This window comes from Gopherus flavomarginatus, chromosome 8 (assembly GCF_025201925.1).
Source record: "Gopherus flavomarginatus isolate rGopFla2 chromosome 8, rGopFla2.mat.asm, whole genome shotgun sequence".
Lineage (NCBI taxonomy): Eukaryota > Metazoa > Chordata > Testudines > Testudinidae > Gopherus > Gopherus flavomarginatus.
The window spans coordinates 106,083,244-106,155,332 of record NC_066624.1 but is presented as its reverse complement, the minus strand read 5'-3'; the positions used below and the strand labels follow the sequence as shown (position 1 = coordinate 106,155,332).

General features: G+C 42.8%; 1 protein-coding gene across 2 annotated transcripts; it reads right to left on the bottom strand.

Annotated features, from left to right (window-relative positions):
- Nucleotides 1-22,712: 22,712 nt before the first annotated feature.
- SENP5 (SUMO specific peptidase 5) lies at nucleotides 22,713-49,256 on the bottom strand. Of its 2 annotated transcripts, XM_050964279.1 has the most exons (10): nucleotides 49,161-49,256; nucleotides 37,716-39,307; nucleotides 33,216-33,321; nucleotides 32,911-33,058; nucleotides 32,251-32,298; nucleotides 30,578-30,655; nucleotides 27,050-27,187; nucleotides 25,203-25,286; nucleotides 23,651-23,701; nucleotides 22,713-23,553 (listed from the first exon to the last, which is right to left on the bottom strand). In XM_050964279.1, exons 2-10 carry the CDS (start codon nucleotides 39,274-39,276, stop codon nucleotides 23,443-23,445), a joined length of 2,325 nt encoding a protein of 774 aa, XP_050820236.1. In that variant the 5' UTR covers nucleotides 39,277-39,307; nucleotides 49,161-49,256; the 3' UTR covers nucleotides 22,713-23,442. The 2 variants fall into 2 exon arrangements, with proteins under 2 accessions (XP_050820236.1, XP_050820237.1); XM_050964280.1 differs by lacking the exons at nucleotides 22,713-23,553; nucleotides 23,651-23,701; nucleotides 25,203-25,286 and having other exon boundaries at nucleotides 27,093-27,187; nucleotides 30,578-30,638; nucleotides 32,232-32,298.
- Nucleotides 49,257-72,089: the final 22,833 nt, after the last annotated feature.

The following is a 72,089-nucleotide window of genomic DNA, read 5'->3' as shown; positions in this document are numbered from 1 at the left end:
TTTCGTTTGCATCTCAGTCCAGCTCCCAGCACAAGTGTTCACATCCCAGATTTGCACCATAAATGTCATTGCTGCAAACTCGGCAGAGCACCTAAGGCCTCAGTGAGTGGGCCCACAGACTCCACTCCCCTCACACCCAAGGAGGCTGTGGCTTCAGCTCAGGGTTGACAATGGCAGATATTTAACCTTTAAGAAACTGTCTAGGTCCCCAGGTGGCTAAGCAGGGACAACCAGCTGATTTCTAGGGCTGTGCAGAGGCTCCCTAGCATGGGTGCTGTGCCAAGAATCCGGGGGGGGGGTGTTAGAGAGAAACTGCCCATCTCTCTGCTTCCCCCATGACACCCCATGGCCACTCCTCACCCGCCTGCTCTGCTGTTGCTAGCATGCCTGGGAGTAGCATATGCTGGATGATGGCCGCCACTGGTATTTGAAGAACTGTATCGATTAGACCTTTTCAGAGCAGGACTAAAAGAAAACGGTACATAGCGCTCCAGTGGCTGCAGGTGGCTTGTCTACACTAGGGCGCCCAATGTTAAGGCTGGTGAAGCACTGAACTGCTGTCAACAGAAGAGCGACAGACGTGTTCAGCACAGGTATGGCATGGCCCTTTCCCTCCGGTGCTGAGCCTGCCCCTTGCTGCTTCCTCAGCCCCAAGGAGGGAGTGGGATCCAGAAACAGGGGTCCGGGGGTGGGGAGGGTAATCTGGCTTGCAGGGAGCAGGCAAGAATTTCCCACAGGGAAGTGGGGCAGAGCCGGACACGCTCCTCTGGGGAATCCCAGAAAAACCCTATTTCCATAATGACCAGCCTCTACCTCTCAGCCCAGCACACCCTACCAGCTTGTCTCCAAACCCAAGAAATTAGCTAGTTCCAGGTGACTCACACTCGGGGGCCTAGTTAACCAAAGGGTTAAGCAGTGGTGCTCATTTGTGACTGAAGTCATTATATTCTTGCTGCATTTCCTACCTCAGTTCTCATAAAAGGAAAATAAATGGGTCCCCTAAGCAAACCCAAGTCTGTGCAGTAATGGCATTTGGGGAAGGAGAAAGCGATTCCAGTTCTCTGCTCAAATTTAAACAAAACAAAAAAAGGGAAAAGTTAAGGCCCTTAGCAAAGGCCTTTCCCTCCCTCCCAGAAGAGCAATAAAGGCCTCTTGGCAGCGCGAGAGTGAGTTTATTTTGGTTTGTGTTGTGTTGCTGCTGTGACCCCCTCAGCTGTTAGAAGGCAAGTGTGACAGCGTGATTGTTTTTACTGGACTACATAGGAGTTTTTAGTCTTGCAAAACTGATTTGGGAGCTGTTTTGCACTGATTGCTGCTGAGGGCTCTGACCAGAGTCCATAGACTCTTCCTTTATGGTGTCCAATGCTGGGGCCGTGTAGGCCTGGAATGGGAAAGCAGCCCCTTGCAGCTGGTTTAAATCATCACTTTCTTCTCATTTCATTGCACAAAGCAGCGCTTGAAGATTTTCTTTCTATTGCACTGAAATGTGAGTCTAATTAGATGATAACGAGGCTCTGACATTTTCTAATTGTAATCCTAGCTGTGCTAGGGATCGTTATGAAAATGATTAAAACTGTTGATAAGGGAGGAGAAAGGAGAGTCTCCCAAAGAACCAGCTATTTGGCTCACAGCACAGCGGATCTGTCCCTTGGATAAATCCACAATTGGACCCACGAGTAGGTTGTCCTCCAAGTACTTGTGCAAGGCCTTGATCCCACAGTGAATTCCACACTTACAGACACAACACCCAGTGAAGGCAACGGCTCTCCATGAGGTTGCAATGATCCAAATCTCCTTGCAGAGGAAGAGCATCAGTCCTTTTTAATTAAAACCGTATTAGTGGCTGCTGTTGCTGGAGCGGGTGTCATATGCCATGTACAGCATCTATGTTTTTCTATAGAAGGAAACTCAGCCCAAGGTCTGTAGCTAAATTCTCCCAGCAGCTCTGGAGGACAGATCTCCGACAAACCAGGGATCCCTGGAATTCTCCCACGCTCTCGTGTCATGCGGTATCAGCTGCTCTTCTGCGCTGGGCCTGGGGGATACCACCAAAGGAAGCTGTACCACGTTTAATACAATGCCTCCCACTAAGTTGGATTCTTCCATTTGGACACTGACCTAAAACAAAACCTGGTTCAGGTGAAAAAAGTTACTCTGGGCCTGAGATGGAATATCTGTTGTGGAGCCTCACTAGACACAAAGCTAAGGAGACAACAGGATTCATGTATTTCCACACCTGCCTCTGCTAATGTCCGAGTCCCAGAGCAAACATTAGCACTTCACATTCTAAGGATTTGAGACACTCTTTCTGGAAAGTTTCCATTCCCCAAAAGAAAAGAATTAGCACCGAGGGACAAGTAAGCCTGCTGTCCTCTGCTTCAGTGTTTTTAAAAGGGAGCTGGGCCCACTTCCCTGAGATCAGCGGACATTTCTGAAGCCAAGCACCTCTCCTCGTGCTTAGCCCAGAAACAGAGATGGGATGAGCAAACTGTTCTCCAGGGCTCTGAAGTTTCACAAGAGAATGGCAAACTGGGACAGGTTTCATTTTAACTAGCTTTGAACCCCATGGACGTAACGCATTTGAAATAGTTTTTCCGGCACATGAGAAGGAGATGCTGTACCCTGTGGCTTTCACAGTTAACTGAGAGGCATAGCATGCATGCTAGCTGAGTGCCACAAACTAGCAGTGACAAGCAAGACTGATTATAATCTTCCCAATCATGCTGCCTCTGTCGCAGGCTGTTTGGCAATGCCCTTCCTTGGCATCAGGGTGAGCATCTCTCCAGATTAATTAGTCTTCTGGTTGGTTCCACGTCTTTACAGAACTTCTGTGGCCTTTTATTATCTGTTAGTGTGCTATTTAAACTTACGAGGCTCAGTCCTCAGCTGCTCTGCATTTGCACTGAGAATTGTATAGTGCTTACAGCCACCTTCCCACTTCCACCATCCCTGATGTTATTTAGAGCAGCCTTAGGGCTGCTCAGAGTTACTCTGGCCACAGCCAACCACTGGGCCACTGGAGGATCTGGCAAAGTACTGCAAGCTCCACCCTTAACCTGCCCCTTCCCCGGAGGCAGTGGTCAAGTAATGTAGAACTGGATACACCAGCTTTGCGCCACCCAAACATCCCCTGGATTGGGTGGAGTGCTCAGAGGCTACAACAGGGCCAAGGACTGAGCTGGTTACATCTAAACAAAGCAAAATCATTTTAAACAATGGATTAAAGAAATACATGCAGCTAAGTGTCCCAATAGCTAATGAGCCCAGGGGTAGCTTACAGTCAGTGATTCAAGTCTTCCGACAGCCATTTCTTAACCAAATTCCCTCTCCAAGGGTATAGAGATTTGTAGTTTTACCAAATGCACTGTTTATAGTGGATCTGCATAGATCCCTATGGCACAGTTCTTGTAATTACAGTAGAGGAGCATTCAGCTGCCACCTGCAGTGTCCACAGTTCAGCTCTGTAACCTAGCTGTGTAAATCACAGAGGGGACAGATTTCAAGGCATGGGCCTCTGTAGGCTAGGAATGTCTGAGTATGAACTGCTGAAGTATATGCTGTTTAAGATGTCTCTAGCCAGCACCAGCGGATGTGGCCCAACCACTGATACACCCAGGACTGAAAATGCCAGCAAGCTGTGGTACTCGTCCGGAGAAGAGAACTAGTGAACTATTTTCAGAGAACAACTTATTCATCCAAGTCAGGGCTTTATTTCGGTTCATGAGGAGTTTGTTGTTTCCATGAAATTGCTCATTGCTGAAATTCACGCCCTGCAATATTTGCAGCATGATTTCCAGCAAACTGCTTGCTGCCAGCATTGTTTCCATCATCACAATTTGAAATTTGCATTGTTCTGGGAGGACGCCTAGCTTCCATAGCATGTTCTGTTCTTTGTCGAGGTCCATCACTCTTAGAATCTCGGACCAACATATGGAGATTTGTAACAAAAATAAATCTGACAATCAAAGTAACAGTGCAAAGATTCACGATTATGAATGGGAAAAATCACTTCCTGTTACTATTCTGAACTATTTGCATTCAATTTGCTGTTTCAGCATCATTCCTGCCAGTACACATTTGCTTTCTGTGCCTGTTGTAGCAAACACAAAAAGGTCAGAAAGGGAAAAGTGAACAAATTCATTGGAAAGAACTCAAACATATGTTCAACGCTGGGAAAATATGGCAGGAAATATTCATAATCTCCACAATACACTGCCAATGCAATGTGTAGCTTGCATCTGGGAACTGCTTTAAGGCTAACAGAGACCAATTCTGCATTTATACATTTACCAACTTCTGATGTTTGAAAAGTTTCAGCTTTAAAAAAAAAAACCTCCAACTTTTTTAAAGCCACATATTGGAAAGCCGCAACGGGATTTTTAAGACTTCTCTGCCCCGTGCTTTAACAAACAGTTTAAGTTGTAATTTTTTTTTTTTTGCTAGGAACCTTCATTAACAGAAGAGTAACAAACAGGAATGTTCATATAATTCACAGATAATACTAAATTAGACAATATTGTAAACAGCAGTAAGGACCGAGAACTAGTACAGAAGGCCCCAGAGAGATGGACACATGGGCGGGAAATAAATGAGATTCAATTTGGAAAAATACTGTCTCGGTGCCTTTGGGGAAAATAATTTGAAACACACAGACTCAGCGCGAGACGGGAACTTGGAAAGCAGGAGCAACTGACACTTTAGAACAACGAAGACACAACTAGACAAGAGTTTGCAATACACCATGGGCCCAATCCACGGCATAGTGAAGTCAATGCAGAGATTCCCATTGGCTTCAGTGGTTATTGGAACAGGGACTATGGGCAATGTCTTTTTAGGCTGCAAAGGCATCACAAAGCAGGGAGGTAACTGAGCCTTTCTCTGAGACGCACAGGATATTGGGTTTCGTTCTGGGCACCATTTGCCATGAAGACATTTGCAAGAGAGTTCATAAAAGAGTAGCAACATCAATCAGGGTGGAACAAATGCATTATCAGGAAGGATGAAGGTGGCAGAGCTGTGTGGCTTGACTGAGCAGTGGCTACGGCAGCAGGGGACGCAAGTCTACCAGTAAGTGAAAGATGGAAACATTAAGGAAGGAGTGGAAGTGTTTAGGGGGGCTGCCCAGGAACATGATGAGGACAAATGGGATGGAACTAGGAAAGGGGGAAATTAAAGCTGAATATCAGACTGTGAACGTTTCCCAAGGGACATCCCATCCGCTGGGATATTTAAAGTTAGACAAGCACAAAACTCTAGCAAATGCACAATAAGACACCACCCTGTCCTGGCATGGAGATGAACTGGCTGGGGCTTCATTGGTCTCTTCCCTAATCTAAGGGCCTGTAACTACCCCCCTTTTCCCTCTCTGGCTGTTTTTCCATTTTCCCTCTCTTTGCCTAGCGTGTTGGATGTCCCTTTGCTGCAACCCCCTTCTTAGCATCTCACCAGGTTCTTCTGGAAGTTGTATCGGTCACTGGCAAAGGTATATGGCATGTTGCTCATTCCCTTGGTTTCTCTGCTAACCCAGATCTGACCAATCAAGGGACCCACAAGGGTGGTTGCAGGGGGAGGAAGCACCGTTTAATGCCACTGGCTCCCGCTGGAGATTTCCTGAGTGATGGGCTGGGGAATGGCCGTTATTTTGCTCAGAAATAAGGTCCGTCTCTCCTCACTAGGAACAGTTTGCACCTCTGGCCCCTCCCCTTTCATTAATCACTAGCTTCCTCCACTCCTGTGCCCTGGGATTCTCCACTATCTCCCTTCTCCCAGGCTCCAGTCCACATGTCCAGTTCACACGCCTGTTTTCCGATGGACCCTTTGGTGGTGTTAAAGTGGCTCAGCGGATAATCACAGGGAGATGGAAAGCTTGGTGAAGATCCTGCAGGTGCTCAGCACTGGCCTAGTTCTGCTCCCGTGGAAGTCGGCAGCAAAACTCCCATTGAACTCGGTGAGAGCAGAGTTAGGTTAGCACTAAGGGCTTTAGAAAAAGGCGTCTAGGCTCATCCCAGCTTCTATCTTCCCTTCAGATAACGTGGTTGAATTGTAAAAGTGGAGAGACAGAGGTGTCCTCCTAAGTCCCACCCAGTCCATTCCCTGCCATCTAGAAGTCCCGAGCAATGGAGTTTCCCTTGGGGGAAAAGGCTTCCCGTGTGAGATATCGCCCCTTGGGAGATAGCGTGGTTCTCTCGTCATTTAGGGCCCATCAGCCAGTTTAATCCACAGGACAATGTCAAGCCCCAGCCAATGGGTAGTAATTGTGAGCAGGATTTCATTCAACAGCTGAACACGATATAAAAGCGAAATTGCTCTCAACTAACAGAGGGCCCAGTTCAGCAAAGCACTAAGCAGGTGCATACATCAATAGAATTTAAGTGCCTGCTTAAATGCTTTGCTGAACATAAGAACAGCCATACTGGGTCAGATCAAAGGTCCATCTAGCCCAGTATCTGTCTACCGACAGTGGCCAATGCCAGGTGCCCCAGAGGGAGTGAAGCTAACAGGCAATGATCAAGTGATCTCTCTCCTGCCATCCATCTCCATACTCTGATGAACAAAGGCTGGGACACCATTCTTTACCCTTCCTGGCTAATAGCCATTTATGGACTTAGCCACCATGAATTTATCCAGTTCCCTTTTAAACATTGTTCTAGTCCCAGCCTTCACAATCTCCTCAGGTAAGGAGTTCCACAAGTTGACTGTGCGCTGTGTGAAGAAGAACTTCCTTTTATTTGTGCCCATAATATACACTGACACCGTAGCAAGCCCCAAGCTTTATGCATGCTCCTCGTTCCCCTTTCTCTGGTCTTTATTTCCCACATGTTCTGTGTCATACTCCCCTTCTGGCCCCATCCTGCAGTCAGATCTGTACAGAGGGACCGTTGGCCTGTGTGGACACATGAAAGCCAGTGGTGCTCTATACTTCTAGCTGACAAGCTTTGGCCAGCTCCCCCTGCATGACACTTCATGCAACTGGTTAATGAGCTGATTTGCATATTTGCAAATCACCATCAACTTCAGTCTGTGGTCAGTACACCTTGGTGCAACCAGCGGTGGAGTAGGCTGAGGAGCTGCACAAAACTCAGCAGCTGTGGACGGGGGAGGCGGGTGGTCGCTGAAGAGAGTCCAACACTGACGATGAACTGGGGAGTAGCCTGGGGGAGAGGTCGGGGGAGCTGAGGCACCGGTGAGTGCAGGGTAGCTGTGTTGGCTGAAGTTGTAGGCAAGGAGGAGAGAGGGTTGCTGGTTGCCTGTGGGGTACATGGGGTTGTTTGCAGAGGCTGGGTAGGGAGTAGCTGGCAGCCTGGTGCAGCTCTCTGTTGGCTGTGGGAACCTAGGCCCGGTCTTGGGCCCCTCAGCTTGTACCTCTGCCACCTACTGCTCCAGCCACACGACTGCTGCAGACTCCTCCCAGCTACTCCCTTCCTGGCTGGGATCTCACTGCGGTTGCCGAAAGAGGAGGCCAAGCGGCTGCTCAGCAGTTTCCTGTGACCTGAAGGTGCAGCTGCAGCCAATTGATTGCTGCTTTCCGGCAGCTCAGCTGGAATGCGTGAGGGCTGCCAAATGCACAAGTGTCACGAGAGACACATGACACTTGGGCAGCCCTGTGTGTGGGCACATGGTCTCCTCATGTGGCTCCAATTACAAGATTGAGGTCCTAGATCCAAAGTGCGATAGGGAAGAGACTGGGACTCGATTCACTAGGCAAAGCATCACAAATGCACCAATATAGAAATACAAAATAACCATCCAATGCTTTACTACAACTCAGTGATATGTTGCCTATTGCGTAATCATTCACCACGGCTATTGCATTGTAGTAATTTTGTATTTCAAACACCAAATCTAACCCCATATACTTTAGATCAGCGATACTCAGACCTCAGCAGTCCAAGAGCCAAATTAGCCATCAACATCCACAGTCGTGTGAATTGATTGTTTCATTTACTATAGTGCTATTCATATTTAAACAGTATGACGGGAAATATAGATACATTATTCTCACAGCAAATAAGTTAATAACCTAGTGCAAGTTCAGAACTTAATTGGTTAATAATGTAGTAAAAGCATCCTGATTAACAATTAAATCACACCGGCTGCTGCGAAGAGCCACAGGCGATGCATTAAAGAGCCAATTGCGGCTCACAAGCCAGTTGGAGTATCGCAACTCTAGGTGATGCATTCTTGCTACCCATTTTCTTCATTTTTCACTTACTACACAATCTAAAAACAAAAACAAAATCAACATAAAAATTAAAAAAAAATAATTGGAGATATACCAATCTCCTAGAACTGGAAGGGACCATCGAGTCCAGCCCCCTGCCTTCACTAGCAGGACCAATTTTTGCCCCAGATCTCTAAGTGGCCCCCTCAAGGATTGAACTCACAACCCTGGGTTTAGCAGGGCAATGCTCAAACCACTGAGCTATCCCTCCCCCAGAAGGAAGGGAGGAAGGCACCCGCAGGACTAACTGCCTTTATATTGTTCTTTTAGGCTCTCCATTAAGCATGCTTTATGTCTATGAACTTTCGAGATATCTATAGTGATCGCACGAACATGTTAAATTTTATCCCTCACTCATTCTTAACCTTGCCTTTAACTTATCCCTAAACTTCGAAGGATTTCATTCCTACTGGCAAACGTCAGCAAAAGTTGCTTTCACTGTACACACACACCCAGGAATTAAAAAATGCTTCCACCAATAATAGAAATGAACCGATAGGCAAAGTATGGAAAATCTTGCTTTAAAACTTAGAGTTTAAGGGTATTTACTTCATATATTTTGACATACGATATTGAAAAAGTGTGTTAATGGTCATAAAGCTTTAATATTTTAATTAATATCTACTGTCATTAATTATACCCCATAATTTCCCACAAATGTAAACATTTAAATTGATAAAAGATGCTTTCAAAACATACTGTTGAAATTATATTAAAAAAAATCAAGTTCTGCTAAGCCTGCTTATATCTGATGACAACAACTGATTAGGAAATGGAATTTGCAGTCTGTAAGAAATTCCAACATCATCATCACGAACTAGGACCAAAAAGTCAAATTCTTGAAATATTTCACAGAACAAGATATCCTAAAATATTTTGTTTTGGAAACATACAAATGACCTTTTCAAAACATATTTTTGACAAGGCTGAAATCTTATAATAAAAATGTAAATATAATCAACTAAACAAAGAAGTCGGAATGAAACACCCCATTTCAATTTCAAATGGTTTCAAAAAACATTTCAATCAGCAATTGTCGAAACTGACGCATTCCTGCAAAACATTTCAATTCAAACAGCATTTGCCACGGAAAACTCTTCCATCAAATATTGCAACCAGCTCTACTTACCACCAGCAGCTGCCTCTGAATGGCATTCATTTCAGGTCAGAGGGAGACTGTTTATTCCAGGACCATATGATATCTAGCACATACTCTTCAGAAGTAGCTCGTATGTGGCTCTTGGGAAAGATGACTTTGGAAATTAATCTTGTGGACAAGCTGGTGGATCTGGAAGAAGATCTCTCTGACATATATTGGATAGGGACTAGATTTCTTGACATTTTGTCATATTGCACAACTCCTGCGAGGACAGAAGATTATACTCTGTGCAAAAGAAAATTTTCCAAAATATATTTAGAAGACTCAGTCATTAAGGAGCCCTTGGAGGAGGTCGGCAAAAGGGGAAAGAGAGAAACTATTGCCCAGTGGTTAGAACACTGGCCTGGGTTGGGAGGTTTTCATTTTTCATCACCCTAACCAGGCAGAGTAAGGATTTGAACCTGGTCCCCTCTCTGTGGGCGCCCCAATCCAAAAGCTCAACTTTCAATTAAAAAATGGATTTGCACAATTCCATGTTTGCAAATATGTTCAAAGAGTTTTGTTTTTATTCCAGTGGAAAATGAAGCCAAATTTCAAAAGCTCTAAAGTTGCTACCCACCGGGAACTGTCACCCTTTGGACAGCTCTAATCTGATGTTCACACATCATCCCTTGAAGTTGTTCCCATCAACGAGGAATATCCGTCATGGCAGCAGGGGCCACGTAGAAGCAGGCAGAACTATAAAGAGAGTTATTCTAGAGAGAGGAGTTGAAAGGAGCAGGGTTATCATTATAGTATTTAGAGATCAGCTCCTAAACCTGGCAAACATGAGCTGGAATTACTGTCAAACTGATAAATGTGATGTGCCAAGCCAATGGGATTATTTCTTCAAGACTTGCAGGGCAAATTACTGAATTTTGTCATTTTATTTGACAAAGCAGTCATGTCAGGCACCTGTTTCTATTACCCCATTTTACTCATGTTGCCATCCACTTAAGCAGGACAGCTTCTGGGGACACTAGCCACGTGGCACGGCTAGCGAGTCAAGACCTCCACCATAAGGATAAGGAGAAGCGCTTGCTTCTTTTCAGTGGGCCTTTCAATTACACGGCTCCAAATGATCTGTTGAGGTCATGGCTCCCAGCTGCCATACTAACTCCATATCTCCCCTTCTACAGAAGCATCCACGCAGACTTTCTGATTTCCCTGAGGGTGCTCAACCCCTACCCTGCCCCACTCCACCCCTTTCCCCAAGGCCCCACCCCTGCCCTGCTCCACCCCCTCTCAGAGCATCCCACTCTTGCTCCGCCTCTTTCTGCCCCCACTCCTCCCTCTCCTCACCCCCCATGCCTCCTGCCCGCTGCTGAACAAATGATCAGCAGCAGGAGCTGGGGTGGAGGGAGAGATGAGCTGATCAGCCGGGCCAACCAGTGGGTGCTGAGCTCCTACTATTTTTTTCCGCCGTGGGTGCTCCAGCCCTGGAGCCTTCACAGAGTTGGCACCTATGTGCAGAAGGGAGTTTGAGAAACCATTTCTCACATGTTCTATTACTACCACACCACCCTGTAATTCTCTTAATAAACACTGGAAGGATGGATTAGCCTCCTAAAATAGCCATTTTAAAGGGATACCTCCATGCCCAACTAATTCCTGGAAGTTGCTTCTAACCAGCCACCCACCTGGCTGAGATGCCATCACTAAGCAGTCCTCCCTTCCCCTCTCCCTTATAAAGTGGATAAAAAAAGGATTTTTTTTCTAAATAAAATATGATTTTAAAAAATATAACATTCTTAAAAATAAACCTGTTTAAATCTGAAATTATGATAATTTATATTAAGGCCCAAAATTTATTAAAATAAAAATTCTGCATCACTAAGCCCTCAAATTTTAATGAGTTAAAGAGCCTTTTTAAACTATAGATTCAAGAGGAAAAACATCTAACTTTTTAGGTCAACTCAAACTTTATAATACATATGCTACAATGTGACTACTGCATTAAGTATCTGTAATAGTCAGCCTTGCCAGTGGAGCAAATGCTGGTATTTGTCTCTCTCCATATGTAAATACCTGCAGCTTCAGTTGTGCAGGACAGCTTTTGCCTTAATCACTTTTGCTTTGTTTGGTTTACAAATGCACAGTATGGTTTAGCCATTTGGACTATTTCAAATTGAGAAACCAATTGAGAATTGAAAAAGCCAGAAAGCTTATTTTTGTCCAAGCTATGAATTAAAACCAGCTGGGAGAGGATGAGATCTACTAATTCTAATTTTAAAAATTTACATCGGTGCTCTTAAAACTTCCACTAGGTGCCTATCTGCATGTTAAGGTACTTAAATATCTTGACATCCCAGCCCATGATGGCCAGAGACAGAATTAATTTACTACAGTTAAATATTTCCTTTAAGAAATCAGTTTTGAATGCAAAACATGTTTTGAGACTTAGTTTTTTTTTCTTATGTATCCAGGCATATTTAAGTGAGTTTTACTTAATGAATAAAAACAAATTTCAAATCAGCAAAGAATCCTGTGACACCTTATAGACTAACAGACGTTTTGGAGCATGAGCTTTCGTGGGTGAATGCATCTGAGGAAGTGGGTATTCACCCACGAAAGCTCATGCTCCAAAACGTCTGTTAGTCTATAAGGTGCCACAGGATTCTTTGCTGCTTAAACAGATCCAGACTAACACGGCTACCCCTCTGATAAATTTCAAATGTTAATTTTGTACAGTAATTGAATTTCAATTTCCATCCAAATGCACAAATGGACAAATCTTAATGTAATTAAACAAAACAAAAAAAAACTAAGAAATGCATCATTCACCATTTTCTATCATGAACAAATTAAGAATCTGAAAAAAGTATGTTAAGCTATATAACTGATTAAATTAAATGTGTGTGGATATAGCATATCCTCCTGGTTAGCCAAAAAAGTTCCAAATGCAGCAAAAAGGCTATATTTGGTTGCCAATCAACATGTTTTAATGGCCATACCAACCAATGAGAATGAACATCTCTTTAGGAAAAGAACTAGAGTACAAAGCTGTCATGGATTCTTCAGTTTTCAAAGGAAGCGGGGATCAGTAGGACAACTTAGAAAGAACTTTGAGATTTAGGGTTGGAGCGTACTAAGCAAGAGCTAAAATATTTTAATCATTTTGCTCTCCGAAAAAGGGTCCTGCTCTCCATCATATTTCATATTCTTTGTTTCCTCGGGTCATGTCAGTCCCAACGTGTTAGGTCTCCTGAGATTTCACAGGCAAGAAGGCCTGCATCCACCTCACAGAGGTGTGTACTATTAATAAACCTGTTGTATGCAGGGTTGTAGCCGTGTCGGTGCCAGGATATTAGAGACAAGTTGGGTGAAGTCATCTCTTTTATTGGACTGACTTCTGTTGTCTCTTTCACCAAAAGAAGCTGGCCCAATAAAAAGACATCATCTCACCCATCTTGTCTCTTTAATAACCCATTAATCCCCGCAGCAAAAGGGATAAAGAGTAAGAATTTCTAGTACTGAACCTGGTCCACGAAGACCATGTGCTGCTTCTCCTTTACAACTCAACACAAAGCCTGTTGAAGACTCCACTGATTTTAATTGGCACCGACTGGATCAGGCACTTTAAATTCCACCTCGTTTATTTCTCTCTCATCGTCTGTGTGACCTGCTCAGTCATGCCAAGGCAAGAAGTGCAGTGCCAGGAGGGAAGGGCATAAGGACACTAGAACTCAAGCTAGAGATTGCAAGGGTGTTACCTAAGAAAACAAACAAAACTGCATCAAAACATGCAACTGATAACCCAAGGCCCGTTGTCATCTTGGATCGATCTGTGAATTTGTTCAGATACATGAAAGCATTTCACGCCAATAGGCCTGTAACACCTTACTAATTGTTCTGTCTACATATATAACAACACCCCCCCTACACATACACACCAATCAAAAAAAAAGAGGAGGGTAAAAATTCAGCTGACCTCCCAGGATTACCCATTATCTTAACTAAAGGGAAAAGTTTTAGGGGGAAAATCTTGCAAAAGGGGGTTCAGATTAGAGCTGGTCAAAAAACAGAGGGAGAAAATTGACTTTGTTTAAAAAAAATTAAATTGGGAACATTTGGAGCTGCTTCAGTTCAGATTCCCAAACAGCAAGTTTAGCACCTGTTTGATCTTTTCCAACATGTTGCACTTTAAAATATCCCAAACCAAACTGTTATCTAAACCTAGAATTGCCTGACACCTGGGATCAGTTTGGGGCAGTTTTCTGTGAAGCTGAGGAATCCAATTACTGAACTGGTAACAGGATAAAAAGCACAAAGGGACAAACCTACCCTTTGCAATTCACTTACTGTCCGCTAAGTGGATTTAGTCTAATTAATTAATGGAACACTGTACGGTATACAAGCATGAAGTTTTAGACTAGATAACAGTGCCACCTAGTGTACAATAGTGGGCTGTGCACCTGAAGATTTATGGAGGCTAAGTGTTAAGCTAGTTTTTCATGCTGAGCTCCCCACTACCAGCTTGTCAATTATACAAACAAAATAATTCAAAGCCATTTAAACATGTATTTTCTGTAGGTCTTGAATTTAAATTTCCCTTTGCGGTGGCCTTCGAACTATACTTCCCGATTTTCAAAAAGTGACATGTGGCTTTAAAATTAGAGATTGGGTTATAAATAAATTTAAAAACACATTTCTGTTTATAAATTTAGGCTGGAGCAGACCAGCAATTTAATACAAATTCCTAAACATCCAACCTGGGTGTCATGGGGCATTGCAGGATTCAGTAACACAAGGCAACCATAGTCCAGCCCCATGCATATGGTAGAGGGTAACTAATTCCAAACCCTGGACTAATCAGTTTTCCATTTTAAGGTCCAACTGTGAGTTAAGACTATAAAAACACAGCAACTATTGAATACAATTTTTTTTAAAAGGAAACCAGGCTGTTTAGTCATTTTCAAAACCATGTTGAGTTATAAGTATCTGACCACAAATTAGACAGAAGTTGCCACTGATGTGGTTTTTCTTTAAGAATTTATGGCAGTGGTAACACAATGTTGTAAAATGAACGCTCGTGATCTATACAAAGCGGTGGTTTGTGACTGAACTAAAGCCTTTGGCATGCTAGCCCAATTCCTACCAATCGTTTTTTCCCCCCTCTTTGGACACTTGTAAAATAAATGAATAGCACATCTCTGGACTAATTCTCAAGATCAAATGCTTGTGTATTTGATGCATAGGGATTTTTAGTGGGTTTGATGGGGCTGAAAGGACTTAAAATATAATTTCAAAATTGTTGCATATTTTCTTCAGAAACGTGAAAACATAATTACCAATATGGCAAGCTACAAACATCACAAGATCTTTCTCCTTACATGCCAGTACACAAAGAACGTGGCCCTAAATTCCTGGCTTATGCTATTTTGATAGTGCTTGTGTGACATCTGGTGGTCAAACCATAGATTGCAGCAAATAAATTGATCCCTCAAAGAACTCAGTTGAGAGAGACCCCTACAATGAACTCATTGCAGGGTGGGAGTCATATAGATAACATGTTTATGTAGGCCAAGATTTTCAAGTGACTAGTGATTTTTGATACCCAACATGTTTTTAAGGGTCCAATTTTCAGAAGTCACTTGAACACCTACCCTCTGAAAATCAGACCCCTTTAAGGGGTCTCAGACTAGACCACCAAGAATGGAAGCATTCAAAAATCACTAGGTATTTCTGATAATCTTGGCCATAATGCTTAGATAAGCCACTACTATTTTTTTTTGGTAGTTTAAACAGAGAATATTAAAAAGATGGAAGTTAACTGCTGAAGACGTGTATTTTTAGAAGGCATGAGAAACACGGTCTTTGAAATGGTCTAAAGACAACCACAAAATTCAGGCATAATTTTTTTATTAGGCCGAAGATTTTAGTATTTTTCATCTGTATAAATCAGACTCAAAGTCTAATAGAAAAAAAAACATTAACTGAAGTATGGACCACTGGTACACCCTCCCTACTGTATCTCGTTCCAAAACTCTGCATGAAAACATGCCTCCAGGTCTACTCTCAGCCCTGTAAAATGGTGGTTTTGCGACTGGTGCACCAATTGGCTGAGAAACAAAGCAACACAGGAATGTTACATTCATTTTTCATTAAAAAAGTCTCCAACTATACACATCCCAAGAAGAACAAGAGAAGAAGTTGGTATTTCTTTAAAAGTAGAAAAGTCTTTGCAAGTGGGACAGTTTTAAAACAAGATTTTAAAAGTCATTTGAGTACTTGGAGACTGAAAGGGGAATCTGCTTAGTTCTCTGCAAGGCTCCAGCCCACATGGTGTGCCCAGTAGAGGAGGAGGCTGCTGCAGCCATCCATTCCCACTGGGCTGGCTCTGCAGCAGAGATCAGATGCCTTCATACCACCATGGTATACGGAGACAAGGTTTCTAACGGACCACGTACAGAGAGTGTCCCCTCTTCAGCTGTAATCAGTGCTGCTAGAGTCCACTTATTTTAACTGCAAACATTAGGTAAACAGCGAATATTTCACTAGTGTACAGAATTCCTCGATCCAGATGTGCAGGACTGAATGGCAGTGTCTTCGGGCAGTGCACATCACCCCTCTTTAAAGGGCCCTGGCACGGGAGCAGCTGCTCCAGTAAGATTCTCAAGTGACCGTAGTGACACAGCAGGGGAGTGCCGTGGTTCAGTGCACTGTTGAACTCCACCATACACAGCTCTTTGTTATAACCCTTTACTTCCCAAAAGGGTTTGCGTAGTCAGGAAGGATGGGCTTTATATGTACCTACAGGAGAAACAAAACTGGACTTACCTTGTACTCTAAATTCTGTCCTTTAGGTGGATAAACAATTTATACATCTTTAAACTCAATCCCCCGGCCCTCCAATTTACCTTGGTGCAACTTTTGTTTAAAGGCTCCATAATGACTTCAAAACCTCTTCCCCACTTCAAGAGCTTTGGTAACTTAACAGAGCTGTGGAAACAAACTTGAGAGTGCAGAGTCTCTTTGGAAACAATCGGGACCTTAAAGAATGAACTAATGCCATGTTTGAGGAGACAAAATAAGCACTAGTCAGCAGAATCAAATCAAATCAAATCTGAAGAGAAAAAAAAAAATCACACAAATGAGCATTGCCCGGAATTGCAGGGAAGAAAATTCCTTGCTTGTGTTCAGAGAAAACAAGAGTTAGTTAATTTTTCAAGATATTTTACTCAGTTTCCAACAATGTAATTTGGGTGTTACGTGTTCAGAAGACTAAATTCTATCCCCAAATCCTTCTAGTCTGTTGCTTGCAAAATCCATTAAGTTCGGGCACAAGCAAGCCACTCATCTCTTTTGCTCCTAATGCCTATTACATATAAATAGTAATTATTGTTTCTGGCAAGGCTCTAGTGTCTCTTATGATTTTGTATTTTAATGATCTGATTTCTTAGTACTCTCTACTGAAAGAATATATTTAACAAGCATCCACACTTCCTCCATGAGAGGGCTTTTAAATTATGAATGTAATACAGAGAAGGATGTTGCCAGATGATGAATAGCTTAAAGAGACATTTCTTACTAAGCCGTCATTTTTCCCATTTGCCACACATTCAATCCCTGTACATTTTTATAACATTCAGCAAGAGGGGCACAGTTTAACTCTAGAGCTACATAACCAAGTTAACTAGTGGTGCTATTTTTGTTTCATGTAAAAGCAAGTCAAATTTTCCCTGTTCTACAGACTGATCTACATTGTTTAAGTATCTCCTTAGTATAAGATGATGTCTACTATACGCAGCTTTCTTCTATGTAATGCATACAAGATGCCTCATTCTGTACATTGGTCACAGCTCAAACTACAGAAAGTTGTAACATTGCACCCCCCCAGAACATCCGATAAATACATACATAAAAAAGTCATTGAGCTAATCAAATTGAGAGACTTCTCCAGTGAGATCCCAAACTGAGCTCTTGTCAATATTCCCTTAAAAAATCGTTGTGTTTTAAAAATGATAACGGTGAAAACACACTGCTCAATGACAATAGGGTCAGTGCTCAACCTCAGTACTTTCATACAATGCAAAAACATACCCAAATATAGTCGTGATTTGGGAAATTTATGAATCTAAGTCACTGCCTAAGGTTTTGGGTTTTTTTAAGTTTCCATCTTAACTTGAACAAAAACTACAGTGGCTACAACAGCAAATACGCCAAACTCCCAGGAAATAGAGGTGGGATAGATATTATACTAGAGATAAAATGCAAACTAGCAAAAGAAAGGCAGTTTTTCCAGGTGTGCCTAATCATCACAAGGGAAATACAGAAAGCATGCACGATGTGTCACTTGCAACCCGCAAAAAGGGCACGGTAAGACCGGAGGGGCAGCATATTGCAGTCACTATTACGGTTCAACCTTCGTTCAGCAAGAAGCTCACAGACAAGACGACCACACCCAGACTTAGACACACTCTTAAGTACCTTGTGGAATCTATTTCATTTACATGTATTTACATCAGCAACCGAGTCCATCATTTTAAACTAGAGATTCACACAAACTGAAAATAGGGAATAAAACTGATTGGCAATTGTGGTTTACTGTGTTACAATTCGGGTAGTTTGAGTTATACTAACAATCCCAAAATAGGTGAAGTCTCCATTTTGTGCTTGTAGTACAATTTGACTGTTGTCTGGACAAATCTCATTAGAACAAGATATGATATTTGCTATGTACTATACAAACCAGTTTAGAGTGATTTACGGAACTCTAAAATACCACATTAATGGAATTGCTGACAGCCTTAACTACAGCCAAATAAATATGCCTCTTATAATAAAAGCACTCTCCACAGATCTGAAGGACTATACGAAATAGCAAACTGACTGCAGGTTAGTGAACTCCATCTCTTTTAAGGCATGAGGAGCATTTTTGCACAAGACTTAAACTGCCTACGTTTCACAGTGTAAACACTCCAGTGTGTCATGTTCTGAATGCCCATGATGAACTGCAGCCCTACACTAACAATTATGTAAGTAAAGTGTGCATTTAATATCTTGGTTCAACTTCCCCTGGCATTCCTTTCTCCGATTCCCCTCATTGGAATGTTAAGCTACATATTTGAGTGTCTGTTTCTCTACAGTGCCCCATAATCAACTGAAATTAGCATACTTCTCAGCAAGCCACTGGCTGACAAGCTGGCAAATAGATGAGTTTAGAGAAACATGCATCCAATTCTCCACTTCACTCCGAACATCACAAGGCTGCAGATTCAAGATGCAAGATCCATTTAAAAAAAAAAAAAATCAAGAAATGTGTATATATGAAATCATTTCAATGCATCTGTTTTCCAGTTAAAGATGAGGGTTATAAATGTGCTGTTCTATAGCTGATGCCACCAGTTAGCTAGCTAGAGACTCTTCCCCCTCGCCTATTAAGTGTAATTGAATGTGGGTTCTTAGCAAGTAGGCATCAAGCCACAAGACAGCAGGAGAAGGATCAACTGTAGGCCAGTGTCTAAATCATGAATGGGAAACCCTAAATTCAGAGATCTAGGCCAGTGGTTCTCAAGCCATTTGCGGCCCAATCAGCACAGAGCAGCAGCCCATGGGACATCCTCAGGGCCATACAGGTAGTAAATCTATTGTGTGGATGCGGCCCACATAACACAGAGGGAGCTGCATATGTGGCCCACAATGGTAAAGAGATTGAGAACTACTGATCTAGGCGTACTCTAGATCAGGGATTCTCAACCCAGAGGTCGTAACCACCCTGCCTTTCCCCTACTGCTAAATGGGGGGGCGTTCTGAGATGGTCCTGGTTTGGAAGAGGTTGAGAATAGGTTGATCATAAGAAAAGGTTCCGAAACATAGGTCTCTCCGTCCATCAAGCGACCAAAGATTCCAGAGAATTAGGAAATCAAATACACACGGACAAGGACTCCTCTATGGAAAGTGCTCCATCATTTCTGATCCGAGAACAGAGTTGATGGGAATCTCACATTCTGAGAAGCGTCCCACTTGGCACAACACCAACATACCATAGATACCCATTCATAAGCCAAATTTTTTAGTAAAAAAGGGAAGCACCAGAGAAGGGGGCCGGCTTATGAACGGGTATAGAAAGGGAGAGGTGGGACACTGGCCCTCCACCCAACAGAAGGAGCAAGAAGAGGCAGCACAGCCAGAAGGGAAGAGGCGGGCCAGTCTCTGCTTCTGGCCACGCTGCTCTTCCCCCAGCCCTCGAAGCAGCTAAAGCTCCGGGGCTGGCAGGTTGCAGCCATGCTGCTCAGCCCCGCCCCCCTCGGTGCAGCCACAGCTGCTCTAACATAGCACGCTGCGGCTGCGCCGCCCAGTCTGGCTCACCAGATCGGGCTGTGGCCACACTGCCCAGCCTGCCGGAGCAGCTCCAGCCAGGCCAGAGACATCCTCCCCTTGCCCTCCCCAGTTAAGGTGAGAAGAGATGGGATGAGGACAGTGTGGGGGTCCCAGGCTAGGGGTGGTGTCATGTGGGGAGTGCTCACAGGGGTTACTCCCCTGACCCCCAGCTTTGCCCCCCCCAAAAAAATTTCCCCACCACTTGCTGTCCTGGCCCATCGGGGTAAGGAGCTGGCATGCCGGGACACTTCGTTTACTTAGGTTTACCTCCGTGCCTGCAGATGCTCGAGGTAAACAAACCATCTCACCCCACCAGCAGCTTATCCTGATGGCCCGGGAGCCAAAGTTTGCTGACCCCTGAATTATAGGGTCGGCTTATGAACAGGTTATAAACATTTTCCATTTTTACTTAACCATCTTGAGGGGGTCGGCTTATAAACAAACCAGCTTATGATACGGTAATGCATTTTTTAAAAGTTGCCTCGCCTCTCACCAATATCCTGAATTACAAATGCGGACATCGAAAATCAAAACCATTTGTCACCATTTATGCGATTTATTCTTTGCATTTCACTCACCTTGGACGGTGAAACTAAACTAAATTTCATTTTTGTTTAAAGGCCAACGGATGCAATTTTTGGTCCCAAACGATAGGACAGATGTGCTGGGGTTGTATTCACAACAGTAGGGGAATGCTTAAATAAATCCATGGATTTTCTAAACAAAGTTTAAATGTTGAGCTTACAACTACTTAGGCCTTGAACTGTAGAACTGATAAATGAAATTGTTTTTAATTGTTCACTTTATTAATGTAACTTCTGTTCACCATTTATTACACTTGTCTATATTGTAACTTCTGTTCATTGTTTGCCATATTGTAATTCAACCCCCATTTTAAAACGCTCACTCCATTTTGTAAAAGCTTCCTCCAACCTTCATTTTTGCAAATCCTGCTGTAATCTTATTAGTTTAGTTTAGATGTGTGACTGAGGTATGTATGGATGATGGAATCAACCTCTAGCCCCAGCCATGAAATAGAGTTCAAACACCACCGGCTGAAGATGCAGACAAGAGCCCTAACAAAGTAAGAACAGTCCACCCTAAAAAGAAAAGGTACAATAGAAGGAACATCAAAGCCTGGTCCGAGGCTGAAAGTCACGCTTGCAACTGACGGGTGATCAATCACCAAACCCAGAGGCAGCATGGCACAGCAAGACCTGTAGACTCTGGATTCAAACTAAAGACTACAAAAAGGATGGGTGAGATGGGAGACTCTGGAGGGTAACTGCTGCCAACATGGAAGGGCATCTGTGCATGCCCAATAGAGACCCAGCTCGTTCTTGTGCCCAGCTTTCCTGGCCAGTTAGCCGCCACAAGCTACGAACCCAAGCTGCAAAATCAAGCCACGAACTCAAGCTATGTCCAGGACTGGTAACTATGCAGCAGCTGCAGAACATCTGATGGATGTGTGTGTGTATATAGATAAGATAGATAGATATTAGGTATAATGTGTGTATAAGGATTAAGATATTAGTTATTGTTCATAAAACAAATAATCATAATAAATGTGGCATCTTTGTCTTGTCCCTGAAAAGATCTTGTGTAGTTTCATCTGTACAACAGAACCAAGTGCCCAATTCAGCGAAGTATTTGAGCAACTGCCTAATTTTAAGCATATGCTTAAGAAACTTGCTGAACTGGGACCTAAGGCTTGAGGCTGCAAGCCCTTGCATGGTGTATGGTTGGGAGCACCAGGCTGTTGCAATATGCATGAGCACAAAATAAGATAAGTGGTAAGCATAATCCTCTGCACAGAGGAGCCCCTCTGGGCCTACTCCCTTACTTGAAAAAGTTACAGTGTAAAGAAAGGGGAGCAGCAGAGCATGCTGAGAAAGCGGGTGAGGAGATGCCATGCACAGGCATTTAGTTATATGCTCTCTCCTATTCAGTCTCAAACCTGCTCCTAGGAGTGGTGTGATGATGTCACCAATGCAGCATCAGATTCCCCTGCATTCCGTCTTGCACTTAGCTAGGCAACATTCCTACACACGTGGGGCAGGATCGAGTCTCTAGTCCAGGGGTAGGCGACCTGTGGCACGTGAGCTGATTTTCAGTTGCACTCTCGCTGCCTGGGTCCTGGCCACTGGTCTGGGGGGCTCTGCATTTTAATTTAATTTTAAATGAAGCTTCTTAAACATTTTTAAAACCTTATTTACTTTACATACACTAGTTTAGTTCTGTATTATAGACTTATAGAAAGAGACCTTCTACAAACGTTAAAATGTATTACTGGCACGAGACACCTTAAATTAGAGTGAATAAATGAAGACTCAGCTCACCACTTCTAAAAGGCTGCCGATCCCTGCTCTACTATATCTAAGATCAGTGGTGGGCAACCAGCGGCCCACTGCTTCCACTGGCTGGGAACGGCGAACCGCTGACACTGGGAGCTGCGGGCAGCCGTGCAAATGTAAACAAACCATCTGGCGGCCCACCACTGGTTGCCCACCACTGTCTTAGATTGTACACTCTGAGGCAGGGACTGTATCTTTTTGTTCTGTAGGTACAGCACCTAGCACACTGGAACCCTGGTCCGAGATGGGAGCTCCTAGGTGCTGCCATGCTACAATTCATAAACAAAAGGGATGAGAAGAGAGTTTCAGATAGTCAAGTACCACGGAAAGGAGAGGAAAGATATTTTTTGACAGAATTAAAGTTATAGAATTGGGGTTGGGGGGAGAAGAGAGAGAAGAGAGAAATGGGATGGACAGAAGAGCTAGAAGGGAATCCAGTTTCAGAAGAGACCCAGAAGGAAGACGGCTACAGTGAAAGGAACGGGAACATAACATTTCACCTTAGCCTATTTATAGAATTCACCTACGATGTGAACAGTTGCTAGTTACCAAATCCTAGGTTAAAACTAAGTTTTGCATCTTCAGAGTCAGCTTCATCATTCCCCATTAACATTCCAAGACACATGCACAATCATCCAGGCTCCCAAAGCCCATATGAACATACTGTCAATCTGAATAGCTGAATATCTCCATGTTTTATTATACAGACAAGTGCCGAAGTCTCATTTGTGCAAAGGCTGCTTTTCAACCACATGGAACAGGGTGAGAACGACAGCTAGATAAATGTTAAGAGAGAACAATTTTTTTATTAGTGACTTCCACTCTATTCAGAGGGGGTCTCCACACAAAGTCTGTAGGCAGATTTATCCAGCCCTCCCCTGCCCCCCCTAAAAGCGGGCATTCAGTACTACACAGCCACAATGAGAAAAATGGAATAATCTGAGTTTTCAAAAAAGGTTCTAGCTGCTCTTTTTATGGCATTGAATTTTTTGATACATTCAAAGCATTATTGCATCAGAAAACGGACCATGCATCTTTATGTTGTCAGACAAATTTTTAACCTGTATTCTGTCATTTCTAGCTACATTTCAAAGGTGCACCAAATCTACAGTTTTATACTTTTTTTTTTTTAGTTGCATGCTTTGCCTATATGCATGCGTCGATAATAAATATTAAATACAGGAAAGAACATAAGAGGAAACCAAACTGACATTAGAAATATTTTGTGGCAGCTCTGTTAAGTCCTGCCAGGGAAAGAGCAGAAAAAGTTGAGGTAACATCGTGGCCACACCACTCAGCTGAGAGTCATTTGAAATTCACGGAAGTTTTCAGAAATTCAAGTACACGAACACCAGCTGGAACTCTTCAGAAATGCCAGAGAAATAGCTCGACTTTTCTTATTACTGTTAATCTATTAGCTGGCGCTCACACAGTTCCTTGTAAATCCTTTTTCTTACTCGTGGCATATCTTCCTGGGAGAACTGAAAAGGCTGGTCTAAGGCGAGGCACTTGCAGTACTGAGGAAAATGAAAAAGCTTAATTGAAACAGGAAAATTGACAAGAGAAATACAAAAGAAAAAAAAGCCACATAATGCTTTAAAATTACATTCTTACCTGGAGCACAAAAACCCCACAGTCACTGTCATTTTTCTGTTGTGGAATGCACTGTGGGAGGAAAAAGACGCAAGACGTTAAATGACATCTCTTTAGCCCTCCTTCAGTTTTCACTCTAAGTTCTATTTAAAATCCAAAATGAGATTTTGCAAGATTAGAGAGCTCTTTTTATTGAAAACTGGTGACTCTGCAACACTCGTAGCTTGAGCTGTAATTACTTATTCTGGGCCCAGTCAGGCCAGGGGAGGGAAATGCAGCATCTTGTGAGGATCATGCCTAGTATTTAAGAGAGTAGATATTTTATGACCGATAAATTACAGCTCTCCCTACTATATCTGGCCAATTCAGGATCGCTTCCTCTCAATTACTTTAAATAAATATTTGAACATTACTGTCTACTTTACTCAGGTCAGACTTCAAGATTTCAGCAAACTCACGCAAGCCTAGAGAAATGTTTCCCTAGGTATCTGTGCCATAGAAGGTGGATCCCCATCCTCCCCACTGATCTTGAAGGAAGCAATGGGCAATTTGTGGGCAGGCCAGGAGAATGCAAAGTTTCTGTTAGCAGGCCTGCACACTGCATGGTTGCTGGCCTGGAACGATGCCTGTAAAGAGACTGTGAATTCACCCCAAATGACAGCCTTTAATTTCCCGGCTTTGCCAGATCTCTCTTTTTTTTTTTTTTTTTTAAATACTTGCAACTCACTAGCCCTCAGACAGTCATATTTTCTTTAAATCCACAGCAGTGCAAGAGGAAAAATGATACTTGCCTAGAGCCAAAATCATGCACCTCACACACAGCTAAACAGAAATAAGGGGGAAGACATCATCTGGGATCCTCTCAGCATTGCCATGGAACCTAGAAATCTCTCAGGTGAGTGGGGAGCCGTTGGGAGACCGTCTAATGTTCAGTGACCTGTTTTATATCCTCAGCCATTATGGGGCAGTTACACAAGTCTCAAATTCCCTTGTTCGCACTTCACACAAGTGGTTCCCTTTTATCATTGCCAGACACAGTTTATTTGTTAGCGAATATAGTGCTGGTGAAATGTGCCAGACTGACAGCCCTGGAGACCAAAGCTCTCTGTCTATCCACTGCATATATACAAAGCTCTCTGTCTATCCACAGTGGTACTTGTTTTTCACCTCATACTGTCCCCTGCTGATGCACTTCAACCTTTGGGAGCGGTCACCTCTAAAGAGGAGAGGAGCTGGCCTCTACTGAACACACAGTTCTTTACCCCTGGTGTCTGCAATGAGCATGGCCTACAGTGCTGACTGTAATGGCTTTGCAATGTGAATAACTTCTCCACCAGGGTCTGGGCAGAGGCCACCAGCTCACTTAACAGGAGAGAGAGGCCTGGTAGGATCTGAATGAGCAACACAGAGCCCATTAGCAAGCCCAAGTCATCCAGCTTCTTCCTTTTCCTTCATTTAAAAATATATATTTACTGCTGCTTTAAATAACACGGATTTAAAAGTGAAAGCGGCATACCCAAGAGACTCAGCTTGTAGAGGATTCACACCGGGGTTTAGAGGGGTTGGCACTAACCTTTGTAACAGCTGTTTGCCATCCCTGAAGAAACTCAGGATGATTCTTCTCTCTTGCTTCAGTCAGTAAATACTTTCGTATGTTCTTAAAAAGAAAATCAGAGCCTTCCCGTTACACACAAATAAAAGCCAAGGAGAAAGGTATGCGGGTACTTTTAACCAGGGTGAGTTTGGCCCTTGTGCTTAACCCAGTTCTAGTGCTTAAGGAGAGAACTAACTGGCTCCACTGAGCACCAGGGCTGGATTTGGCCAGCCAGTCCACACAGAGACGCAGTAGGAACTCCACCACACTTGGGGCAATTAAAAGTAGATTGGGCAAAGCGCTAGAAAATGAACTGTAGAGAAGAATTTTGTACTGGCAGGAAGTTGCACTAGACGGGCTAGCGTTGTCCAGTTTTAATTTATTTGATTGGCTGAGCTTGTGGGGCCCTGACACACAATTTGATTGGCCCAGCTTGTGGGGCCCTGACACACAATTTGATTGCATTTCTCTCTTTGATCATCACAGGATAACTTTTGACCACTGCAGCCGATCAATTCCAAAGTTTCAGGGCAGGTTCTTGGCATCCATACAGAGAAGCCTATTGATTTGGGGGGAGGGGAAATCGAAAACTCCAAAATGGGGGAGGGGGACAGCATCTGGTTAGCAGAGCCACAACTTCAACCACCTCTGTAATTCTCTATAAATCAAAGAGCCAGTTGTTGGCAGAAATGAATACAGTCCAGCATAACAACTTCACTCATTCTACCATGTCCCAATTAAGCTTACAAAGTTGACACCCTTCACGAGAAAGAAAAGAAAAAGGAGAATAAAAATGGGGGGAAAATAGGGAGTCATAAGGAACCCCTGCCAGGGGCGAATGGGGAGTTGTGGCATGGTGAAGACTGCAGAAAGTCCCTGAACTATATGGGAACGGGAGAGTGGCACACAGGGAGCTTGTAAACAATGGGAATGGAATGATGCAAGAAGCCCCTGGAGTCTGCAATGAGCATGGACTACAGAAGCAAAGTGTGAAACTCTCTAATTTTATAAACGTCCGGGTATGTGGACACCACAGCCGCTGCTGCCGCTGTGCTGTAGATGCTCCCTAGATTGACGGAAGGGGCTTTCCCATTGATATAGTTAGTCAACCTCTCCAAAAGGTGGCAGCTTGGTCAATGGGGCCTAGCTGTGTCTATAGGAGGGGTTAGGTCAACCTAACTACATGGCACAGGGAGCTATTTTTTCATAACTTTGACTGATCTAATTTTTAGGAGTAGGTGAGGCCCCAGCTTTCTCTCTGGCAGTTGCTGATGGGAAACTTATTTTAATTCTGACATCCTTTCTGTGAGCTCTCTGTAAAATAATTGCTACTCTGCCTTAATACACACTTAAAAGCTGCAGCCTGCTGTATTAGCAGGCAATTAGGTCAGCTCTGCAAAACAGACACTGAAACTGGTCAGTCCAGGCCAAACTACTTGCCTATGTTTTACCATCATGATTGAAATATTATCAATCGACCAGACATTTAAGAAAAAAATGCTGGTACCTGCACTCCTCAAAAAAAACAAAACAATCTTTGGATTACAAGATGTGCAAATGAGTCGCTGTGACCTTGAACAAGGTCCGTGTCTCAGTTTCCCATCTGTCAAAGAAGTTAATAACACTCCTGCACCTTTGTAATCACGTTGAGAACTGGGTGAAGGCAATAGAAGGGCCAAGTATTTATTTTATTTTTAGTACATGCACAGAGATTACATGAAGCACGATGCCCCCAAAACGTAGACTTATTTTAGAGAGGATAAAAATTTAATTCTTAAAAGCAAGGATCCAAGCACTTTAAGCGTAACTATAATAATTCCTCTTACCTCTACACAAAATTTAAAATGAATGCCTTGGGAATCGTAAAATGAAATAATTCGGTTAGGGATGTTCACAGTAATGAGGGACCAGTGGACTTCCAGGTGAATAGGAATTAACAGGAGAGTCTTTTTGAACAAGTCCACCTGACAAACAAAACAGTAAATATTACCAAACAGGGGAACAGACGACATGCAAGTTAAATACGCTTCCCACAACACTGTATTTATTTTAAAACAGAACATCTTTGTCCTCTCCTGACCCTGAAAGTTCTCTTCTTCTAACTCCCTCCAAGAGCTCTTCACGCAGGTATTTCAGTCACACGTTTGTGTTTTGTACTAGATGCAAGACATTGTTGCAGTAGAAAAAACAACTATGAACACTGTGAGGGTTCCACATTTAGTCTTCACCTGCAATTGCAACAAAGCATGCTCGATTTACGTGTTAGAACGAAGGGTGGCGTGGGCACTCCCTTTAACTAACATGGCTAACACAACCTGCAATCACGCTAGGCCATTTATACATCTTCAGCAATGATGTTTCTGCAGTGAGAACTCAGCTGATTTGTACCGACTCTGCAGTGCTGATTCTGGTAAAAATGGGTCAGCAGATTAAGCAATCAGGACTCAAAGAAACCACACAGAAACAGCAGGCCGAGGCACTTTTCTGACCCGTATTCACTGTAACATGGCACTTTGTTCTTGCCCAGTGAACTGAAGCTCGGACAATACAGAGGCAGAGACTTTCCAGGGCAAAGATTGTCTTCCTGTGTCTGCACAGTGCCCAGAACATTCGGTGTGCTTCTATAAAGTCCAATAAGCAATATAAAACAGTGTCCGACTATTCACTGCAAAGTCAACGAAAGATGAGGCTAATATACTATACAGTGCCTAGTACTAGGGCCCTGCAGTGCTACTGTAATACAAAAAAAAAATCAGCAACAGATCTAGTCCACAAGCGAGAAATCAGAGGGCACAGGGAGCGACAACAACGTTTTGGGTAAGGGATGACTGCATCTTAATGTTGAGGACAAACAGTTCCTTAAGGAAGGTTTTACGTGCTTAGGTTGTTTAATTTCCTAGTGCTGGGAACGGCAATGGAAAGCAAAAGTGGATTTCCAGATCCCCATGCACTAGATTTTGGTTTACATCATCAAGAGCCATTACACACAACGGAACATACGGAAGGCACATTGGACAACTCAGCCTGCATCATTAATGTAGCACAGGCAATTACTGGATTATGATACTTTACCCAGCAGCAGAGATACTGCAATCAGACAGGCAATCAAGGGAGAAGGACTAATACCACCTTAAAAATCATGTGGAATGGTGGGATCTACACAACATGGCAATGTTTAGAACACTCCCTTTTTTTTTTTTTTTTTTTTTAAGAGCAGATCAGGATTTATTCTTTTGGAAGTAAGGCATGGGAACTGCTTTGGTCTTCAACTGCACTGTCCTCCTCAATCTTCTCGTGTCCTCCAAAAGCACGTGATATTGGTAGTATCTTGTTGTGTACACCAGAAATGCAGAAGAAACAGGACACTGGACTAAATGGAATGGTCTGATCCTGCAGGGCAATTCCTATCTATTTTTAAAAGCACTATGCAACTTGTACAAAGCATAGTGTCCATGCTCTAATACAAGTGGGAGATCTGTTGTAAGGAAATAAAGTGCCCGTATGAACATTAATGGGTAACACACATGATGCAAACAAGGTCAGACATATTTGGAAGTGCTCTGCACCCAGCAGCTCATATTGATAATGTATATCGATTTGGAAATACTACAGAAGTGCCTCACGTTCCTCTGTAGGCCAGGCTGCATATCCCATGTTGCACCACAGTCTCCCCTCTTGTAATCCAGACAGGGGGCCCAGCCTACAAAGGAGAACTGGGCCCCCTGACCAACCAAACTACAACTCCCATGAGGCGTTGCACCAATGCATGCAAACTGAAATATTTGGGTTTTCAGACAACAATTTGAATATTTTTTGCAGAAAGCAGACACTTTTCCTGAAAAATGTTTAGTCTTAACCCAATTTTCAACGCTAAATGTGTAACAGTCCTTGAAAGTCAGGCCCTCTGCCTTTATATCTGTACTTGAATTGTGAGAGCTGTTAGTATCAGCATTTATATAACAATCTTTTGTGACAGCCTATTGCTTTTATTACAAGGGAAATGAAGTTTCTCCTCAGTGCAGTGGTGCGGTAAGAAACAGGGATCTACTTTGGAAGGGACACAGAACAGTTTAGGGCCTGACTTTTGGGATTTTTAACAAATATTTTCAAGTTACTTTCACGTAATACAGTTCTGTCCCCATCTGAACACTCCCCTACAATGATGTGAGCATAATAAATAGTGCTCTAGAACATGAGAACCAGAAAGTGACCAGTCTAGTTTCACTTACCAAGCTTTTGCAAAATGTATGAAGTACACCACTGACAGCAGTGAAAAAGCAAATTAGAATTTAATAAGTCCAGTTTTAATAAGCTCCAGAAAAGGTTTGGATCATCTAAACCAGTGGTTCTCAAACTGGGGCCGCCCCTTGTTCAGGGAAAGCCCCTGGTGGGTCGGGCTGGTTTGTTTACCTGTTGGGTCCACAGGTTTGGCCGATCGCGGCTCTCACTGGCCGCGGCTCACCGCTCCAGGCCAGTGGGGGCTGCGGGAAGCAGTGGCCAGCTAATCCCTTGTCCCATGCCACTTCCTGCAGCCCCCATCAGCCTGGAGCGGCGAACCACAGCCAGTGGGAACCGTGATCGGCCGAACCTGTGAACCCAGCAGGTAAACAAACCAGCCTGGCCCACCAGGGGCTTTCCCTGAACAAGCGGCAGCCCCAGTTTGAGAACCACTGATCTAAACAGTATCCCTTTAAAGGCCACTTGTATATTAAAAAAAGAGTCACATTTCACCAAAGGGGAGGTAAACAGAAACTTGATAACTTTTCAATTCCTTTATCAAAATACACTACAATTCCTATCTGAAGATGGGCTTGCCTGATTTTTTTGTTTAATACCTGTGTTAAAATGTGGCTGTACTATTCACAGAGTCTGTAAAAATGCTTTGTGCGGTTTCTTGTTTGTCATCTCTAAATTTCCACACTAAAATGTGCAAGCGTTTACAAATAGAGATTTTTTTTTCCTTTCAGCTGACAGCCCCGCACAAACCAACTTGACTTCGAGAACACAGTCTGAATTCTTTGCTTCTCATACACCCTCACCAGCAAGAAGGGGTTTTGCCATCCAAACTGAGTTGTTAGCTACAACCTTTTTTTGCTAAGCTCCAAATGAGAATGAAACTTTAAAAAAAAAAAATTCTGTTGATAATGCTGAAGGAGGACTAGAATGCAGCTTTCCCACAGGCTTGCTGCTGAGCAGTACTGAGAGGAGTAACAGTAAAAACTTTCTTGTGTCACTTGGTACTAACGTAATTTCAAGTGAAACATTTTCTTGTGAGCGCGGGAGAAATGCTAAGTACCAGCATCCAGTGGTGTATTCTATACAATTGATAAGCAATAGACAGAATTAAATGGTACCTTTTTAGTCCATCGTTTTACACCATTATATCCTTTGGTTACCAGCTGTCTATGAAAAAAGCTGTTAAAAAAATGAACCTAGAAAGACAAATTAAGAAAAGAAACGAGGGCTGAAAGCGTGCATAAATTCTTCCAGTAATGCCTAACATAACTTCTACATAATTAAACATCTAGCTGGCTAATAAACAAGAATCGAAAAAGCAAAACAGGAAAAGAGACAAGCAAGTCTACAGATGTTTTAGAAAACCTTAAATAAATACTGCTGTTCTTTAGAATGAAGAGAAACACTCTGTTTCCCTAGAACATGTGATGCGAAGCAGTTTATTTTGTTAACTTGGCATTCCTAAGCCTACGACATGCAGCTGCAATATTTTGTTTAGGGAGAAGAGGCTAAAGAAGAGTTACAGATATTATTCTCCTGAATTCCAGGGATTAAAATCACTGGAGGATGGGGGAATATCATATTTTCCCATCCTCCCTACATAACTTGCTAAAAACTCCTTCCATTTTCTGCTCTGTGACTCAGAACCAAATAATTTGATTGTCAAAAGTTATAAAAAGTTTAAGACACAAAAACATGGACATCAGCGTTCAACCCTCTGGCCAATTACAGATTTCACAAAAATGCTTCTGAATTACAGAATACTTCTTTGTCTATTGTGTCACATCTTTTGTAATTAAGTACAACCTATTGTTGTGGTGAAAGGTTGTAGATTTTTACAGTTAAAACAATTCTTTAGCATTAGGTTAATATTTGTGTTAGCCTCTCAATTAAAGGATGAGAGTAATACAAAATGAAAAGCTATAAGTCACATCTTTTATGCAGTTTTACAACATCTGTATTTAATAATCTTGCTAGTATTGAGGAGGTAGAAGTTACTGCTTGAAAAAAGCTAGATAGTTCAGCATTTGAAAATGCTGGATAAAATCTATTAGTTATGCCAACAGAAACTTCTAACCGCATTCTACAAAGTACTAGAACAAGATCTCCCATGAGGATTTAAATTATGCACTATAAAAAGTGGGCACAGGCAGACAGATACACTCTCCAATACCACAGTTCTGGTTCATACACTGAAGAGCAGAGAGAATACTAATGAGGAATCACTACCATCACCAATCAAAGAAGCAGTGCTCTACATTCTGAGCCAGAAGATTAAAGGGTTGCTATACTCTGTGCAGCCTGCCAATCTAAAAATGGCATTGCGTGGTTTCTTTGTGGTCTCAATGATTCCATATTCAATTTGTTCAGCTTACAAGTAAACAGATGGTTCTTCTAACCGTCAGTGCTACAACCCAACTCAATCCAGAAGTCAAGATGGGCTTCTTCTGCCCTGAATGTCAGCACCAACAAGAGAGACTACAGCTGGAAGGTAGTTAAGAACTCTGTTGATGATGCATAAAACAGAAGAGAATCCAGTTCACTTTCACAATTTTTGTGGCTCTGTGAGCCTTAGAGGAGTAAAAATTTGTACCGGTAAAGTGAACAAAAGACTGACTAAAGGCAGCAGATCTAGTGAGTACAGAGGGGCTATTTTTACACTGACACTTTGAATCATCATAATGGTGTTTTAATCTGCATTAGACCTCCTTCCTATTTGACACATGTACCTGTGGTCTTACATCATCTCTCCCTTTCTACCCCATAACTGACACCTTTTCATAATGCTCACCTTGTCAGGGACTGCATCCATTATGAGTTCACCATACATATTAATAATCTGCAAGAGTTAGTAAAAATTATAATTTGCACAAAAATAACATTGTATTACTGAAAGTAAATCCAAGATTTGAGAGGGCATCTAAAAAAGCACACACCTTTTTTCTGACAAGAAGTTGACTAATTAGAGTAACATTCAATTATACTCTGATGCAGGTCAAGAACTCTGGAATCAACAATGGGCTGCTAGAGCAGACATAATATAAGCAGATGCTTAAAGACTGCCTCAATGTGAAACATTGGTTTAATTCAATTTAAGTCTACTGAGGCACATCTGGAGGACTGCTACTCTGGTTTTTTGGCTATGGGTCTTGCATTGCTGTTACTTTCTCTTCTTCTAGCTAAGTGGGAGGAAATACTATCTTCTTTTCTCGCACCTGCAATCACTGTCTTCTTGAAGAGGAAGTACAGTGTAGTTGCATGAGAACAGGTCTGGGAGCCAGAAACTCAAGTTCTATATTACTGGGTCTGCCAATGAAAAGCCACTCGACCACTCTGCCTTAGTTTCCCATCTATGAAGCGAGGATAACAGCAACTTACCTCACACAGGGGGTTATGAGAATTAGCTAATATTTTTTAACACTTTGAAGAGGTAAACATAAGCATTGCTAACCTGGTCATTTAGCCAGTTCTGACCATCGAGTGTAGCCAGATCATCCATATCTAGCATGTGCTTATTATAGAAGACCCGGAAATTGCAAGTGGAAGATTTTGGATGCCTTGTCCGATACTTCACGATTTCCCTACTGATAAAAGGCTTTCTGAAACAGAATTGAAAAGATAGAGACATGGATAAAGATATTCCAGGTCATACCAAATGGAGCTGTTCCAGCAGGTGTCAGTTTCAATCTGGAATGCAAATTAGTGTGTCAAATAACTTTTCCTTTACAAGTACTAGAATATATTACAGCTACAAACCTATGGGAGAAATCTTCATTAAAGACTTCCTTTAATCTTGCCATGACATCTTTTTCACAGAGTGGAACTAAACTGCCATATTTCTTCATCACTTCATCTAGGAATCCTTTGAATACATCAGATAAATGAAAAAGCAAACATGTAAAAAGTTGAGTTCTCTAGTCCAACAAAACCAGATATTATAAATATTTAACAGCACAGTGTCCCACCCACCCGGTGGCAAATTCCTGCACGCAGACAATATAATACAACAGTTAAAAAGCTCAGAGAGGCACCATTAAAGACAGGGGAAGTGACCCCAGAACTGAAAGATCACTTAAAAGTCATCTACATAAAAATGTTAAATACTTTGAGCCTAATTTTCTTCATTTATGCAGAATTTATACCCAGGTATCCCACTGGAGTTACTCACAATTTATACTTGTGTAGGCAAGAGAACAACCAGTCCCTTTGCCTATTTCTATTAACATTTTACATACATGTTATTCAAACATTGTAAATCCAGGGTGCCATCAGTTCCTGCAAGAATTAAAGCATTCATTAAAACTAAATTTCTAGCCCTTAGATTCTGAAGATAGCTGTCAGCAGACAGTACTGCATTGACTCTTTTTGCATGCGGGAGGCTACCATGCCTCCGCTGCTGCTCACTGTTCTCCTGAACTGTAGTACAGTAAAAACATATCAGAGTCTGATCAATTTTTACTAACTATTCAGCAGAGAAACTCAAGAATCAAGTCAATTTCACCCTGCTGTTGCTTGGGAAAGCTCTAAGCAGCAGTGACAACAGCAATTGGAGATATTCCCTGGAAAAGACCAAAAGATTGAGTCTAGCGGGAAAGTCTAGCAAACAGATGTTTTCTGGCTGCTAAGAGAAACAGGAGTAGAATGGTGGAGATATCACTCCATTCCAGCATCAAGAAGTAGGGTAAGTAGGAAGGAAGAATCATGAGAGAGAAGACTGGAGTAACAGATCGCTGAACAATGTTGACGGTTCAGGAGGAAGAGACACCAAATTCTGCAGCTCCCTTCCAGCTGCCAGAGGGCTTTTTGGAATCAAGGGGAAAACTTCCAAAACATATTGGAAGCCTGCTAACCAGACGCTTATAAGAAAGATGGAACCCCAGGACAGGGACATCACCCCAGTAGGAATTCCAGCATCTTTCCCTTTCCCAGGAGATAGGGCAGGGGACAGATAGCTCGCTTCTCACCTGGACATGGGACCATTGCACTGGGGCTTCTCTATTTTGCACTGGCCCTTTGGCCAGTCCTCCGATGGGGCGGGGCAGGGCAAGGCAGGAAAAAGAGGGACTGATTGGATAAGTTGTTAGAAAATAAAATCATGGTATTTTGAGAGATTCTGGGGGAGAAATAGAAGAGAGAAAAATATAGGAGAAGAGATTGAAAACACAATGAAAAGGAAGATACTGGGAGAGAGAAAACCAAGGAGGAAAACAGACTGAAAATAATGTAGGAAGACATATACCATAATGTATTACTGGGGAAAGGTGAAGTGAAGCCAAGAAAGGAAAGAAATTATATTAAACCAAAGTAAGAAGAAACGTGAACCACACCAAAAAAAAGTATTGAAGTTCATTGCGGACTGTCCTTAATTGTAACTTTGTCAAACACTAACAGCACAGCTTGTATTCCTTTAAGTTGTAAAGGGTTGTGATAACAAAAGTGTTTTTCAACCTGGCTAGGAAATACTGTCTTCAGGTTAGATGGTGTTTGAGAAATCATTAAGCCTTATGCTACATATATGTTCTTATGCTTCAGGGAAAGGACTGAGGAGTCCTTAGTTCTGTTCCTCGGTCTGGCCAACCTCTGATCTCACTTATGCTGGTGTAAAGTGAGGGTAACTCAAAGGGGAAAACAATCCCAAGTTCAAAACTGGCACAAAGTTGCAACCTCTCTGTGCCAGCTTCCTCATCTGTAAACAAAGATTCTACCACACTGGGGTGGGAGGCGGAAGCTCTTTAATGCTTGAAAATAACGTTGAGGCTCTCAGACAGGTAGCACTACAGACATGCCAAACGTTACTTTTTGCAACATCTTTGCACAATAGGGCAAGATTTAGATTAATCTAAAATCCTGAAGAGAGATTAAAAGGACAAAGCAAAACCAAAAATATCAAATCGGTTGAGACCCCATCTTTATCTTCCCTCAGTCTGACCTACCATCACATTGATCTCAGGCCCTTGTGTGATATCCCAAAGATAAAAGAGAACAAATGTGCACTTATTACACCTTCCATCTGAGGCCCTAAGGTTTCTACAAACGCTGTTAGCCTAGCTAGGAATGACTGTCTGGAGCCACACGGATTGGCTGACTGGGCCTTTTCTGATGTCACACGTACCAACACAGCTAGGACCTCTTTACTGGAAAACAAAAATCCCTTCACCCGTTCTCTTAAATAGATTGTGGAGAACGCTATTGAGAGGGAGACAACATAAGGGACTTGGAGACCTAAAAGGCAGCCTAATGGACCCTCCTATCAAAATACCATTTCTGCAGCACTTCGCGGTCCCTGCAGGCACTTGTAACCCACTGAACATCCAAACTCAATTGGGAATTCCATATGCCAAAATTTGTGTTTTACCACTGACTACCAGAGGAGCAGGATTTGGTCCCCAGTTAATAATAAAGTACGTTCAAAGTGGATACTGGGTCATAAACTGCTTATGAAAGCACAGCTGGGTTTCTGGGAATGGAAAAATGAGTCCAAAGAACCCAGAAACTCTTGAGAAAAGAAAGAAAAAGAGGAAGTGAAAGTCTGCTTTTTATTTTCCTCTTTTACGAGATTTCATATGTCACTCCCCCCTCCCAATTAAAAACCTTGAAGAACATTAAATATGAATGAACCAGAGTATTAGCAATCAATATTGCCAAGATGTAAATCAGTAACTTAATGCTGTACTTCCTACCTGGCAGAAGGCATTCACCTTCTATCTTTGTGCCTCACAACATACCTGAATACCACTCCCAATAGCGTGCTAATTCACATCCAGCTGGTGCATACTGCTGTAATGAATTAAGCTTCAAAATATCCCTGAGAGGTATAACTATACCAAAAAGTACAGACCAAGCCTTAATTTTGCTTCTAAGTGAACTGAAATGTTATGAGCCAGCTGACACACCCAAGGTCAGGGTTCTCAATTTCTCTGCATGGTCTGAAGGAGAGAGAAGCTGGATTCAGGTCTGTTCCTCATTTCCCTCTGGCTTGCTTTCCACACAGAACTGAAAGTAGAGGAACAATACATATATACTCACTGTGTAAGAGCAAATCACTGTCTCAATAGGGTTTAAAGGAATATTTGTCCAAAGCTAGACCATATTTTGCATCCAGCTTCTCTTCCCTTCACACCATGTTTTGAAGGATTGACCATAAAAAGCTTCCCAATAGTTTCTCCAGACAGGAAAAGTGGAGAATTGGGGCAAAATCTGAGTCTGTCAAATTTAGTTGCAATCCTTTAACACTCCTTGTCAAAGGGAATATATAACAGGCTGTATAATCTACTGCAAATGGGCTGTTCTAATGAAAACCAACTGACTCACAGTTATCGGAGTGTTGCTGGACTCTGTACCAGTATCTGAATGGTACAGTACAAAAGGGAGTGCTAATCCTTACTACATTGTTCTATATATATATATATATATATATATATATATATATATATCCTGACATCAAATAAGGTTGTATATACAATACACTTCAAACACAAGTATTTGTACCATGCTCCATATTAAAAGAAACTCCATCAGGCAGTGTCGGTTCATCATGTATTATGAATGGAATTATGAATGAGTGTTTTGGTTTTTTTTCGTTTCAACTACAACCAATTTTGTTTAGATTTAGACTTTTTCCTATTCAAACATTTAGAGTATGAAAACCCAAAAGTGAAATTGATTGGTTTAGTCTCCTGTTTAAAGCTAAATGAAGCTGAGAAATTACACAGGCAGTAAGCCTAGGGAAAAGCAAATTAGATCACTATCTCAATTGCTAATAATGTGAGATTACCTGATTTTTAAAAAAATATAAAATAAAGCATTTTTACCCTATACTGTCCCTTTATAACCTCAAGGTAAAAACATATTCTAAATTAAAAATGCTGATCCATATTTTTCACAAGAAGCCCAATTCGACTGTATTCTCTAAAACAAAAGTAGAAAGATGTACCACTCAACAATTGTTGAAAAATAAAAGCCTTGTGTCAATTAAGCATTATACCCATACTTCAGAAGGTACCATTCTAAAGCTAGCGTAAGTGAGCCTGCCAAGTGAGGAAAGTTCTGCCCCATTTCACTTACAACAACCCTCCTCATCACAGCTTCTCATCTCAGTTGGAGTATTAAGCTACACACTTCTTGCAATTCATGGTGTGTAACCATTTTAATAAAGGAATTAAAGTGGTAAGGAAACTTCAGATATTCCCAACTTCATATGCTATGCCCAGCTATTCTCAAGAATGATTAGCTTTATAACATGTGTAAAGAGTATACCACAAATCCATGTTGATAACTGCTCATCAGCCACACGAGAAACTTTCTGACTGTTCCTTCTGCCTCCCTTTCGAGCTCCTGATTTTAGTCCTGTGCTTTCTGGCAAAGGCTCCTCTAGGGGGCTTTTACAGTAAGGGTGATCTAGTAACTTTGCACTAAAAATGTCCAGATTTATGGAGCCTTCGACTTCCATCTGGGAAGAGCTGTCTTCATTTTGTGCCAACTCCACCAAAAAAGGTCCATTTGCAAGGTTATTGTTCATATTTGAATCCCCCTTGCAGGATTCTAACAATATCATTTCATCAACACACATAACCTGATTAGATTCTGCATCTTCATGACCTGAAATTGCAATTTCTCTCTCTGTTACTGAGAGGAAAAGATCCTCATGGCAACTGTCCACTACAGAAGCCTCGTTTGTTTCTGTCCTGTGCAAGGTCTCTGTACCCAAAGGAGCTGTTTTGTGCAGCTCTGGTTGGCAGATTTTAACACTGCCATCTCTGGATGCAGGTTCCTCAGAATGTAGCTCATCACATTGTAATGCATCGTGGGTAAGGCAGATGTCAGACGCAGGTGTCTTATTCTCCTCAGCTACAGGTCCTGGTGTATTATTGTTCATATCTGATGAGCTATACAGGTTCCAAAAGGAGTTATTTTTAGATTTCCAGCAGGAAAACCAGTTACAAAATCCACCTTCAAAATCTCCTTGATGATTCTCTTGACAGTCCCTAGTAACTTTCTCCACCCAGCTTGGCTTGATTTTACTTGATTTGCAGGTTTTGCCTCTTGCTCTAAGTTTTGGGGATTTTATGATTCTATCCCGAAACCTAATCATAGAAAGTTTCTTATGCATCATAAATACAGGTATCTTTTTTACAGTGTACTGGTTAAATCTGGACCTCTTTTTAGTAGTCAAGGGGCCACAAGTTCCATTCTGTTCTAGCCCTCTGCAACAGCACCTTCTTTTACTATTGTTTAAGACTACTAAGACTGCATTGCCTTCATCCTTATTGCGTTCCTCTCCACTGGGTGTGAAACCATTCTTCTTTACAGGTAAGAGAGCGTCGCACAGCCCACCACAAAAGGCACTGTGGTCATTGCCATGCATGCAGCCAAAATTATCGTCTGCTTGTAATCCAGTGACTCTGTTCAAGAGATCTTCACCCTGAAAGGATTCATTGTCCAACTTCTCTATTGCCTCTGCACATGGGCTTCCAGTCTTGCCATCAGAAAAGGGCTTTTTTGCCCTTCTGGATGTTTTTCTAGACAAGGTGCTGTGTTCAGCAGTTGGTTTTTGATGTTTTTTTGCATTTAGAAGCACTTCAGGAACCCACTCACTTTGGAGTCGGAGTGCCTTCCTTCTGCACTGGAGAGATCGGGATACTTTGTTCCGGTTTAGGCTCACAACTGATTGAGCACTTTGTCGTTTTCTCTTAGCTAGGAAAAAATGCTTCTTTTGGAAGCAGTATTTCCTGAGCCCCCAAAATCCAGTGGTCCATCTTCTAGAAAGGAACAGCAATCGACTTCTTTTCCAATTTAAATTTCTTCTATGTTCTTTCATTTTTCTGCTGCATTATGATCTTGAAGGGCAGCTGTAAGAATAAGGAACACAAGGTTACACTTCAGATAACTTTGAATTCAAAGCCATGAAAACACAATTCACATTCCTCTGGGAGTGTGTCTGTCGAAAATTCCAAGAGCCTCCCAAATCCCCACTCTGCATTAGAAGTTCAAGCATAATGGCTGCAATGGCTCTCTCACCAATGTGTTACATGTCTCCCCTCCCAGTTCTATTATTCAGCTGCTCCTCTTATTTAGATTAAAGAGCAGGTAACCTCTCACTCAGATCACTCTCTCCTAATCTTAAATTTTGACCCAACTTGGGCTAGTGAATCTGTAAAGCATAGATAATATTTAACTTCCATCTTAGGAGTTTTAAACCACAGGCTTAAGTCTGAAAGTTAGCCACAAGCATGCCTCAATATCAGATTCCACCAGGGACACAATGAAGCCTGATTATAGCATAATAAACCTTAATTGGGGAGCCACCCTCTGGTGAGTCAGTTCAACAGAAACTCTTCCATTAAAAAGGAACTAAAATGCTCATATTCCAGGCAAGGAGATTTTTTTCTTCAAAATAAATGATATTTCACTATAGCCAAGTCGACTGTAAAATGGTTCCTCTATATTTAAAGGGCAATGCTATAAGTTGTCATAACCAAAATTAACCCTTATACTAACAAAATAGTACAGGCTCAAGACACTGACAGCCTTCTAAACAAATCCCTTTCTCCATTGCAATGACCTGCATCTTAGATGGGCAAATATAAATAGTTAAAACAGGGAGGATGTGCATTTAGGACAGGGGTTGGCAACCTCTGGCACGCAGCTCACCAGGGGGGCCGGGTCAGTTTGTTTACGTGCTGCATCCACAGGTTCGGCCGATCGCGGCTCCCACTAGCTGTGGTTCGCCGCTCCAGGGCAATGGGGACAGTGGGAAGCCGCAGCCAGCACATCCTTCAGCCCACACCGCTTCCCGCAGCCCCCATTGGCCTGGAGCAGTGAACCATGGCCAGTGGGAGCCGCAATCAGCTGAATCTGTGGACACAGCAGGTAAACAAACTGGCCTAGCCCACCATAGTGCTTACCCTGGCGAGCCGCGTGCCAGAGGTTGCCAAGCCCTGGTTTAGGATCACACAAGACTGTCAAATAATTCAAAAGTTAAGGGCCATATAATACTATCAATTCACCCACATTACATGGTCTCTGCTTAGGCACAGTTATTTGCCTAACTAGTAACATCAAATATACATACAGCCCAGAGAAGTAAAGGTTATTCCAAGAACCTTCTGGGGAGCACCTTTGACAGACGTGAATGCGATATGCGGAAGAAGGTTCACATCACTGTTGCTATGTTTGGCAACAGTCATTTTTCTGCCAGGCTGGATGAAAAGAATACCAGAATATTTGAACAAGCAACAGAGCAGGGCAGCACCAAGGGAAAAAAATGGATGATTGCAAAGATGTCACTCCAACTCTCTGTCTGCTTTATGCAATTTGTCCCAGGGCCTGACACAGTATGTTAAAAGTGGGGCAGGGCTTCTTTTGCTAAACATTTTAGGAGACGACACCAAGCATGCTCAGAAGTGATTTGTCACTCATTCATTTTGACTTGTTTTCCCCCACTTCACCAACTGAAAGATCTGCTTCTCAATAACGATGATTATTACAAAATTTGGAGTTTGCAATAGTTGCACCTCATGCTGCCGTGGATACCAAAGGTTCTTCCACACGTTTAAAAACCAGAGAGAGTGGTGTCTAAACTGAGATCAAGCATGGAAATGTCAGCCTTAAAGGAGAATTTCAGTTACGAACACGTGGAAACAGACGTTGACAATGGGAGTCTGGACATAACCCTGACTATTGGTTTTTCAACTGTGAACTCTATTAGAGTGAACAATCAGAACAATGGACAGGTTTTATTTTGTTGGGATAGAAATGCAAACAGAGGGTAAAGAATTTAAAGGTTATTATTACTTTCTTAAAGCTACTCCCACTGTACCATGAAAGGTCAGCTGCTGACTTGCAAAGAGCTGTGAATCATGCAGTAATAGACTGGGACACACATTGGTAAAAACCAGCAAAGATCACCAGCACAATGGTGAGCAAGGAGTCTATTTTTTGTCAGCCTTATTAATAAGGTAGTCATTACTGTTCTCCTAAATGGGATATAACAGAAACTCCTATAAGGGTGATTTCCTCACATTTCCAATCCCGGCTTTCGCCTGTCGCTCTTTAGGCTAGTTCCTCTGTAAGAGTATATCTTACCTGCAGAGTTAGCCTGGGTAATCAGCACTCAGGTTAGCATAGCCCAGGTAGAGCATCCTTACTGCAAAGCTCTACTCATGTTACTGTGTCCACACTGGCGCTATAGTCATCAGTGTGAGGCACTAGGACTTCTAGAGGGTTACCCCTGGCTCTTCGCACTGCATCACTATGAATTGTTTTGCAATGCACTGTGGACAACATGTATGTGTGCTGGATGGCATCTCTGTTCAAGTATGTAGAAGTGCAATAGAAATGTAGCAGATCACATGAAATGTGGGGTTCAAATGCTGAACCCATGTATACAAACTGGAAGATGACGTCCAGTATGGAAGAAAGGAGTAGGCAAACGGCAAGAAAATACAGTCCATGGGCAACTGCAAGAAGGCACTGGAGGATTATCAGAAATTCTGTTGATTAGCCTGCATCCCATGTGGGTAGGTTACCAACCCCAATTAAAGTGGAAACAAGGCTCAAGCCTATACCTCCAGGCTGGGCCAAACCAGCTAGCCCATGTTCAAATAGATGAAATATATCTTTTAAATTAGGTTTTATTTAAATATTTTCTTCTTTTTTAAAATCAATGTATTTAAAATTAAACTTGAAATTATAACTGCCTATATTAAGCCTAAACTTCTTATAAACGAATATTTTTTAAATTTAATTTAAATTATTTTAAAGCACTACAAGTTTGCTGCTGAAGTTTTAAAGAAAGACCACTACTCTGGTAGAAGTCACTGGTTAAGCATCTGGAACTAGAGTTTACCAGAGCGCTACACCCACTTTTGACAGCAGTAGCCTCTTCTGCCAGTAGAGAGAGAATATTTTCTTCTGTTATTCAATAAGTTCAATTCAGTGATTAGTTCATTCAAAGTTAAGAAACCAAGGGGGAGTTGAAAAGACAGAAGGGCTTGTTTTCCCTCTTCTTAACTATGAATAAAAACGAGGTATGGGGGATGAGAAACACCAGTTTTGAAGTCTTGAAGGACATGGTGATCAGAAAAAAAACAGTTTAATTCACTAATTACAGTTAATATTCCTATGGTTAATAAATCAGTTTTAAATGCAAATCATGTTTTTGATAAACTTTATTTGAATAAAAACAATTTTAAAATGCTGTATTTGTGCATTTCACTGAATTCCAATTTCACTACAAATGTAGCTTGACTTAAATCAAATAAAAAATTAATCTAGTAAATAAACGTGTCATTCGCCATTTCCTAACATATCAAAAAAAGAGAAAATAGGAATATCAATACAAATATGTTTACATTTATGTAAGCAATTATATAGCTTGAACGTATCCTCCTGGTTAACAAAAAATACAAAGTTTAGTGTAAAGGGCTATAGTTAATTGCAAATGAACATGTTTTAATGGTTACCAACTAATGATAATCAACCTTTCTTTTGGAAAGTAATTAAAAAGTACAAACGCCAAGACAAGATTAAAATTGCTGATTTAAAATTAGTCCACTTGCCCAGGTTTGAAGTACCACCAAACCCAGATCACAGTATTGTCTGTGTGGATGGCAGCAACAATAGGGGATTGGCTAGCTGCAATGAAGCCATAGCCTCAGACTCCAGTTAGGGTATGTCTACACTACCACAGTAAGTCAACCTAAGTTACACAACTCCAGCTACATGAATAAGGTAGCTGGAATCGACATTGTTTAGGTCGACTTACTGCAGTGTCTACATTGTGCTGGGTTGACAGGAGACACTCTCCTGTCAACTTACCTTACTCTTCTCGTTTGGGAGAACCGGAGAGCGAACTGTGGTTGATTTAGCACAGCGGTTCTCAAACTAGGGGTTGTGACCCCTCAGTGGGTCGCGAGGTTATTATATGGGGAGTCACGAGCTGCCAGCCTCCACCCTAAATCCCGCTTTGCCTCCAGCACTTATAATGGTGTTAAATATATAAAAATGTGTTTTAATTGATAAAGGGGGGGAGGGGCTGCACTCAGAGGCTTGCCATGTGAAAGGAGTCACCAGTACAAAAGTTTGAGAACCACTGATTTAGCAGGTCTTCACTAGACCCGCTAAATCAATCCCCACATCGATTGCCCGAGCATCAAACCAGCAATAGTGTAGACATAGCCCAGTAGCGTAGACACAGCCCGAGGCTTCAGAGATCCTTTCTGGAAAACTGCAACAGGAGCTGACTGGGCCTTTCAAGTAGCAGCAGCAGCAGCGCTCCTGAACCTTCTCAGGCAACTAAAACACACCTAGCAAGCTGCACGGTAGTGATTCAACACAAAGCCAGCTAACACCTCCCTTCATTTCGCTCTGGTTCAATGGCTCCTAACTCACTGCCCTTTCTGTCATCTTACTTTTCCTTTAACTGCCATGGAACTTTCCAGAACCTTCCTTCAGATCCCTGTAACATCACTTACTGGCAATCTCAGACGCTTGGATACCACGCTGAGCACAGAAGAGCCTGCACCTTGCAGCCTGAGCCATAAAAGTATCAGTCTAAACAACTTCATGAACATACCTTCCAATATCAGAGGGGTAGCCGTGTTAGTCTGGATCTGTAAAAGCAGCAAAGAGTTTTGTGGCATCTTATAGACTAACAAATGTTTGTTAGTCTATAAGGTGCCACAGAACTCTTTGCCGCTTACACCTTTCGACGTTTTTTAAGAACAGCTCTCATGCACAGTCCCATTTGGAGTTATTGGTTCGCCTCTAAACCTTGCAATTTTCTAATACGGTGTCTGACACTAGCCTGTCTCCACACTGATGCAACTTCACCAGCGGAAACACTAGCATTGTCAGGACTCTGGATTGCTGTTGGCTTTTTAACCTCCACCAAGCCGAGACAACTGTGGCAAAAAAATGCCTGCAGCTGCCACTGTCTTGTCCACACTGAACTGAATTAGTTATAGCAACAGAGGGAAATTTCTAGGAAAAACGACCTAGTGAAAATAAGACCGAACAGTAAAAAAAAGACTAAGGCTAACCTGAATTGTTCTCAAAGCAGAAGTGTCACAAAGCTGGAATGAAATTTGCAATATTGTTGCAAAACTGTGTCACTAACTGTTAGACATTAGTCCCAAAGTTCTTAAAAATGGGACATCAACTTAATACAGGTCTGTCCAAAAAAGCTGACTTACTATTGTTATAATACTTCATATTGCCACAGATATTAACGATCATGTCCCTATATTTCAGTTCAGGCATTTGGCACACACAATGTATAGTCAATTTCACTATTTCTCATGCTTTGCTAGTCAGTTTCTTCTGTTTGCCTGAGTCATTCACACAATGGGGAGACGAAAACATTTTTTAAAAATACGAAAAAGTCTATCCATAGATTTCAAGATCGTGCCCCTTTAAGAAAAAGCCTTCCAGGGAGTGGTTAAGTATTATTAACACTCTGAAAAGTTTCCTCTTTTCATCATTATAAGCAGAATTGAAAGCTGCAAAACAATATTCTATATGAAAACTTTTAATTGAAAAAAACTAGAGTAGAGTAGAGGTTTTCTACATTTAATTTTTTCAGTGCTGCAAGAACCCTCACTGGTTTTGCGTGTTCTCTTTTAACTTAAAAAATATTTGGGGTAATAGCTAAAAAATGCACTAATGACAGCAGAGAAACTGCACTGTGCAAAACATTTCTCAGGAGAGTTGTACACGTGCCTTAAAAAAAAAGTTCTCACTACTTTGCCACTACAAATAATAATATTACATTAAAACAGTTACATGAAATCAAAATTAAGAATTTGGGCTTAAAAGTCAAAGAAACTTCTAAGATACAGCTGACACTACATCCTTAAATCCAAGGCATACACTGTCTAGGATCACTCACTGCCAGGTCATGTTTTCTTAGCTGCAGTAAGAAGGCACAGCAGGATAACAGCACACAGTTTGCCTCACCTCTGAGAATACTCCCACTCTTTTGGGATGTTAAATTCTACTATATTTTATTTACATTACACTGAAACAGTATGTTTCTATTTATTCCCCCTTATTTGCAAATACTGATTAGTGTAAATCTGAGATAATTTACAGATTACATACGATACAACATTTGTTGCATCGGCACATGCGGACTCTTGTTTCAAGTACAAACTTGGTATCCAAAATTGTACCTTCAGAGCAATTCAATATTAACTAATTTTGAAACCAAGGTATTTGAGGTATACAAGTTTATTTTGCAGAGGCATCATGCACCCCTATAAATGCATAGAAATTTAATTTTATATAACATTGGTATGAATAATTACTCCTCATACAATAAACGTCTTCTGGCTGCCATCTTAAAATTAAATGTAAAAACTGCCAGATTACTTGGGTCCAATTTTGCCTCACATGTGCATTGCTAGTACTTCCTCCAGTAAAATTAAATAGTTATATTCAAGTACAGAAACTCATTTTAACACCAAGGGCCAAATTCTGCACAGGTGCAACAATTTTTAACCCCAAAAGGTCCTTTTACTTTGTTAGTGAACATAGTGCATACACATGCCATCCCAGCTATATTTTAGTCAACACATGACATTCAATGCTAGAGCAAAATTAAGTAGCTACGTCACCATCCTCAGTGAAATGAAGTACTGAAAAACATACGGCACATTTGAATCCTTAACTGTGAATATTCTTCCTTTTCTGTTCAGTTACAAGCTTGCGACACTGCAAAGATTATGTGCATTTCTGGAAGTTATTAGAGAATTTTCACAACTAGCTTAATACGAACAGAAGACCACCCTATGAAAAGTTTCAAAAAAACATCTAAATGACCGAAATATGGAAACAGAAAAATTTAATTTATACACAATGAAAACGGGGGATAATCACATATCACTGCATAAGCAGCTACTGATGTTTAGCTCAATTTTGATGTAATTCCGTTTGTACAGATTAAAATGTGCAGTGCTGGATACAGTATCTCTTCACTTCCTGTCCTAAACCTTTGTGCAGTGTTTCTGTGGACCACTGAACAACTGCTGAGTTTCACTGAGCAGTGAAGTAACCCTCTAGTGGTGAAGTAACACCTAGAGAGCATGTTTTGGGATGAAAGATACTACACACATGTAAGCTATTACAAACAGTGACTGGCAAAGTCCAATAGTACCAAGTTTGTATATCAACAAAAAAGATGAAAATTATTGCCGATAAAGGGATGGTGTCAGGCACGTTTAGCCCAAAAATTAGGTTTTGTATAAATAAGGTCTTTAGTAGAAATGTTTTAATTCCATTTTTAAATTTTTAGACTTGAAACTTTTGGGTTGGTTTTATAATCACATGAAACAAACTCTGAAACACCATCCCAGTCACTATATCAAAGCAGGAATGTGCAACTGACAAAGCTATAGTGAAATTTGTCTATTTTCATTATCCAAGCAGAGTAATGAGCAGAGGAACTAGAAATTTACATGCACAGTTTCTGCATTTATCATGGACTGAGGGGCCTCCTTGATGTTTTTGCAGAATTTAAGCTTTCATTAAAAAATTAAGAGCCTACTTTCAGAGCTGTTAAGCACCTACAGCTTCCACTGATTTCAAGTGAAGTTGTCTGTACTTAGCATCTTTTGAGAAAGTTTTCCTGCCTTCTGAAGCATGCAGAGAATGAAAGCGTAGCTCTGAAAGGCGCAAACTTCCCTTCTTATGTCCATGGTTTTAACTCTCAAGACAGCTGAGAAATTAAATGCCATCAAAACCTATTGGGTGAGCTGGAAGTTTCAGCAACAACAATGTGATTATAAGATCATCCATCTGAAGATGCTCAGTTGGAACAGGTGTCCCTGTATGCATGTATTTGTGTTTTTATCCCTCCGGCACACAGGACTCTCTGTTCAGCTTCCCTCTGCCTTGCAACTCAGGTCCCCAGTGACTTATGCTGAGCACCAGTGCCTTGCACCAGCTGTCAGCCTCTGAACCATATCATATGCTGGCATAACCCCATAGGGCAGAAGGGCTTTTCCATTGCTATAGGAACACCACCTCCCCAGGTAACAATGGCTAGGTCAAAGGAAGCATACTTCCATTGACTTAGCCAGGTCGACATCGGGAGTTAGATCGGCATAGCTATGATGCTCAGGGGGTCTGGATTTTTCAAACTCCTGAACATTATACCTATGTTGATCTGAAAGTATAGCCCAGGCCTTAGGAATTGGTGGTCTGAGGCAGCTGAATCTTTAGTTTATTGAGGGAGAAGCAATGCTGGAAGACTCTTCAAGAGAAAGCAGCAAAGAATCCTGTGGCACCTTATAGACTAACAGACGTTTTGGAGCATGAGCTTTCGTGGGTGAATACCCACTTCGTCAGCTAAATGCAGACTAACACGGCTACCCCTCTGAAACTTGTCTTCAAGAGAAGACTGGAAGGCCAGGAAGGGGGTTTGACAGCACAGTATGGTTGAGCACTTCCTACAATGAAAAATGATTCCAAAGTCCTCCTCTGCTTCTGAAGTTACCAAATCATCCCATGCCCTACATGAATTTCCAGCCACCAAAATTCTTCTGCACATCTAAAAATCATCGCACTCCAAGAAAGCGCTCACTCGACCCTACATATCCAAGATTTTACTTGGCCTATCGTCTGAGATGAGTATGTACTCACGGTGACCAGTCCCTCTCGCTGACGCAGCTACAATCAATTTTTAGTGCACCAGCTCGAAGTGCGCACATTTCCTTAGTGAGTGAGAAACTGGAACAGGGAGAAGGACCCTGCTGTCAGCTGCAAACAACTAGACTCCTGTAGTGAAGTTTGCAAGGTTGCTCTGATTGGTCCAGAAGCACCTGTTCACTTTGATACCTTACATTTGAGTGACTCCTTGCATTTTACACTTACATTTGATAGCAAAGAAAGGAATAAGCCAAAATAGAGATGCAAACTAAACAAAATATCTTGATCCAGGCAAGGCTTCAGTGTTTTTTGGCAAAATTCCCCAATGAAATCATATTGCTTTTTTGGGAAGTCTATACCAATGTCTCTGAAATTCCCCTGCATGTTTTCCATGATCCTGACAAATACAGCAAAAAAGGAAACACCATAAATAGTTAGAAATCTTTTAAGTTCTTTCAGTTATAATAATTTAAATCACTGGTAACCTAAGCATCACAAAAACAATGTAGATTTTAAATGTGAATTTTAACCAGTAAAGATCCTTTTAATCTGTGCACTCAGACTAGTCAGATTTTCCTTGGAAACCGGGAGAGAATTTTGGGCATGTCTCCTCCCAGCTTCCTCCATGGATGTCACAGAAAGTGTTTCAAGAAAACATAGAAACCAAGACACGGGGAATAACTCTGTGCCCCATAAAAACTCAAACCCTTGTCCGGGGAGCTGGCAAGAAGCTCTGTCCCTGTCCTGTGGGGTCCTTCCCCCCACCACACAGCACAACCAGGGCCTCAGCTTCCCTCGAGTCCCTCCCAGCAACTGGTTACCAGCCTCACACCCAAAATGGGGGCGGGGGCCACTCTGCCCATACCCAGCCAGCCCCGGGCCCCGACCAAACAGACCCCTTGCACCTCCCAGCCCCAACCGGGCCCCCAACACGCTGGCCCCATCCCGCCCCCACCCTCCGGGCCCCCCTTCCGCTCCTCAAACTCTACCCCCCCCGGCCCCAAACCAGCCCCTCCTGCCCCAGGCGGGCGGGAGCCGAGCCCCAGCTCGTACCTCTGTCCCTCGTTGTCGTCCAGCGCATCCCGGCCGCAGCCAAGCGCCCCCGGCTCCGCCTCCCGCCGCCGCCGGCACCCCCGGCTGGCGCAGCGCCTCACGTGGGCAAGTCCCTGCGCACTGCGCCGGCGCACGCTGACTCCCTCACTCTCCCGCGACAGGCCGCGAAGGGCGGGAGGGAGAAGCGCTGGGAGAGCCGTTCCGCTAGTGCGCATGTGCTGGAAGGGGCCCGGTCCTCAGCGCGCCTGCGTGAGGTACGCTAACGTGCTCTCTGCCCTTCCCCCCAACAGGAAAGGCAGGGGACAGCAACACGCTTTCCACGCCCTCCAGGCCCTGTTAAAGGGACAGTCACCCTTTAATCCGTCTCTGTTTACAAGGACCTGTGTGTGTCCTTTCCATCCTCCATGCCCCTGAGGTCATTGCCCTGATCAAAGCCCCAGGATCTCTACACATCTCCCCACCTTTCCGTCTCCACGTGCCTGGCAAACCCACACCGCCCCACTCATCTCCCAGAGCCCACCCCGATTCCCGCACCTCTGCTTGCCAGACGTTCATTGCAAAGCCCCCCAGCAGCAGCTTTCGGCACCCTGCTCTGCCCCCACCATCCATCCTGCTCCGGGTGCTTTTATTGCCCCTCCAGTAGATTTGGTTACAGGGTGGCTATTTTAGAGGCGAGAGTCTGAGAGCATTTCTAATAATCCCTGGCCACACCAAACTTCACAGGGACAGAGCCAGCACCTCTCCCTAAATCATGGGTCTCAGCTAAAGGAGAACCCCCCATAGCACTAGTGCCAATGCCAAGTGTTCAGGAACCAGCACTTGGAACCCAAAGCATCACTGGCTTAAAAATCATGCGATTAAAACAAAAACTTCTGGTCTGCCTTCTGACTGTTGAGGGGTGTGTGGGCAAAATTTACTCTTACCTGCACATACAAAAATACATAGCTTCTCACTTAGCTGTCCAGAGGGAACTTACGTGCACCTCACTTTTAGGTTGGTGGTTGGGGGAATTATCATTCCATCCTTCTCCATCTCCCTCCCCACCTACCTGCTCAACTCCCTTCCCCATCTCTCTCCCTACCCCTCTTAGTGTCCTGCTCCACCCCCTTTCTCCCTCCATGCCCCCCATCATTTTCTGTCTTACACCTGGCCTTTGCATTTAATTCCCCCATAGTTCCTTCTGTTTCACTTTACTGTATCCTACCTCTTACTATCTGCCACCTCCAATTCCCCTGCACTGATCCCCCTCCTATCCCTCACATTCCCCTTAACTCCCTCACTCTCCCTCCTGCACCTTTTCAATCTTTTCTGCTCCACATATTCCCCAGGCTCCTCCTGCATTCCCCATTCTCCTGAACCCCCATTCCTCCTTCCTGCCAACTTTACTCTATCTTCTCTTCTGCCCCGCATCCCCCTGCCCCTTCTCAGCCTCTTTCCTGCCCCTCTCCTTTCCCCAGTCCCCCTGCTATTTTGGCTTCACTTTCCTGACCCTAGGAGGTACCCATCTTTCCTGAAGGCAGCCAGAGTTCTGTCTCATTGGAAACAATGGGAGATGGCAGCCATTTCTACTGAAGGCTCAAGTAGGGTTAGCATATTTCAGGTTCCCAAAAAGAGGACACTGCAGCAGGGAAGAAGTTGGGTGGGGAGCTGGAGGGGGTATCTGCATCAGGAGTACTCACTGGAAGTGGGGGGATAGTGCCGCTCCCTGTCACAGTGGTAGGGCAGCTGGTGCTAACCCAGGATGCAGCAACAGCTGTCAGTCAGGGCCTCTCTGCAGGACTCCCTCCCCAGGACCTACAACTGTGGCTGCAGGGGAAAGGACCAATCAGCTGCGGATGCAAGGGAAGCAGCCCAATCATGGCTCTTTCTGAACTACAGCACCTGCTCTGCAAAAATCCAGGACATTTCCTGTTATTTGAAAAATCCACTAGGACAAGAGGACAGAGGATCAAAAAAGAGGCAATATCCTGGAAAGCCCAGACATATGTGTAGCCCACATGCCATCTGGGTGTGTTGCGTCTAGTGGCATCAAGACAACTTAGAGCAGTGGTCCCCAATCTTTTTCATCTGGCAGGTGCCAGACAACGAGCCACAGAGGACCATGGCGGCGGACAAGCATCTGCCGAAATTCCACCGACAAGCAGCAATGTCAATAAGCATTGCTGCCGAAATGTCACCGACAAGCAGCAGCATCCAGAGGCGTCACCGCTGAAAATTGGAATCATTTCAGCAGCGACGCCTGTGGATGACCCAGCCTGTCAGCAGCATTTCGGCAGATGCTTGTCCGCTGGCACACTTAGACACCCTGGCGGGTGCCATGGCACCCACGGGCACTGCGTTGCGGACCCCTGACAGAGAGAGAGATAGAATGAGTCTTCTAACAGCCAGTTGGCTTTTGACTCATGCGTTTAGCAACCAACGGTCCAAGGTTCAATCCTGCCCACCAACGACCGGGGTCTGTCAGTGTTACATATGCACAACCCCCTGAAAAAAGGCTGATGGGAAATGCCCGTCATCCTGACAGAGGACACCCTCTGGCTTTAAGTAATAGCTCATTGCAGACATTTTAAATGGGAAAAAGTGAGTGAGTTTGATGCTGGGAATTGGGAGATCAAGAGCAACTAAAAGTGAAACACAGTAGGAGAATCATGATGAAATCATGATAGCTGACAACTCTGCAATTAGTGGTTAACAGTATGGAGCCTATGACACACAGATAAGCAGTGCTAATCTCATCAAGTAGAAGACAGTGATACATACGTGTTAGTTTATTACAACACTTCTGCTTCTACAGACCCTATTACCCAATGACATCAAATAATTTGACAACCATTCATTCACTTTGAGAAATTATTGTCATTGTTTATTTAGGGGAGCACCCCAAGACTACAATCATGAGCCTTTAAAGGCTCGTCTTTTGACCTACTGTGCCCCATGGTGCATTCCAAATCCTCTGCTCCTGTGGTGCAGCTACAGAAAGGAATTTCCTTGGAGAGGGCAGAGAGGGCAGAGTTTATCCCTCCCTATGTGATCTTGAACATAACCTCATTGTGTCTCAGTTTCCTTACTAGTGAAATGGAGATAATACTGACCGGCTTCCCAGCTGTGCTGTGAGAATAGCTGCACAGTATTTTGGAAATAGGAAGTTCTATATATGTAGGGAGGGGAAAGGCTGCATTTTCTCTGGCTTGGTAACCTTTGTGAGAAGAGGCTACAATAGCTCCTCCAAGCAGAAGAGAGTCAACGAAGCAGGGAATGTTGGGAGGCAGCCAGCCAACATGGACTTTGCTGCAGCTTTGTGTGGTTGTGGCGTGAGGCGAATATTTTGAGATTATGCAGCATCTACCACTGTCCGTGTTCCTCTGGGTATTGAAACTGGATCGTGAAATATTGTAACAAAGGAGTGTTGTACCGTGATGGGGTAATTCTGCAAACGAAACAGTAGGTTCAGTGCCAGACTGAGGGCTTGTTGCTTTTTTGCTGTTCTTCTAGGAAAACTGGAAATTGCCCAGCCCGGCTCTCTCTCACGAAACACTGTGCTGCCCTAGGCAACCATTTGCTCTTCTGTATGGTAAGTCCAGCCCTGGAATGGTTAAGTGATCAACATTCTGGTTTACACAATCCTCTGGCTTTCATTAATCCATTAAACAGCAACCTCAGAAAGGAAGATGGGCTGTGCAGAGTTCAGGGAGCACAATAGGACTGTAACTTATAGTGAATGGAAAGGGGACTCTTTTATCTAGCTGCCTGACAAAGACAGACCCTGCAATTCTCCCTGGCTCTCTACCTCACTGTAACATGAGGTCGGCCTCTAAATCCTGGCCTGATGTAAGCACTCATTAGTATTATCAATCCCAAGCATTTAACAATCATGAGTCAGACCCCAAAATCATGAGATTTAAAATAATAATAATCCATTTGGGGCTAGTTTTATTTGCCTTCTGAGCCTTTAGGGAGTGCTCAGGTCACATTTTCAAGGTTTTTCTGCATCTACAATGGCTAGTAATGCACTTAACAAACCAGATTCTCACATAATCATATGCTGCCAGGCAATGGGGCTTTAAGAAACACACCGAAAGGAACGCTGACAGCCTGACAGCCTTTGAGTATTCAAACTTGAAGCCTTAATGTGATCATGAGTATAGGCTTCATTGCATTGAACATAGGCTGGATTCAGTTCCTTCAGGAATAAAAGGGCTTTGAACTCCATATAGATGAAATCCCCTACCCCCATGGGTCATCTGTGAGGGCTGCACCATGCGACCTTCAGCATAAAAAGCTGCATCCTTAAGCTAAAGAAGTAGCTCCATTATGTTGTAGCAGTGGTGGGTTCTCATGCGGAGCAGCTAGCTACTAGAAGGGGATCCATAATACACAGTGAACCAACTGGTTGCTGAGCCTCTTAAGTACAGACAGCCAAGCAACAGTAGGTTCTGGTAGGTAGAGGTCAAGTTTCACATAATCATGTTTTATTTGGAGGTTGCTTACAATCAGCCTGCATTCGCTAAACAATAGAAGAACAGTCAATCAGGGAAACTCAACCACAAATAAACATTATTACAACTGAAATAACTTTAAGAGGCAAATGTACTTTACTCTATTTCATTTCAGAGTCAGAGTAAAGCAGAAGATATCGTCAAAGGGCTAGCATTCCATCGTTCCTGGATTTTAGTGTATGGAACATGCAGGTACATATGAATATCTGTGCATCTCACTTCAAACTTAGAAATAAATACATTCACAGAACATAAGAATATAAGAATGGCCATACTGGGTGAGACCAAAGGTCCATCTAGCCCAGTATCCTGTCTTCCAACATTGGCCAATGCCAGGTGCCCCAGAGGGAATGAACAGAACAGGAATCATCAAGTGATCTATCCTGTCGCTCATTCCCAGCCTCTGGCAAACACAGGCTAGGGACACCATCCCTGTCCATCCTGGCTAATAGCCGTTGATGGACCTATCCTCCATGAATTTATATAGTTCTTTTTGAACATTGTTATAGTCTTGGCCTTCACAACATCCTCTGGCAATGAGCTCCACAGGCTGACTGTGCATTATCTGAAAAAATACTTCCCTTTGTTTGTTTTAAACCTGCTGCCTATTAATTTCATTTGGTGGCCCCTAGTTCTTGTGTTATGAGAAGGAGTAAATAACACTTCCTTATTTACTTTCTCCACATCAGTCATGATTTTATAGACCTCTATCATATCCCCCCTTAGTCATCTCTTTTCCAACCTGAAAAGTCCCAGTCTTATTAATCTCTCCTCATATGTCAGGTGTTCCATACCCCTATTCGTTTTTCTTGCCCTTTTCTGAACCATTTCCAATATATCCTTTTTCAGATGGGGCAACCCCATCTGCACACAGTATTCAAGATGTGGGCATACCATGGATTTAGATACAGGCAATATGATATTTTCTGTCTTATTATCTATCCCTCTCTTAATGATTACCAACATTCTGTTTGCTTTTTTGACTGCCTCTGCACATTGAGTGGATGTTTTCAGAGAACTATCCATAATGACTCCAAGATCTCTTTCTTGAATGGTAACAGCTAATTTAGACTCCATCATTGTCTATGTATAGTTGGGATTATGTTTTCCAATGTGCATTACTTTGCATTTATCAACATTGAATTTCATCTGCTATTTTTTTGCCTAGTCACCCACTTTTGAGAGATCCTTTTGTAGCTCTTTGCAGTCTGCCTAAGGCTTAACTACCTTGAGTAGTTTTGTATCATCTGCACATTTTGCCACCTCACTATTTACCCCTTTTTCCAGATCGTTTATGAGTATGTTGAATAAGTACAGACCCCTGGCAGACACCACTATTTACCTCTCTCCATTCTGAAAACTGACCATTTATTCCTACTCTTTGTTTCCTATCTTTTAACCAGTTACCAATCCATGAGAGAACCTTCGCTCTTATCCCATGACTACTTATTTTGCTTAACAGCCTTTGGTGAGGGACCTTGTCAAACGCTTTCTGAAAATCTAAATACACCATCTCCACTGGATCTCCTTTATCCACATGCTTGTTGACCCCCCCAAATAATTCTAGTAGATTGGTGAGGCATGATTTCCCTTTACATAAACCATGTTGACTATTCTCCAACAAATCATGTTTATCTGTGTCTGACAATTTTGTTCTTTACTATACTTTCAACCAATTTGCCAGGTACTGAAGTCAGATTTACCAGCCTGTAATTACCGGGGTCACCTCTACAGCCCTTTTAAAAAATTGGTGTTACATTAGTTAACCTCCCGTCATTTGGTACAGAAGCTGATTTAAATGATAGTTTACAGACTACAGTTAGTAGTCCTACAATTTCACATTTGAGTTCCTTCAGAATGCTTGAGTGACTACCATCTGGTCCTAGTGACTTATTACTGTTTAGTTTATCAGTTTCTTCCAAAACGTCCTCTACTGACCCCTCAGTCTGGGACAGTTACTCAGATTTGTCACCTAAAAAGAATGGCTCATGATTATCACTGAACTGTGAGTAAAAAAGTTGAAGTACGTTCAGAAATGAACTAAACAAAACTACAGCAAATGTAGGGGTGGTTCTCTTTGGCACGTATTTTAGGAAACAAAGCTTACAAATATTTTGATATGTTCATGTATTCTAGTATGACACTCTTCCTGAAGAAATATACTTTCTAAACAGAAAGTTGTCCACAAGCTTTTTTTTTTCTTTTCTTTTTAATTACTGGCCTAGATTCTGCAAAATGACTAGGGACTTTGGGTGCCATGATTTTTGGTTCCCACTTTGAGCTCACATAAAGAAGCATTGTTTTCAGAGGTCAGGTGTTCAGCAGTTTCTGAAAATCTAGTCTCTTTAAGGTGGCTCAGGTTGGGTCCCCCAAAATCAAAATCTTGACCTCTATCTTGTACGTAATAATACAGTATTAAAACTTAGTAACCAAGTTCAAAGTACTCAAAAAGCTTTATTAACCGAGTCGTGACCAGTGATGTATTGAGGTCGGAATGCCATTCTGAGACTTATAAAGAAACAAAATGGCATCCTCCATGCAGCCATGTGGAGGGGGTCATTTTGTAGACCAAAATGGCATCCTTTGTATAGCATGAGCTCGCATGTATGAGGTCACAACAAGGGGGTACCAGTCTTTCAAAAAAATCAGGACTGCACCACTTTTCACAACACCTCTGCCAAGTGTTATATTGGCTAACATTTTCAAAAGCAGCTTAGCAATTTAGGTGCTTTTGAAAATTTCACCAGTTGTCTTCACAATCGGATTGATGCTTTAAGAGTCTTAATAGCTCTTAGACAAACACTGGTATTCTAGCTCTCATTCTGCTAAATGCAAACATTTACAGTTTCCTTAATTACAGTCTTTACAAATATTTCCGATGGAAGGCAAATCTTGTCTGAGAGAGGAAGGATAGTCCAGTGGTTAGGTCATTAGCCTAAGGCTTGGCAGTCCAGTGAATGATAGCACAGGGCTGTTGTGAGGATAAACCCACTGAAGATTGTGATGTACTCAGATACTACTGGAATGGGGGTCATATAAGATAAGTAATAGAAAGATCTAGAAAGTTTTCAAGGCAAAACACTTCTTACTGTACATTACTGCATCTTTGAGTCACAGAAATTACACTGGGTCAAGTATACTTATACCCAGGATTATTCTGATCCACTGTCTTCCAGTTTACTGGAATAGTTTTCATTACAACAGTATGGCTATATTCTCTCAACCCATGTCATATCAGGGAGAAGACTGGGGGAACACTCCTCCTGGAGGTAGTGGCTACAGATGGAGTTCTACTGGAACCAGTATATTATCTCTCACTTGACGGTAAAATGTTGAACTATTTACTGACACCATGCTGCTTTTAATTGTTATGAGAGTATGACGTTTATTTTATCTGAAACAAAATAATGAAAACCGAATAAGAAACAAATTGGAATGGGACAGCACTGTTACTGCTCTTCATTTTTAATACTGGCTTTGTTAGAACTTGAAACACTAGGCAAAAGCCTCTTCTAGCAGAAGGTTAGAATCTAATCCAAAAGGTTATACCACTATTATAGCTGCTTCTGGAATGCTGTGTGCTGTGACAATCCAAGTATCACAATGCAGTGTATTACAGAGAAACTTTTATATTATGAACTAACTGGGGATTAAGGAGGTCATAAAATCAAAATATTCATAAAATTGAACATCTCAAAATGACTGTAGGTACACCAAATGTTGTGAAGTCATGGGAATGTGAAGGAATATCAACTTCTTCTTCATCAACATCCCTTTCGTTATGTGATTTCCTCCCTGATATATGAAAGAGTTTGATAGTACTTTTTTGTGTATAGGGCTCAAAAATCTAAGCGTTAGGAGAGCAGGATGAAATAGGGAACTCAGGATGAACCTTTCAATGATCCTGGTCTTTATCAAAGCCCCAGCAAGGCGTACACATAAGAAGAGTGCCAGGCTTTTCGCCTACAACCGACAGCTGGTATTTAACAGGTTTAAACCTCAAACTTACATATGTACAAAGTCTGATACACTCATGTATTTTACTGCATCAGGTCAGTATGATGAATGAAGAAGGGCATTTCTGAGGGGGACAATTCAGTTCTTCAGTGAAAAAACTGGGACAGTTTAGCTGACAACTGGCATATCTATAAAGGTCCCCATTCTGTGTTCCTTGCTCTCTGAAATCTCCCGTTTCCTTCACTGAGATTACAGATTAACACGGAACACTCTAATAAGGAGCAAGAGGCTGTGTAAACCTTGGACCTGTTGTTTTTGTAGATGCGGTACTAAGTGATTATCCGCCACAATATTCATGTATTTCAAGAGATATGGCAGGAGATCAGTTTTCATTGTAAACCGATGCGCCAGTTCATTTGACATCCATGGGCTTTTTAAATGCAGGTCAGATTAGCACTTTGTCCAGACCAGAGGCAAGTAACATGTTAAATGTACAGGAACCTTCGTTCCACCCATGCTGTCCAAATGGCGAGCAGCAGCAGAAGCAACAACAGCATTTCAATGTCAGAGCACCAAACCCTCTCAAAATTAGAACATTTGTATGATTAGTGCCCTTAGAATGAATGCATGTCTACGAGGCCCCATCTTGCAAACACTGAACTCATGCAAGTAACCCCACTAATGTGAGTAATCCCACATGTGCATCAGAGTTTGCAGAATTAGGCCCCAGGTGAATAACTAATCTTATTAGCTTGCAGCTTCAGCCTCTGGCCCATGACCAGTGTCTGAAAGCACTTAAACGTCAGTCTGGTAAGTGGTTGAGGGTTTAAGCTCATTGATTATTATGAATGGTTGCTCCTAGAAAGGGAAGAAGAGGTGAGTTAACAGAATACACTCAGATGATTTTTCTTATATTTAAAAAAAAAATCTCACTGAAGTGAAATGTCTACCATAGTATTTGAATTGCCATAGTGCTTCGAAGCATTGGCTCCAGCCAGGCCCCCATTGTGCCAGATGCTGCACACAGGCAGTGACAGACACTATATCCTGCCCTAAATAATTTAAAATCTAAATGGACAAAGGAATGGGAGAGGAAACAGAAGTGACATGGCTTGCCCAGAGTCTCACAATAGCTCTGTGGCAGGGCAAGGGATTGAACTCCCATCTCCTAGCTGAGTCCCCTGTCTGCTAGGCCACACTGCTGTTCTATAATAGCACCTAGACTCACCACTGTTCAACAAGTATTTTACTGCACTTTAAAACAGTATCTGCAAATGCGATTTTAGGATGCATCAGGCGAGGTATTTCCAGCAAGGATAAGGAGGTGTTAGTACCGTTATATAAGGCGCTGGTGAGACCCCATTTGGAATATTGTGTGCAGTTCTGGTGTCCCATGTTCAAGAAGGATGAATTCAAACTGGAACAGGTCCAGAGACGGGCTACTAGGATGATCCGTGGAATGGAAAACCTGCCTTATGAAAGGAGACTCAAAGAGCTTGGCTTGTTTAGCCTGGCCAAAAGAAGGCTGCGGGGGGATATGCTTGCTCTATATAAATATATCAGGGGGGTTAACGTTAGGGAGGGAGAGGAATTATTTAAGTTTAGTACTAATGTAGGCACGAGGACGAATGGGTACAAACTAGATATAAGGAAGTTTAGACTTGAAACTAGACGAAGGTTTCTAACCATTAGGGGAGTGAAGTTCTGGAACAGCCTTCCGAGGGAAGTAGTGGGGGCAAGAGACTTTTCTGGCTTTAAGACTAAGCTTGATAAGTATATGGAGGGGATGTTATGATAGGATAGTTTAATTTGGGCAATTGATCTTGGATTATCACCAGATAAGTCTGCTCAATGGTCTGCGAGGAGATGTTGGATGGGATGGGAACTGAGTTACTGCAGAGAATTCCTTCTTGGGTGCTGGCTGGTGAGTCTTGCCCACATGCTCAGGGTTTAGCTGATCGCCATATTTGGGGTCGGGAAGGAATTTTCCTCCAGGGCGGATTGGCAAGGGCCCTGGAGGTTTTTTGCCTTCCCCTGCAGCGTGGGGCATGGGTCGCTTGCTGGTGGATTCTCTGCAGCTTGAGGTCTTCAAACCAATTTTGAGGATTTCAATAACTCAGTCCTGGGTTAAGGAAAGCAGCAAAGAATCCGGTGGCACCTTATAGACTAACAGACGTTTTGGAGCATGAGCTTTCGTAGGTGAATACCCACTTCCTCAGATGCATGTAATGGAAATATCCAGGGGCAGGTATATATATGTGTGCTAGCAAGCAAGCTAGAGATAACGAGGTCAGTTCAATCAGGGAGGATGAGGCCCTGTTCTAGCAGTTGAGGTGTGAAAACCAAGAGAGGAGAAACTGGTTCTGTAATTGGCAAGCCATTCACAGTCTTTGTTCAATCCTGAGCTGATGGTGTCAAATTTGCAGATGAACTGAAGCTCAGCAGTTTCTCTTTGAAGTCTGGTCCTGAAGTTTTTTTGCTGCAGGATGGCCACCTTAAGGTCTGCTATAGTGTGGCCAGGGAGGTTGAAGTGCTCTCCTACAGGTTTTTGTATATTGCCATTCCTAATGTCTGATTTGTGTCCATTTATCCTTTTCCGTAGAGACTGTCCAGTTTGGCCGATGTACATAGCAGAGGGGCATTGCTGGCATATGATGGCGTATATTACATTGGTGGATGTGCAGGTGAATGAACCAGTGATGGTGTGGCTGATCTGGCTAGGTCCTGTGATGGTGTCGCTGGTGTAGATATGTGGGCAGAGTTGGCATCGAGGTTTGTTGCATGGATTGGTTCCTGAGCTAGAGTTATTATGGTGTGGTGTGCAGTTACTGGTGAGAATATGTTTCAGGTTGGCAGGTTGTCTGTTGGCAAGGATTGGCCTGCCACCCAAGGCCTGTGAAAGTGTGGGGTCATTGTCCAGGATGGGTTGTAGATCCTTGATGATGCGTTGGAGGGGTTTTAGCTGGGGGCTGTATGTGATGGCCAGTGGAGTCCTGTTGGTTTCTCTCTTGGGTTTGTCTTGCAGTAGGAGGCTTCTGGGTACACGTCTGGCTCTGTTGATCTGTTTCCTTATTTCCTCGTGCGGGTATTGTAGTTTTGAGAAAGCTTGGTGGAGATTTTGTAGGTGTTGGTCTCTGTCTGAGGGTCAGAGCAGATGCGGTTGTACCTCAGTGCTTGGCTGTAGACAATGGATCGTGTGATGTGCCCAGGATGGAAGCTGGAGGCATGAAGGTAGGCATAGCGGTCGGTGGGTTTTCGATATAGGGTGGTGTTAATGTGACCATCACTTATTTGCACCGTGGTGTCAAGAAAGTGGACCTCCCATGTAGATTGGTCCAGGCTGAGGTTGATGGTGGGGTGGAAGCTGTTGAAATCATGGTGGAATTTTTCCAGAGTCTCCTTCCCATGGGTCCAGATGATGAAGATGTCATCAATGTAGCATAGATAGAGAAGGGGTGTGAGTGGACGAGAGCTGAGGAAGCATTGTTCCAGGTCGGCCATAAAGATATTGGCATATTGTGGGGCCATGCGGGTGCCCATAGCAGTGCCACTGATCTGGAGATATATATTGTCATCAAATTTGAAATAGTTGTGTGTAAGTATAAAGGCACAGAGCTCAGCAGCCAGTTGTGCTGTGGCATCATCAGGGATAGTGTTCCTGACAGCTTGTATTCCATCTGTGTGTGGGATGTTTGTGTAGAGAGCCTCTACATCCATGGTGGCTAGGATGGTGTTTTCTGGGAGGTCACCAATGCATTGTAGTTTCCTCAGGAAATCAGTGGTGTCGCGGAGATAGCTGGGAGTGCTGGTGGCATAGGGTCTGAGTAGAGAGTCCATATATCCAGACAGTCCTTCAGTGAGAGTGCCAATGCCTGAGATGATGGGGCGTCCAGGGTTTCCGGGTTTGTGGATCTTGGGTAGTAGATAGAATAACCCTGGTCGGGGCTCTAGGGGTATGTTGATTTCTTCTGGTGTTAGTGTAGGGAGTGTCCTGAGTAGATGCTGTAGTTTCTTAGTGTATTCCTCAGTGGGATCTGAGGGAAGTGGCCTGTAGAATTTGGTATTGGAGAGTTGTCTGGATGCCTCCTTTTGATAGTCAGACCTGTTCATGATGACAACGGCACCTCCTTTATCAGCCTCTTTGATGATAATGTCAGGGTGGTTTCTGAGGCTGTGGATGGCATTGCGTTCTGCACGACTTAGGTTGTGAGGCAAGCAAGTCTCCATGGGAAGGAGACTCTGGAAAAATTCCACCATGATTTCAACAGCTTCCACCCCACCATCAACCTCAGCCTGGACCAATCTACACGGGAGGTCCACTTTCTTGACACCACGGTGCAAATAAGTGATGGTCACATTAACACCACCCTATATCGAAAACCCACTGACCGCTATGCCTACCTTCATGCCTCCAGCTTCCATCCTGGGCACATCACACGATCCATTGTCTACAGCCAAGCACTGAGGTACAACCGCATCTGCTCTGACCCTCAGACAGAGACCAACACCTACAAAATCTCCACCAAGCTTTCTCAAAACTACAATACCCGCACGAGGAAATAAGGAAACAGATCAACAGAGCCAGACGTGTACCCAGAAGCCTCCTACTGCAAGACAAACCCAAGAGAGAAACCAACAGGACTCCACTGGCCATCACATACAGCCCCCAGCTAAAACCCCTCCAACGCATCATCAAGGATCTACAACCCATCCTGGACAATGACCCCACACTTTCACAGGCCTTGGGTGGCAGGCCAATCCTTGCCAACAGACAACCTGCCAACCTGAAACATATTCTCACCAGTAACTGCACACCACACCATAATAACTCTAGCTCAGGAACCAATCCATGCAACAAACCTCGATGCCAACTCTGCCCACATATCTACACCAGCGACACCATCACAGGACCTAACCAGATCAGCCACACCATCACTGGTTCATTCACCTGCACATCCACCAATGTAATATACGCCATCATATGCCAGCAATGCCCCTCTGCTATGTACATCAGCCAAACTGGACAGTCTCTACGGAAAAGGATAAATGGACACAAATCAGACATTAGGAATGGCAATATACAAAAACCTGTAGGAGAGCACTTCAACCTCCCTGGCCACACTATAGCAGACCTTAAGGTGGCCATCCTGCAGCAAAAAAACTTCAGGACCAGACTTCAAAGAGAAACTGCTGAGCTTCAGTTCATCTGCAAATTTGACACCATCAGCTCAGGATTGAACAAAGACTGTGAATGGCTTGCCAATTACAGAACCAGTTTCTCCTCTCTTGGTTTTCACACCTCAACTGCTAGAACAGGGCCTCATCCTCCCTGATTGAACTGACCTCGTTATCTCTAGCTTGCTTGCTAGCACACATATATATACCTGCCCCTGGATATTTCCATTACATGCATCTGAGGAAGTGGGTATTCACCCATGAAAGCTCATGCTCCAAAATGTCTGTTAGTCTATAAGGTGCCACAGGATTCTTTGCTGCTTTTACAGATCCAGACTAACACGGCTACCCTCTGATACTGGGTTAAGGAGTTGTTATAAAAGTGGATGGGTAGGGTTCTGTGGCCTGCCTTGTGCAGGAGGTCAGACTAGATGATCATATTGGTCCCTTCTGACCTATGAGTCTATGAGTCAGTGTCTCTCACCAACCCCTCTATGTTTTTATTTGGTTTAGCTAGATTTATATTCTGGCACTTGCGCATTGTAACAAACTGGCAGTGTATGCCCGAATCATCCAACCCTATTTGCAGGGTCTGAGCCTTCCTAGGCAATGCTAAGTGGGCAGATCAGTAGAGAGTGGACCAAATTCAGCTGCCATTAGCCTTGTCTAGACTATGGGAAAAGGTCTTCTTTTAAAACACATTTTACATAACACTTTTAAAACATTACTTATGACCTAGCAGAAACAGAATTCAACACCTTTAAAACCATGTTAGCTGGTCATGGCTGACTCTAAGGCAGAGCGTAGTGTCAATCATGACCAGTTAACATGCTTTTAAAGGTATTAAACCCTGTCCACATGAGTGTTAGTTAAAATCTGGTAGCTAATATGTTTAAAAAATACTCTTCTTTTCTCCCAGTCCACAAGTCCATGGAGAGCCTGATCCAAAGCCCACTGAAGTCAGAGTGAAACTTTTGATCCACTTCAATGGATTTACACTGATGTAAATCTGGATTAGCTACTGTGAAGACAAGATTTACAACAGTCTAGCCAAGAGCAAAATTTTTGCCCAATAAACATTTTAAAGGTGATTGTATTAACAGCCATTTAGCAAATATCCCTTCCCTATTCTGTAGGAAGTTATGCATGTTTCCCTAGCCAAAGACAAACGACCACAGGTAAAGGAAGGAAATTAAAGATCTGAGCTGAATGTCTGAGCAGAGTGTATTGATGGTGATCTGTCTGCAGAGACACTGCACCAATGAGCCTGGTCTTATAGCTCCCAGCAATGAATACCATATTACAGAAAATTCCTAATGCGCTCTAATAGAATGTGTCGTATGACATCTTTTAGTGGACTGAAACTGATTACCCTTACAGGAGGAAGTAGTAGTCTCTGGGAGGCACGACAATCAGGGACAGCAGCTTTTTGACTGATGCTAGAGATTTCTGTCCAGCTAAACTGATAGCCAGTCACTGGCAGGCGTGATCGGTGTCTCTGCAAAGCCTGCTGGTAAAATTCTCCTTCGATGGAACCAGTTACACTCCTGAAAGCCATTAGCTTCTCGGGTTTCAACATCATTTGCCTAGCCAGCTGGTGGTGCCCTGGTTTAAAAGAACAGGACAAATAGGGAAGCAGATATGGTCATAAAACTGTCCATGTTGCACAGGACAGTCAGAAAGAAAAACAATGTTATATAAATATACGTCTTGTAGCTAGAAATTACAAATCCAGACATCTGTAATTCAGGATGAATTTAAGTACTGATTACTATAGAACACACGTGATATGAATGAATGGAAGCTTTTTTTTGCTAAAATACTGATTATATTTTATTTTTAGGAAAAGGAAGCCTCCTATGAACAGGGCAAAGGACTAGAACTCAGGCAGCCCAGTTCAGTTCCTGATTTAGCCACAGACTTCCTGTGTGATCTTGTGCAAGTCACTTAATCTATTCTGTGCTCAGTGAGATGGAGATATTCCTTCCCTACCTTACAGGGGTGTGATGAAGATAAAATGCATTCATGATTCCAGGGTGCTCGTTCAGTACAGTGATAAGGACCAGATAAATACATGGATATATATATCTACAGATGAGCTTTAGGCAATTTATAAATAAGAAAAGTGAACCCAATTGTTCCCTAAATAAAACTTGGGCCACCTCACTGAAACCCTTTGAAGAGCTGAATGCCCCCAACTTCCATTGAACTCAATAGGCATTGTGGGCACTCAGCACCTTGCAGGATCAGGCCTCTAACTTTGCGGCTTGCAGTGGGATTTGTTGAACCATTTGCAACACATTCACCCTAATCCCAATGTGAAAACTCCTCAAATGTCAAATCATGGATAGAATGTATATTAAAAACTAGGCAGTCAAGCGGTTAAAAAACGTATCACGATTAATCGCGCTGTTAAACAATAACATAAACAGAGTCAGGATGAGCTCTACCCTGACATCTGGTGGTGAATTATGGGAAGTGTGGAAAGAATTTCAGAAAGTGTGAATTCTCAGATATTTGCATGGGCACGCCCAGCATAGCCCAATGCAGCCTGGGATAGTTATTTTGACAGCTCTGGGATCCCCAATTTCTTTGTTATTGGGGCAGGATAAATAAAGTGTTGCCACCTGATTATGTGAATGAGGAACTACGAGATTGCTTTATGACAGAGATGTCTCAATATAACTTAAGTGACACTTGCTAAACAAGGGACATGGGTTCCAACACCCAGTGAATTGAGAGAGGTTTGTGGGACTGGTGTGTGTATCTGATGGTATGGGCCCCTTTTGAGGGCTTGGAACACCAATTGCACAGCTTCCTCTCACCACTGTAAAAGAGTAGAGCTAATTTTGATTTCATTAGGAGTCCATCTAGAGACTGCTGAGCTGAGTTCATGTTGGGCCAAGAGTGCACCAGCACCAGGGCTCCCCTACTAAGAGCTGAGATCACTGAGTGCTGTGTTAACTAGTGGGGGAGCCTGAAGACCTATCGTTAAGCAACTGGCAGAGCGAAGCGGTTTGCCCCATGTTAGAGCAGCCTGTGGAACAGTGAGCGGAGTGAAGTGGTTTGCAGGGACAGCTGGAGGAGCGGCACAGCTGGTGTAGTGGAGCTGGTCGTGGTGAAGGCTGCAGCAGAACTCCACGGAGAGGCGGAGAAGTTGGCCCTGGCCCATGTAAGGTGCCCCTTAACACCTTGTGTTGACTTCCCCCCCATTTCCACCCAGGCTGGGGGAGTAAAACTCTGCAGATAAACTTTTGAATTCTGGGGTGGTACTGACCAGAGACTTTCGGGCTGTTGGACCTTGGGGTGATTGGGCTTAAGACCCTAAGGGGGAAAGGACATTGCCAAACGTATTTGGAGGTGAGTTTTTGCTTATGGTTTGTGTTATAATCCTGTTTGTGGTGTTTCTCCAATGGGATGCCGCATTGTTTCCTTTCTTTATTAAAAGGATTTTGCTACACTCAGACTCCGTGCTTGCCAGAGGGGAAGTATTGCCTCCTAGAGGTGCCCAAGGGGGTGTAGTATGTAAGTGTCCCAGGTCACTGGGTGGGGGCTCGAGCCGGTTATGCATTGTGTTACTGAAACGGAACCCCTGGATACTGAACCCGGCCCTTGTTGCTGCCAACTCAGAGGGGCAGAAGGGTTACAAATAGAATACCATTTATTTAAATATTTTGGATGTTTTCTACATTTTCAAATATATTGATTGCAATTACAACACAGAACACAAAGTGTACAGTGCTCACTTTATATTTATTTTTATTACAAATAGTTGCACTGTAAAAAACAAAAGAAATTTTAATTCATCTAATACAAGTACTGTAGTGCAATCTCTTTATCATTAAAGTTGAACTTACAAATGTAGAATTATGTACAAAAAAACCCCCTGCATTCAAAAATAAAACAATGTAAAACTTTAGATCCTACAAGTCCAATCAGTCCTATTTCTTGTTCAGCCAATCGTTCAGACAAACAAGTTTGTTTACATTTGCAGAAGATAATGCTGTCTGCTTCTTGTTTACAATGTCACCTGAAAGTGAGAACAGGTGTTTGCATGGCACTGTTATAGCTGGCCCTCACAAGATATTGACATGCCAGATGCGCTAAAGATTCATATGTCCCTTGAAGCTTCAACCACCATTCCAGAGGACATACATACATGCTGATGACCGGTTCTGCTCAATAACAATCCAAAGCAGTTCGGACTGACGCATGTTCATTTTCATCATCTGAATCAGATGCCACCAGCAGAAGGTTGCTTTTCCTTTTTGGTGGTTTGGGTTCTGTAGTTTCCGCATCAGAGTTTTGTTCTTTTAAGACTTCTGAAAGCATGCTCCACACTCCGTCCCTCTCAGATTTTGGAAGGCACTTCAGATTCTTAAACCTTGGGTCAAGTGCTGTAGCTATCTTTAGAAATTTCATATTGGTATTGTGACATTTCACTCCATGTTCCTTATGAAAATATGCTTATGATATGAATATGAAATAACTGAGATGTACTTTATGCAAGATGGGTCTTGTAAGGTATCATTGGAAAGGTTATAATTTACTGAATGCAATTATCCAATTTGTATGCCTGTATCATTTCTGTATCTGAAGCTGGGAATATTGACTAGGTATCTGTATTTCAACTAAGCTACTTTGGGTGACGCCCACTGCTAACACTTCAGGTACAACAACAGAAAAGCCAGACAGAGCTAATGACCCAACAGCAAGGACAATGAACTGTGAAAAGGATTGGCCTTCCTGCAGACGCTCCATACTGCCACTGTCACCTAGACGCTCAGATACGACAGAGTCAGGTGGTCTTGTCACCTAATACTAAACATCACCTAGTACCTAGGACGATGCAGTCCAGGGAACCTGAACTGGCAGCATTCTGTAGAGAGAAGAATAATGTTGCACTTTGGAGATGATTCCTGTAGCAACAACACATTAAGGTTTGCAAAGGTAAACAAACTTGTTTGTCTGAGTGATTGGCTGAGGACTGAGTGGACTGAGGTGAATTGAAAAATACTATTTCTTTGTTTATCATTTTTACACTGCAAATATTTGTAATAAAAATGCAACTCTCCACTGGAACGGATGGGGGGGGTCAAATTTGGGAAACAAAGGATTCCCGCCTTATGTAAATCCTATTTAAGGGTGAGGAGGAAGGCAAACAGGACTCCTCCTGTCCATGGCTAGTCTGCCCAAGAAGAAAGACTGCTAAAGCCACCGGAAGGGAAGGCAGAGGGTGAGTCCAGACAGAGAGGGGATCCACTCCAAAAAGGAATATAACTGGAACTCTGAACCACAGAAACTTTGCAACCTGCCTAAAATAATATTTAGGGTAAGAAATTACATTTTGTAACCTGTTTCTTATGTATACTGAGCTTAGCTTGTGTATTTTACTTTATTAGGTCAGTAATCTGCTTTGTTCTGCCTGTTATCTCTTATATTCACTTAAAAATCACCATTTGTAGTTAATAAACTTATTGCTTGTTTATAATATAACCCAGTTTATGTAATTTCTAATGGGGGAGGGCAAGAAGTTGTGCCTATCTCCCTCCACATTGAGGGAGGGGGCACATCTCATAAAACCTTTGGGTTTGTACCCATTAAAGGAAATGGGCACCAGGGTGTTGGGACAAGCCTCTAAGGCTGAATCTTTCCAGAGCGGATCTCTGTCTCTCTGTGCAGCTGGGTGTGGCCCTGCCTGTGTGCTTGGCTGGAAGAGGCTTCTGAGCCTAACCCAGCAAGACCAGGTAAAGGGGACCCAGGCCGGCAGAACAGGCTGACTCAGTGGCATTCCAGCAGGGCCGGCTCCAGACACCAGCTGAACAAGCTCGTGCTTGGGGCGGCAGATTCTAAGGGGCAGTTTCCCTCCAATCCTTTTTTTTGCTTCGCCGCTCCGCAGGTTATTTATTTTTCTTCGCCGCTTCAGCCGCCCCGCACTTTTATTTTTTTGGTTTGCTGCTCCGGCCACCCTGTAGGGGGCGGTGGCGCAGGGAAGGGGAGCGCCTTGCTGGGAGTGGGCTGCACACTCCGTCTGCAGGCGGCTCAGCGGGAGGGGCCACGTGGCAGGCGCCCCAGCTTAAGGAAGCCCTTCTCTCTCTCCATCCCCCACTCCTTGCCCCTCCCCCTGCTAGCCGGGGCATGCACTCCGCTGCCCAGGACACGTCTGCAGCGCAGGAAGTTTCCCTGCACCCTGGCTCTGGCCATCCCGCAGTTTTTTTTGTTTTTTGTTTTCTTTTTGCTTGACGCAGCAAAAAAGCCAGAGCTGGCCCTGCATCCCAGTACATCAGGTGACACCCCCAAAGGGCCTAAACCTGTCACAGGTATCTTTTGTGTATTTTGTCAAATCTGCTGTGAAAGCGTTCTTAAAACAAACAACATGTGCTGGGCCATCATCCGAGACTGCTATAACATGAAATATATGGCAGAATGCGGGTAAAACAGTGCAGGAGACATACAATTCTCCCCCAAGGAGTTCAGTCACAAATTTAATAAACGCATTATTTTTTAACAAGTGTCATCAGCATGGACACGTCCTCTGGAACGATGGCTGAAGCATGAAGAGGCATATGACTCTTTAGCGCATCCGGCACGTAAATATCCTGCTATGACAGTGCCATGCAAATGTCTGTTCTCAACTTTCAGGTGACTTTGTAATTAAGAAGTGGGCAGCATTATCTCCCGTAAATGAAAAACAAACTTGTTTCTTTTAGTGATTAGCTGAATAAGAAGTAGGACTCTGTAGACGTGCAGGCTCTAAAGTTTTACATTGTCTTATTTTTGGGTGCAGTTATGTAACAAGAAACTACATTTGTAAGTTGCACTTTAATGATAAAGAGATTGCACTACAGTACTTGTATTAGATTAATTGAAATCTATTTTATGTTTTACAGTGCAAATATTTGTAATAAAAATATAAAGTGAGCACTGTACATTTTGTATTCTGTGTTGTAACTGAAATTGATACATTTGAAAATGTAGAAAAATATCCAAAAGTATTTAATACATTTCAATTGGCATTCCATTGTTGAACAGTGCGATTAATCATGACTTTTTAAAATCGTGATTAATTTTTTTGAGTTAATCACGTGAATTAACTGCAATTAATCGACAGCCCTATTAAAAACAAAAGATAACAGCATCTAGCCCTCAGCACTGGGACAGAACACTGGACTTCCAACTACGGTTGGTCCCTTGCCTGCCCATTTTCATGCTACTGTATTTTATAGAGATATTGTAAAATTGCTCTTATAATTTCCACTTTCCAGTGTTCTCTGATGTGACTGAGCCTGACAGACAGGCACAGCTGCTGCCATGAACTGTAGCGTCAAGTCCTGCCTGCTTCTAGCTTCTTCTTTCAATAGCTGCTCAAGATGAAATTTACACACAGGCATTGTGCCCACATGTAATAAATGCAGTGTTTGTGTGGAATAGCTGGACACTGCTTATAGCAGGTAGGATAGAGACTTATGGGCGACAATTCATAAATCTCCTCATTCTAATTCATAGACAATTGAAGAAAATATGCATGAACCATCACTCACCACAGCTTTTTTCATAGGGGCAATAGACTTGGTCAAACTAAAAGCTGTTTCAAAACCAGCCACATTTCCATTGCTCAGGGAAGCCGTAAGCCCTGTGCATTAAATTTAGAAGTTAATGTCCTGATGGCCTAAGAAATATTCCAGCAATTCTTTTTGCTTCATCCAAAGGGAATAACTGATCACATTCTCTGCCCTGCTGCCAGGCTAGAAGGAAAAAGTTGCATGCATTAATTTGTAGAAGGCTGGAGTGCAGTGGGGAGCAGCCAGCTCCGGGTTGAAGAATGTGGCAAGACAGCTTGTTAGAATTACTTTTCAGCTTCTATAACGTATTATTGAACCTTTTTAACAAGCTTGCTATCAATTGCTTTTATTATCTCTCTCAGCAGACAGTCAGGGTTGCTGGAAAGCAGCCAAGCCCCATCTACACTAGCTTCACTGCTGTGTTTAAAAATCACATTTAAAACAGGATTCCTGATCAGCCCCTTTAGAACAGTCTGGCCAGCTAGCATATGGATGGAGCAGAGTATGTTAAAACCGTTTCTCTAAAGCAGTGTTTTAGCCTGGCCCAGCACAGAGTTTTTCAAAGTATTGCTTGGCCCTCCCCATTCTAAATTACAATACGAGGTAGTTGCAAACAATGCTCAAACCCAACTCTGAAGTCAGCACAGACAGTACCTAGGACCATGCAGTCCAGGGAACCTGCACTGGCAGCATTCTGGAGAGAGAAGAATAATGTTGCACTTTGGAGATGATTCCTGTAGCAACAACACATTAAGGTTTGCAAAGGTAAACAAACTTGTTTGTCTGAGTGATTGGCTGAGGACTGAGTGGACTGAGGTGAATTGAAAAATACTATTTCTTTGTTTATCATTTTTACACTGCAAATATTTGTAATAAAAATAATAATATAAAGCGAGCACTATGCACTTTGTATTCTGTGTGGTAACTGAAATAAATATATTTGAAAATGTAGAAAACATCCAAAAATATTTAAATGAATGGTATTCTATTATTGTTTAGCGGTGCAATTAATCGCAATTAGTTTTTTTAATATCTTGACAGCCCTAGTTTAGATCCAGGGTTCTGGTCCAGACCCATCTGTATTTGTATTTAGTTTTGTTAATAAAAGAATTCTGAACAAACTTAACAACACGTCTTCCGAAGCTCCATATATCTTAGGAAGATGTGTTAGAGAAAAAAAAACTTCCACTGAAAAGAAAATGTTATTTCCCTCTACCCCTACTCTAGTTATTTCTCTTCTCTCTCTGGCTATTATCATATCACTTTGCCCCAGGGTAAAATTATTAGCTCAGGGTCATTCCCTGACCTAGCAATACAAGGAATTGCTCCCTGCTCGTAGGAGATTGTTAATAATCTGCCCACAGCCTAGGACTGAATGTCTGCTCCCAGATTGGACTCTCTGGCAGTTAATAAAATCTGCTCCTTCTGTACTGACCGGAAGCCTCTCCAGTAGGTGAATCATGCGGTGCACTGAGACCAAATGAACAGACGCTATGATCTACAGCACAGCTCCTAATGTAGAAGTAAGGACTGCACCTGGCGCCTACAGCATTCAGCACTGATTCCCCTTCACATAAACAGTTAACAGTGATGCTTTTAAACATAGCACAGTGGAGTCCAGGACTTACCTGAACGGCTGTCTTTTCTTCTGCTGCTGTACTTGGCAGCACATGCTATTGGTTTCCATTTTAACAAGTACGTGCTAGACTCTTTGTGGCTCTCTGGAATTAAAACCAAAA

Excerpts from the sequence above, each read along its gene's own strand:
- SENP5 (XM_050964279.1), bottom strand. The coding sequence starts at position 39,276 with ATGAAAGAACATAGAAGAAATTTAAATTGGAAAAGAAGTCGATTGCTG. Across the intron at positions 33,322-37,715 it reads GTTATCAACATGGATTTGTG|GATTCCTAGATGAAGTGATG; the intron begins GTATACTCTTTA and ends ATGTATTCAAAG. Across the intron at positions 33,059-33,215 it reads AATGAAGATTTCTCCCATAG|AAAGCCTTTTATCAGTAGGG; the intron begins GTTTGTAGCTGT and ends ATTCTGTTTCAG.